This window comes from Catharus ustulatus, chromosome 1 (assembly GCF_009819885.2).
Source record: "Catharus ustulatus isolate bCatUst1 chromosome 1, bCatUst1.pri.v2, whole genome shotgun sequence".
Lineage (NCBI taxonomy): Eukaryota > Metazoa > Chordata > Aves > Passeriformes > Turdidae > Catharus > Catharus ustulatus.
In genome coordinates this window covers 162482806-162554252 of record NC_046221.1, presented here as the reverse complement: position 1 = coordinate 162554252, position 71447 = coordinate 162482806, and the positions used below count along the sequence as shown (strand labels likewise).

At 44.6% G+C, this 71447-nt stretch overlaps 6 non-coding genes across 6 annotated transcripts; 4 read left to right on the top strand and 2 right to left on the bottom strand.

The window, feature by feature from the left end:
• Nucleotides 1-39535: 39535 nt before the first annotated feature.
• TRNAF-GAA lies at nt 39536-39608 on the top strand. The gene has a single exon. It is a non-coding gene; the product is annotated as a tRNA-Phe (tRNA).
• A 587-nt stretch (nt 39609-40195) lies between these two features.
• TRNAF-GAA lies at nt 40196-40268 on the top strand. The gene has a single exon. It is a non-coding gene; the product is annotated as a tRNA-Phe (tRNA).
• A 4451-nt stretch (nt 40269-44719) lies between these two features.
• Nucleotides 44720-44792, top strand: TRNAF-GAA. Its single transcript has one exon. It is a non-coding gene; the product is annotated as a tRNA-Phe (tRNA).
• A 595-nt stretch (nt 44793-45387) lies between these two features.
• TRNAF-GAA lies at nt 45388-45460 on the top strand. Its single transcript has one exon. It is a non-coding gene; the product is annotated as a tRNA-Phe (tRNA).
• Nucleotides 45461-58506: 13046 nt separating this feature from the next.
• Nucleotides 58507-58579, bottom strand: TRNAF-GAA. The gene has a single exon. It is a non-coding gene; the product is annotated as a tRNA-Phe (tRNA).
• A 596-nt stretch (nt 58580-59175) lies between these two features.
• On the bottom strand, nt 59176-59248 carry TRNAF-GAA. The gene has a single exon. It is a non-coding gene; the product is annotated as a tRNA-Phe (tRNA).
• Between the last annotated feature and the right edge of the window lie 12199 nt (nt 59249-71447).

Sequence of the window (71447 nt, the reverse complement as noted above, 5' to 3'; positions counted from 1 at the left end):
CAGCCTCTCAGTGCCTCTATGTTTGTGTTTCACAAACAACTCCACCAGCCCAGCCTGAGACCTGACAGGGCACAACGACACCAAGGGGAAGAGTCCAACTTGAGCTTGGTGAAAATTGAGCAAGAACCAAAGCCTGACTTATTCTGCAACCTCCAAGCAGAAGAGAAGAGGGAATTTTAGGGAGTTCTGGCCTCTACAGCCACAAATCCTGATGCCATCATCACCAGAGGACTGGGCAGGGATCTCACTGGAGAAGGCAACAGGGTGTGTGCCCTCCCAGGAGCTCAGAGTCCACCTAAAAAGGCACTGAGACACCATGGCTTGGCTCCAAGGCAGGCACTGGAAGAAAACTGGGGGATTTGGGAAACTGGAGTGGGGAAAAAACACCAACAGGAGCATTTGGGAGGAGGAACAGTGTACCAGGTGGAGAAGGGATGGAAAGAGCACCTGCAGCACCAGTGTCCATATCTAGAACTGTTTTGTCTCAACAGAAGAAAACCACAGTGCCCAGACCAAACCTGTTTCACATTCCTGGAAAATTAACATTGAAAAAAATCTGAGTAATAAACACTGTTTAATCAACAGTGATTTTGGTTTCTGCTCAGTATAGGTGGGGGTAACTCCACAGGATGATCCCAGCACAGGAGGGTAGAGGGATTTTCACTGCATAAAAAGGGAATTGAATTAAATCTCCACGTTATTGAAAGCAAGCTGACAACAGAAGTTTTAAGCAGCTGAATCCAATAATTTTATATCCTGAAAATATTTTATAATTATTATGTCCAATAATTTTATATCCTGAAAATATTTTATAATTATTATATCCAATAATTTTACATCCTGAATATCTGTCCCATGCTCTTCCTGAGTTCTGACCCTGTGTTCAAATTCCCATGTCAGTTCTGCCACCCCATAAACCTTCAGCCTCTGGCACCACATTTCACCAAATCCATGGATGGGATCGACCCGAGATTCAGCAGCTGCTGCCTCGTGCAGAGCCCTGGGTTTCCTTTCATGGCTCATTACAATAAGTTAGATTAGAACTACAGCTAATTGCTATTGCTGTAATAATTTACAGGAGATCTTGTTTCTGTTTGTACATCATGGAGTTGGCATAATGACATGTTGTCTTTCCTAATTATATCAGCCAAATAATTCCCACTAAGTACTGGCATAGTGTTTTAATTAATATTCTTACCCCTGGATCTGTCACAAAGCTCAAAAGTCTGGAGCTAAAAAATGACTTCTTTTGTGTTCTTTTGTACCTTGAGGAAAGTTGAGTGGAAACCTGGAGGTCTTGGATCTTTTCTCCAAGCAAGAGAGAGCTGGGTTTGATTGTTACCTTTGCCAAGGGCATAACCATGGGCAAATGAGGCAGAATTTCACTGCCTCTGTGAAAAGGGGAGAGAATATTTAAATTTATTTCTTTTTCCATCGGCAGATGGGATTTCAAAGAATTCCTGACTTAGAAAGTGAGGCTTTAGAGAATAGGAATTAGCCAGCAAATGGGTTTGTGCTTCAGGCCTAGGCTCATCTCCACTTAGGTGTTCAAATTAACAGTTAGCAATTAGTGATTGGATGAATTAGTATTCAGTTAGCCAGGCTGTTTGCAGGTGAAGAGAAGCAGGAAAGTGTCTCTGGAGGTGACCTTGCACATTAGTTTGCTGCTTTTCCTTATTTAAATAGGCTTTCAAGGTATTCTATGACACAGTTAAGTGGCCAAAACAAGGTGGGATGAGGTGGAGATCTCAGGAACTCGTGGTCAGTGGTCCAGGACCCATCCACATGTGCATTTCCAGTCCCAGGTGCACTCGGGTGGGATTTTTGTTCCTGTGCTGGGAACTCCACTGATGTCTTGGCCAACATTCTACACAGAAATTGTGTAACTGAACCATCAGCAACCTGGTCTGGTGGAAGGTGTCCCTGCCCATGAAAGTCCCTTGGATCTTGAAGGATCTTGGATCTTGAAGGTCCCTTCCAACCCAACCATTCTGTGACTCTGGGATTTGGTGATTCACAGAATCACAGAATGGGTCAGGCTGGAAGGGACCACAGTGGGGTCACCTGGTGCCACCTCCCTTCTCAAGTAGGGTCATCCCAGAGCATCCAGCACAGGATTGTGCCCAGAGGGTTCTGGAATATCTCCAGTGGGGGAGATTCCCACTCTCTCTGGTCTCTGTTCAGGGCTTGGTCACTGCCCAGAGGAGAAGTTCTGCCTCATGTCCAGGTGGAACTTCCTGGGATCAGTTCCTGCCTGTTCCTCCTGTGCCATTGCTGGGCCCCCAGAGCAGAGCCTGGTCCCTCTGTGAGCCCTCCCTGCAGACAGGGACAGACAGGGATGGGGTCTCCTCTCAACTGTGTCTCCTCTTGAGGCTGAACAGCCCCAGCTCCCTCAGCCTTTCCTGCTCAGAGCTGCTCCAGTCCCTTCATCATCCTTGTTGTCCTCCTCTGGATTTGCTCCAGGAGCTCCATGTCCCCAACACTGGACACAGCACTCCAGATGTGCCTCACCAAATCTACATTTATTTCTTTTTGACTTATTGGTGTTAAATTCAGAAGAGACAGAACTGGGCTCAAGACCAGAAGGGAACATCCTGAGTGCTGAGGCTGCTGTCACTCCCAGTGTGGAAATGAATTCCCTGAGTGATGGGAACAGCCAGCTACAGGAGCTTGGTTTTTCACAGCTTCACAAATATCTGCTCCATAAAAAGCTGGCAATGGTTTTGTCAGGGTGTGAGCGCTGCAAGATGTGCAGGGGACAGCTTGAGTTCAGGAATTTGTACTTTGGGGATGAAGCAGCCCATGGTCCATTAAGGGGGGTTTAGAGCCAGATCTCTCTGAGCTTCTCTGGGAAAAAGTCTGCTTTGAAAATGCTTTGTCACCTCTAAAATGGGGACATGGATACACTGAGAGAGGGAGGGAGAGCTGGAAAAAGGATGAGACAAGGGAGCTGGTGGGTCAGGCTGTCATGATCCCACTGAAATAATGGTAGAGTCTGATTATTAGAAGATGCCTCTGCCTGAATTAAGGTGCAAACGAGACCATAAAAATCAAGAGTACGACTTTTATTTAACAGCAAGTGTGAGGTAAAGGGAGGAAGAAAAAGACAAAGAGAGGCAGACAAAATAAAAAGAGTCATCTCCACATAGGTCCCTGTGGTGTCCCACCTGCCCTTCTTCTTCTTCTGGTCTTCTCAGTGTGGACATCCCCAAATATTCTTCTGGAGGCACCACTTTCATACAGCCCAAGTCCTGGGTATCCAGAGGCATCTGTTCCATTCCCTCAGCTGGGGATCACCTGTGTGTAGGCAGTTTCTTCCTTTTTCCCACAGTTTAGTAGGAATTTTTCTCTGGATCAATTACCCAGATCTGTCTCACCAGACCTGGAATCTTCCCTTTGTTGCATCTGCACTGTGGTGGAATTCCATCCTGTGGGCAAATTCCAAACCCTCACCTCAGTTTAGGTCTGGTATTAACACCTCCCCTTTGACCTCTGGGCCTACCTTAAATTCCTCTTATGGTGGCTTTTCTTGTGGGAATTTCCTACTTTGTCAGTAATTTGGGATGAGTTAATTAAATTTTTAAAGTCCTGACAGTGGGAATAATTTTTGGAGGATGCGGTGTATTCGCGCCTGTGTTGACCCAGCTGCTGCCTAGAGAATCACCCCTGGGTTCTACACAGACCACATTAAAATAAATCTCCTGCCACACAGAACTTGTCCTCCCTGAGAATATAAATCATATTCTGCGACTATTTTTTTTATGTATCAGAACAGGACAGACAATGGATTTTCTGTTTGTCTAGAATTCTTTTTCCAGCTCTTTTTGAAGCTGCCTGGAAGAAAACCAGGTTGTGGCACGGCATCACACAATCTTTTGAGGCCAAAAGCTTCAGTGAAATCAAAACATTTCATTTAACCAAAGAAGAAATGGGGTCCTTTGATTATTACTTTTTAATTTCACTCTTTACGATTTAACAGAATATACAGTCAGTGGGAGGGAAAAAACTAAGAATAAAAGTAATTTGGAAATGAAGAATGAAAATGTTATGTGCTGGAAAGGTCAGAGAGGCAGTTTCAGCTTGATTGGAACATTTTGCTCGGGTTTTTTTTCAGTTTCCCAAGAGATACTTAATCAAAACCCATAGAATGTTCCTTCACCAATGAATCAGCAGGGCAGCTCTAACCCATCTATTTAACATGATCCACTTTCACACATTGACACCTGTGCCCCAACTGTGTCCCAGGAGGGGACAATGACTCTGTTCTGACTGAGGGACAGAGCCCAAGTGCTTTTGGAGAGGGCACTGCTAATCCAGGCTGATAAAACAGCTGATTCAGCCAATTAACTCTCATTAGTGTGTCTAGGCGAGGTTTTATCCTGATCCAGAAGGCTCCTAACATTTTCCAAATCTGCTTTTCCAAAGGTTGTGCGAAAAGAAGCCCAGGAATATTCCCCAGGTTGGTACCAGTCCAGAAGGAAGCAACGGTGGGGAACTTTTAATAGAATCATTAATGTTGGAAAAGACCTCCAAAAATCATCAAGTCCAACCCTCAACCCAATCCCACCATGCTCATCATCGAGTGCCACATCCACTCATTTTCAACACTTCCAGGGATCCTGATTCCATCATTTCCCTGGACAGCCTGTTCCAATGCTTGACCATCCTTTCAGTGAATAAATGTTTCCTAAAATCCAATCTGAACCTCCCCTGGTGCAGCTGGAGTCCATCTTGCCCCATTTATTTGTGTACAAGGGCTTTGATTGGAATGAGTGACTTCCACCAAAATTTGGTTAATGCAGCGGGTGATTTGGTAAGAAAAACTGCAGTGGAATGAAATTCCTGAGACTGGTGTGTGCCCAGTGAGATTCACAGAGCTCTTGGAATCCCATCCAAGAGAGGAGGGGCCTGCACTTGCTGTGGTTTCCAGCTGCAAACAGATCTTCAAAAAGCTGGACAAAAAGCGAGTGGAGAAAATTAATTTTTAACTCGATCCCTTACATCTCCATGTGGCTGTTGGGCATGAACATGGGCAGAAAATAATGGGATCATGGACTGGTTTGGGTTGGGAAGGATGTTAGAGATTATGTAACTCCATCCACCCTGCCTTGGGACAACTTTCACTATCCCAGGTTGCTCCAAGCCTTATCCAACCTGGCCTTGGACACTCCCAGGGATGGGGCAGCCACAGCTTCTCTGGGCACCCTGTGCCAGGCCTCACCACCCTCAGGGAATTCACAGGGAAGAATTTCTTCCCATTATCCCATCTAAATCTACTTTCTTTCAGCCTGAACCCACTCCTCCTTGTCCTGTTTCTCCAGGTCCTTGCAAATAATCTCTCTCCATCTTTCTTGTTGCTTCCTTCAGGTAATGGAAGGCAGGAATTAGAACATCCCAAAGCTTCTCTTTTCCAGGCTGAACATCCCCAATACTCCCAATTTTTCCTTGTGGGAAAGGTGCTCCATCCCTTTAATCTTGGTTGATGACACTGTGCCATTGCTGAGCTTCCCAGGACAAAAATTCCCTCCACAACCTGCAAAGAGTTTGATGCCACTAGAAATTAGAAAGTGAAAATAGAATTCAGTGCTTCCTCATTCTTTTTAACACTCCAGAATCTCTGTCACATTTATTTCTGTGGGCCTGGGGGGCAGCTTTAACTCAGAGAATTCTTACAGCTCATCAAAAACATTCTGGGCTACCACAGGCAGTTGAAAAAAAATTATTTATGAGTCTTGCATATTGTTAACAAAATAACAGCTTTCATTTTGATTTCATATCCCATAATTCAGGTTGTTTATAGAATAAGATGAATCTCATTAAATTTCAACTAAGAGCTGACAAAAGCCCAGCTTGGCTGAGGTTCCACTCTGTACAAAAGCTGAGAATGCACCACAGAGGTGAACAACAGGCTTTGGCTTCAGAAAAAGAATGGAAAAATTGAAGGTTATTGGTTTTAGGGGTCACAGATTTCAGCTGAACTGAACAAAGCTCAGTTTTACCCATATGTGATATTTTTTAATGACTGCTGCAACAGATTCAGATCTGGATTTTATTCCTAAACTTTTGGAGATCCTCTGTACAAAGCACTTCCCCTTAGCCCAGCCATTAACTGGAAGTGACAGCCCTGCTTTTAATAAGTTCCTCTAAAAGCTGCTGTCAGGCAGCCTGGCACTGGGATCCTCCCTGCTGGAATAACTGCTCAGAAAAATAACAGCACCAGGCTCATTTGCCTAAAACAGGCTGAAGGCTTTTATCCCAGTGCCTGAGCCAGGAAATCAATCGGGAACTGATTTCCATCAGGCTGCACTGAACAGGGGAGTTTATGGATCTGCCACCTGTGTGGGAAAATCCCAGGGATAAAGCTGTTCACAGCTCTTAGAATCATGGAATTATTTATGTTGGAAAGGATCTTTAGGGTCATTAAGCCCCACTGTTAGCCCAGCATTACTAAGTCCAGCACTAAACCGTGTCCCCAAGAGCCAAGGCTTTAAACACCTCCAGAGGTTGTGACTCCACCACGGCCCTGGGGACTCTGTGCCAGGGCTTAAAAGCCATTTTAGGTCAAGAAATATTTTCCTAATATTTGTCCTAAGCTTCCCCTGGTGCAACATGAGGCTGTTTCCTCTTCTCCAAATGTTTGCTACTTGGGAAAAGAGCCTGACCCTCGCCTGTCCCCTCCTGTCAGGAGTTGTGCAGAGCTAGAAGGGCCCCGCTGAGCCTCCTTTTCTCCAGGCTGAGCCCCTTTCCCAGCTCCCTCAGCCTCTCCTGGTGCTCCAGACCCATCCCCAGCTCCATTCCCTTCTCAGGACATGCTCCAGCCTCTCAAAGTCTTTCTTTTCCTAAGAAAGCCAGAACTGATCCCAGGATTTGAGGTGTGGCCTCACCAGTGTCAGTGCAGGAGGACAATCCCTGCCCTGAACCTGCTGGCCACAATTGGTGTTTTGGATTCCTCCTTCATGTCCCTACCAGACCAATGGATTGGAATCACAGCACAGGGGCCAAAATTTGCACATCTTGTTCACCCCAGGCTGGAAAAGACACCTGACTGCCTCGACATGATCAGGATCAGTGTGGAAATGGACTTTGGAAAAGGGAGGAGGAGGAGGAAGAGAAGGAGAAGGAGAAGGAGAAGGAGAAGGAGAAGGAGAAGGAGAAGGAGAAGGAGAAGGAGAAGGAGAAGGAGAAGGAGAAGGAGAAGGAGAAGGAGAAGGAGAAGGAGAAGGAGAAGGAGAAGGAGAAGGAGGACAACAAGGACAAGGACATGAACAAGAACAACAAGGATTTGCAGTCAGAAAATAGGGAAATAGAAAAGAATAAGAAATAGCAGTGAAGGAAAGAAAACAGCTGGGGGCAGAAAGATTTGCAGAGCAAAACAGAGCAGACAAAAAGAAGGGAAAGGTTTGAGTGGAGGTGAGAGAAGGGTGGAGAGCAATGGGTACAGGTGAAAGCAAACCAAAGCCAAGCAGAGCAACCTTCACCAAATGAGGGGGAAAAAAAGATTGATGTCAGTCTAAAAGGCTTTATTTCATCCCCAAATTACTGTTGTGTTTCAATGAGGGCTTTTTATCCTCTCTCTGTAACTTCCCCACCTTTTCTTCACAGTGACATTTAAAGGACCAGTATAATCAGAAATCAAAATGCGCTCAAAGTTCAAACACATTGAAAGGATCCGAATGAAATTTTTCAGCATTTCTGAACCCAAAGTTTTAATCTGCAGTATATTAAAATGCATTGAAACACCAAAACATTTTATTCATTGCTCCAACTTTCACCCATCTGTATTTTCTTACTTTGCTTTTTGGAGGAAATCACTGATTCATGCAAGCAAAATTACTTAGTTACAGCCATCCTGATCATCCTGGTTTAAAACAGATTTGTACAAATTTATTATAGAATTATAGTTGCATAAATTTATTTATTATCAAATAGAAATAGTGATGGTTCCACAGACACCCTCCACCCAAAGGGCTGGACTGGCCATGTTTTAAGAGGGAGAAATGGGATGTTTCCAAACTGCTCTGCCAGGATGCTGTTGAGGGATTCAGGGATTGATGGGAGTCACCTCAGCTGGTGTTAATGGCAGGGCAGGTAAAATCCAGGCCTGGTAAAAAGCCGTGGACAGTGGGATAAATGGGATACAACTGGATTAAATGCCTGTATTGACACAGCCAAGTAAACAGGACCATGGAATGGGATGAAAAAAACCAAACCAACAAAACCAGGTGTAGTTTAGGAGTTGAAACCAGCTGTAAACCTTTTGTGAGACAGTTGGGATTAATCCACTCAGCTTTGTGGGGAAGGGTTGGGAGCATGGAGTCAGGCTTTGCCATCCCAGTTGGAGTTTGGGCCAAAGAAGAGCTCCAGGCCTTTAAATTTTCTTGTGGTGTATAACTCAGAGCACAGCTGATAACAGGAATCCTTTGACGGCAGGATGTGATTTTTTTGTTTGTTTTTTGTTTTTTACCCTGAGGAATGTTTTTTCTAAGTCTTTACTGCAGTCCTAGCCCAGATTGGGCATTTTGACCACATCCTGACACCATCTGAAAAAACACAAAGGGAATAAATCCCCTTCCTAATATTCCTTGTCCTGCTTTCTCTAGGCAGGGAAACATGGATTTACCCTCAGGATGTCCTGGTGTGGACAACTGCAGGTGAGGCTGGACTGCCCTGTGGAATATTCTGGTGCTGCTGATGTTGATACAGAACCCCTGGAGATGCTTTTAATGTGAGAAGAGCAAAATACTTCAGGAAGAAATCTTGGTGGAGAGCCAGGACATTCACTCCAAACTCTGAGTGCTGCCCTTGCAGGAGGAGATGAACAAACAAAAAAAAACCCTTCTTTGAGGAATCACCATCTGTTTTCCAGTGGGGTTTTGTCTGACCTTTACTTTCATTCCTTTGCTTTCAATCCTCACTTGTCCAAGCAAGTGCTGGCTTTGCTGATCCCTGGGATTTGTGGGGATGATGACTTCCACCAGGATCATGTTTTCAATCTCTTCAGAGAGCACTGAGTGCAGAAATGAGAGGCTGAATCCCTGGTGGGAGTGAAGAAGTGACCTCAATTGTGCCAGTTCATAGCCTTGGAGAACTGCATCAGGATGTGTGGCCCCATCTGGGCTGTGCAGGGTTTGTAGGGTTGGGAGGGGGCACAACTGATTGTCCTCCCTCCAAACCCATGTCCAGATTCCATGCACTTCCCACAATAAAATTAAAATAAAATAAAATAAAAGTTTATTTTCTACTCTACTCAACCACTGTATTTTAATTCCTTTTCAGTGCTTTATGGACTTCAGGTATAATTTTGTGCAGGAACTTGTTTAGGAGACACCATCAGGCACTGAACTCACGTGGAAGCGTGACTTGGAAATTTAGAAACACATTAAATGAGCAAATGGAGATGTCCTTATTCAGAGGGAGTTCTGACCTGGTTTATTTTGATTCTCTTTCCATTTGAACTGAGAAGGCTTGGGTTGAACTCACTAAACTTGTGAACAGGAGCTGGTGGTCACAAAACCAATAAAAATAGGCCCAGACCTAAGATCTGAGCTGGGTCCTAATTGAAAGACAGACTGCAGTCTAAAGAATATATTCCAAAAGTCTGGACTCCAATGGGTTAATAAATCCATTGTTTCCCACATTTAAGCACCCAAAGCATGAAATCCATATAGAAACACTGAAATCTGAGTCATTTATTCTGGTGTTTATTCAAATTTTACCTAGAAGTAATAATGATTAATAGATTGTTTGATACATATTTCACCAGTGGTTCCTGAATTAATTCAACATCTTATAACCACTGAGAATAATTGAATTCCCGTGTTACTCATGTGTTCACAACTCTCCCATTGTTGTAATTGGGTCACTCCAGTGCTCAGAGGAAATCAGGTTTTAAAAATAAGCCATATTCAAATGGGTAAAAGGGCAATCATGACATCAAACCTCAGCAGAAAGTGCTTGTTAACAATTCAATAAACAGCTTACCTGCCATGCTGTTACCCAGTACCTGGATAAGGACGTAAGAAATTAATTTTTGGTTCAGAATTCTGTTCTTCTAGCACAGGATTCCTTGCCCAGCCTGACAATTTGGAATTAGGGGGGTGAAAATCCTAATTCCCATTTCTGCAGTTTATTCCTAGGCACTCCCAGCTGTTGTATTAGAGGAGGTGGAGGGAACAGTTCTGCCAATTCCACTTTGTCTTGAGTATCTTTTGCCCTTACATTTTGTTGTCTGACTCCAGTGCCATGGACAGCAGAGAGCCCCATATTCTCTGTCAGATGAAGAAACAATCTGGCCTTTTTTCTGTTCTTAATTATGTTGAAAACCAGTCCCCATTTGGTTATCCCACCCTCTTCATGATTTTTTAATCCTCAGCTTCATTCCCCACTTCCCCAGGTTTCTTCTCTCTGGACTGCTGAGTCTCTGCAGCCTTTCCAGTCTCTCCTCTAAAGGCAGATACTCCATATTCCTGATTATTTTGCTTTATCTGGACATTTTCTTATCTCAGCTGGGTCTGCTTTGAGAGACAGAGAACAGAACTGCACAGACAACTTCATATGAGAAGGCATCAAAATTCTGAGTAACAGCAAATTCCCTCCCCCTGTCTGGTTTCCAAAAACTCCCTTGGTGATTCCCAGCTTCTTGCCAGCATTTTTGGCTGTTGTGCACACAAAACCAGGGATTCCACAGTGTTCCCAGTGACAACTCCAGGATTCACTGACACTTTGGAGCACAGCAGAGTGCAGGCTTCATTTAGATTGCATTTCCATGGACAGAAAATATTTATTTGTACTCATTTGGACCAGGTTATTTTGGAATCCAGCCAGCCTGGGCTCAACAGCCACTTTCCTGTTTGTTTAATCCAAATCTCTGTGAGGTTCCTCTGGAGTTCCACTTGGAATTTAATCCCACTCTTCTGTATCCTGAGAAGCAACCACTCAGTCCTACTTTTCCTTTTAAACCCTCTGGAGAAGGATTGGAATCTCTTCTCCAATCCTGTAGCATGTTATATTTTTAAATGTTCCCTCTTGAAGGAATTTTTTGAAGGGATTTTGGCTTTTTGAAAGTCCAAGCTGGATTTCCAGCTCTCCCTGAACTGCTGCTCATCTGTCTTTACAGAGCCACACTGGCTCTCTCCCAAAAATCCATATTTGACATAAACTCTTCTTCACTATAAAATACTGATTTTCCAGGGAACCAGGCAGTAATTTCCAGGACATAAAGAATGCAATGCTTATTATCCCATATTTTGTAGATGGGAATTAAATCAGTTGTTTCAGCCTCTGGGAACTGTGGCCATTGCTAATGAGATGTTTTATATCTCAGCCAAAATTTTATAGGGGAGTTCCTTCAAGATTCCAGTCCAGAAGATATTTTGGCAATGAACTGATTTATTTAATTTGTGGGTATCAGAAATTAACAGGTAATTATAGATGAGAAAGTGGGATTGATACAGATATTTTTTGGTATGAAGGCAAGAAATTATTTAAGGGGAAGTTTGGGGTTGGATATTAAGAAAAGGTTTTTCATCCAGGGAATGGTTGGACTCTGGAACAGGATCCCAGGGAACGGTCCCAGACCCAAACCAGAAATCCAGGAGAATTTGGACAATACTCTCAGGTGCAGGGTGAGATTGTTGGGAGTTGGACTGATCCTTGTGAGTCCTTTCCAGCTTGGAATATTCCATGATTCTGTGATTTTTCAGTATCTTCTGGGCTGCTCAGCAAGCTTGAATACAGCAGGACCCTTTGTTGTTAAAACTGAATATCAGTGCATCAAAACTTTGGTAGACCATCATAACACTGATTATAAATTCATTTAGAGGAAACATGGGTAGTTCTATTTCTCTTTCCAGCACCCAACAGTTCCAAATAAAAATAAATTCTTACAGGAATGAAAATCTTTGCAGAATTAGGCAGAATTTAGAGCCATTTTCACCCAAAATTGCAAACCATTAATGGGGGAATATGTCTAAATGTCAGGGTATTTCCCCTTTGTATTTTCTAAACGAAAAGTTTCACTTTGGAAATGCCAAATCCCTTTGTTTTGACATTTTTCTAAGTTAGACCTTTTCACCCTTAATTTCAAAATAGCAGTTTTTAATTTAGAAAAATTGACTTTGGTATAAAATAAATGGTTGGTTTTTTTAATAGATGGACTAAGTTGAAGAAGCACTTCTGAGTCAAAAGAAGGAGTTTAGCTCTATCTCAAGTGCTGTTTTACCTTTTTTTTTTCCCCTCCTTGGGAGGGATTTTTTTCCCACGTTGATTTTTGTTTCAGTCCTTAACTGCATCAATCTGCAATATCCAGGAAGCAGAGTTTGAGAGAAATCCCTCTGGAAAACTCATGTACTGTAATAATCACAGAATCCCAGAATAGTTTGGGTTGGAAGTGACCTAAAAATCATTGAGTTCCACCTCCTGCCATGGGCAGGGACACCTTCCACTATCCCAGGTTGCCCCAAGCCCCATCCAACCTGGCCTTGGACACTTCCAGGAGCAGCCACAGCTTCTCTGGGAATTTGCACTCCCCTCCTGAGGTGACCTAACACTGTTTAATGTAATGCTCACTCCTCTCCAAGAGGACCATTATACCCCAAAGCCTAATTAGTGGCTCCAGGCTTCTCTACAACAATTAGCAAGGCTGGAGGAGCTGCCAGAATCTTCCCTCCTCACCTGCCCCCATTTCTGGACCTCAGAGCAGGTGAACTGCTGGGAGCTGACGTGTGAAGCCACATCACCCTCTTAATTTCCTCCTCCTGAATCGTTCACCTGATGGCTGTTAATTGCCAGATTAATTACCTGTTGAGGTGCACAGGTAGCAACAACAGCTCCTCTTACATCATCCCTCCATCCTGGCAGAGTGGGGCACCTGCTAATTGGCAGTATCCCTCTAATTGTATTTTAACAATCACATGCCTCCCACTCCCAAAGGCATCCTGCATCCTGCCAGCTCCATTTCTGGTGGGATGGACCCTGATTCCAATCCCTGATTGATTCCCAACCTTCTCCTTGGCGGTGAGTCAGAGAGCAGGAAGGGCTGGGAGAAGAGAGGGTGATTTGCTTCCCTTTGCCTTCAGTGAAGGGATGAAGGAACAAAGGGATTGCTGAAAGGTGTAATTACAGCAGCGTGTTGTCAGGGAGAGGTGGTTTTGTTTGGATGTTTTGCTGGAAAGCACAGCCTTTGGAAGTGCAAACCTTGGTAATCCCTGATGGAATCAACTTCCTGCAATGGCTTCAAAAGGGAAGCTACAGAGCAGTGGGAAAGGCAGGAAAACGAGCCCAGGGCTGGGTTTCTGTCACCTGGTGTCAGATCTCAGCTCCCCACACTGATCTCCCTTATTTTAATAATTAGAGGGAGTTGATTGTTCAGCCTGCAGAGAAGAAGGCTCCAGGGAGAACTTAGAGTTCCTTCGAGTGCCTAAAGAGTCTCCAAGAGAGCTGGAGAGGGACTTGGACAAAGATCTGGAAAGCCAGGACACAGGGAATGGCCTCCCACTGCCAGAGGGGATATTGGGGATAAATCCTTCCCTGTGGCAGCAAACTGGACACAGGTTTCCCAGGAAGCTGTGGCTGCCCCATCCCTGGAAGTGTCCAAGGCCAGGCTGGATGGGGTTTGGAGCAGCCTGGGATGGTGAAGGTGTCCTTGCCCATGGCAGGGGCTGGAACTGGATGGTTTTAAGGCTCCTTTCAATCCAAACCATCCTATGGAAATAAAGAACCTCCAGAGAGCCTCCTCCAGGTGCAGGATGTTGTTTGTCTCAGCTTGTGTAGGTGCAGGGAGGAGATTACATCCCAAACTCCAACAATCCCATCCAACTCCAGAGGTGGAGCAAGGAACAACTCCAGGATATTTCCCAGCTGGAATCACGCTCAGCAGAAACACTCACCCTAAACTGTATCAAATAAAAACAAAATCTCCAAATTATAGAATAGCCTGAGCAGGGAGGGACCCATGAGGATCACCAAATTCTCATTTCTTTCCCTCAACACCAGACAAACACACTGTTGGTTTCCTGAAAAAATATCCCTGGATGTCAGGATCAGTGTGGATCCTCTCACAGCAAATCAGGGTGAAGGAATGACCCACCTCACACCTTTTTCTATTCTCCTTTCAAGCCCCAGGTTTCACTGAAATTAGGAGGATTTTAATAAATCTTCCTCCTGAAAAATGATATTGAAATTATCTGCTGGCTGTATAATTTATTAAGGAAGAACACAGGAAAAGGAAGAAGGAACAAAAGGAATATGAGGCAGCAAAATCATGTCAGGTGATAATGAATAGTTTAAGTTTAGTTTCGTTTGGATTTCACAAAGAAAAAGCAAACAGAGAAAGGTTTTCTTTGAAGTGCCTGATAGTTTAGCTTTTTCAGAGGGCTTTAGTTCAAAGTTAGGCCATTAATTTTGTCTTAATTTTAAAATTAGCCCTTGTTATTTCCCTTGAAAAATGAATGGAACTGAAAGAAGTAGCATTGGCAAAACGTCATGAAAATCACTTTCATTCCACTTCATTTTTCTCGTGTTTCCACAGTAAAAAGATGGGAAGTGTGAAGTTAAAAAGTGAGAAATCCAACCTCTCAAAGAGAAGTGAAAATGTTCATCTCTTTAAAAGTCAAAACAAGCTGCAAAACTCTTCATTAAGTTGCAGGTTGGAATGTTTTTCATAACAACATCGAAAATGCCACTGAAATGGGTGTGATTTATCTGAATGTTTACATTTTAATGGATTTTTCTTTTTTTTATGGTGAAAAAAACTCATTCCGTGGTTTTCCATTAGCAAGTGTAATACTAAAGACTAAACTCTCCTGAAATCCAGGAGTGGGAGTGGAACAGTCTGCTCTGGAGAAGATTTTACACATTCAAGGGGGAATTATGAGGCATTCCTCAATTTACACCATCTGCAGAATGTGGTTGCTTCTCATACTTTGCTGACAAAATAAGACTTGTTATAAATCTGGAAGAAGATAAAATGGCATAAAAAAAATTACCTTTTCTATTTTTTTTTTTCCCCTACAGGAAATTAGAAGGGAGAAAAGCAGCCAAAAGCAGACATGTGTTAGACAAAAAATAGATATTTTGCTCAGAAGATGCTGGGGAAAAACAAGTCTGTCAGCAGGGTTATGTCACATCAATGCTGTGCGCTACCAAAGAGCTGAACCTGGGTTTAAGCAAAGGTTCTCAAAGAGGCCAAAGTAAAGAAGAGCCTGAAAGTTTTATTTTAAATTTTTAAATTATTTATTCTTTTCATTTTGTTGCTGAGATAGAAATGGAGTGAAGAGAAGAAGTAACATTGATGTTACACGCCCAAGCTCCATCAGACTGCAACTGAAAGGATTGCAGCTACTGGAAACCAGGAGGGATTTCTGCATGGAAAGGGTGGTCAGGCACTGGGAGGGGATGCTCAGGGAGGTGTTGGAGTCCCCAGCCCTGAAAGTCCCCAAGGAATGCCTGGATGTGGCACTCAGAGCTGGAGACAAGGTGGGGATCAGGCACAGCCTGCTCTCCATGGTCTGGGAGGTCTTTTCCAACCTCAATGATTCTGGGAATTATCCAAAGACACAGGCAACCAGCAGGGAAGTTAATTGAGCTGAGGAGGTGGTTTGGCATTAAATGCATCATTAATAATTTAGTTTTGTGTTCTATATATTTTGTAGAGTGCCTGAGAAACAGCTGTGAGACTTTGAAATCACTCCAAGGGTCTGGAACGACAGGAAAAGGGGGAATGGCTTCCCACTGAGAGAAGGTTTAGGTTGGATATTGGGAAGAAATTCTGCCCTGTGAGGGTGGAGGGGTCCTGGCACAGGTTGCCCAGAGAAGCTGTGGCTGCCCCATCCCTGGCTGTGTCCAAGGCCAGGTTGGATGGGGCTTGGAACAACCTGGGATAGTGGAAGGTGTCCCTGCCCATGGCAGGAGTGGGAACTGGATGATCTTTAAGGTTTTTTCCAACCATTTTAGGATTCTGCTTTAACACTCTCCTTGAGCCACCTGGCACCCAAGGAATCCCTCACAAAGGTCTGTGGGTGATCACAGACACAGTCCAGAGGTGCTGCCTTTCCCCTCCTGAGTCTTGAGGTCTCCACTTCAGATTTCGGCTCCACTTCTAAAGATCGAAAAGCAAGGCAGCATAATTTTGATTTTTCTTTCTCCATCTTCCAGGCTTGCTGCAGCATTGCCACTGCAATGTTACTGCTGATAAATTGATAATTGGCATTTTTAATTGGTAAGAGCTCATCTGTCAGAGCGTTTTGGGTGGAATATTTATTAGAGACATGGACTGTCTGTGCTGCAAATTGGGTAAACTGGGATTGACAGGGATAAACTGGGCAGCTGAGGGATCTGCTGGGGTAGAGAATCACAACCATGATTTGTTTATTTTCTGAAAGACCTCCAAGATCATCAAACCCAACCATTCCCCATCCCTGCCACCTCCACCACTAACCCATGTTCTCACATCTCTTCTGCTTTAAACACCTCCAGGATGATGATTCAACTTTTCCCTGAGCTCAATCCCAAATCCAAGCATTATTAGCAGACCTGGGGCTTGAACTGGTGTCATTGGTGCTGTTTGGAACATCCTTTCCCACAAACCCTGAGGGCAGAAAATGCTCAATTCCAGAGCCTTTGGAACACAAAAAGGGAATTCTGCTGCTGTCTCTGCTGTGCTTTTCTTCTTTGCATGAAATTCTTGGAGTTTTCAGCTCAGACTTCCACAGAAATGGAAATGAGGGGAAGGGAAAAGGATTTTTTTTTTCTTCTCTCTCCTCTTTCAGAAGCTGCTGAAAGTACCTATTTCTTCAGAATATCAAACCACATTTTGGTGGTTTATGGGAACATGTTGGCTGGAGATGTAATTCATTCAGATGAATCCATTTGCAATGGAAAATAAGATCCAGAAGTGAAAAAAAAAATATTCTTCTGCTTTATGTTGGTTGTTAGGAAATTTCAGGAGAGTTGCTGCTTTCTTCATTGACTGTCATAACCTTGGAAAAATCACAAAATAGTTCTGCATCCTTGCTGCCTGTCATTAAAATAGGGCTGAAAACCTTCCTTTTTCTGCTTTACCTGCCTTCTTTTCCTCATTTCTAAATGCTTGGACATACTGACAGTCTTTGATTAAATATATATACATAAAGAAATGGACAATGTTAATAATTTTTAATATTCCTTGCAGTGTTCCAGCTGGTTTTTTTAATTTTATTTTGGTCAATAAGCAGCACTGCAGTGACTTCCAGCTCAGTTTTGAAGAGAGACAAAGGACTGTGATGGTCACTGATCTCTAATAAGGGTGGTGCTCACTCAGAAACTATTTTTACAGTGGAGGAAATCAATACAATTTGGAAATCTTGCCTCCATGATAGATGCAGGTGACAACTGAGCAAATGGAAATTCCTATCTTTGCTCACATGTGCAAAAAAACTTCATTTTCTGAGGAAATCAGGTTGGAAAAGCATCTCTTGAAAAGTCATTCAGCCTTCAGTTATTAACTTTGAGATTTCAGGAGACAGGAATTTCACTGGAGAATCACTGAGATTCCTTAATGCTGCCTAAAATTCATTATTGGGCCTTTTTTTTTTTTTTTTTGTCATTGACCATGTTGTAGAAAGAGGTATTGTGTATATTGGTATTGATGGTGGGGATTAGAGATAAGCTAAAGTTAAAAGAAAAAAAAAAGAATGAATCCAAAGAAACCTGGGCTGGATGTGAAATATCCCATCAGCTCTGTAAATGAGATCCATTAAAACAATAAAAATACCAATCTTTACATGCTGAGGGGTTCTGGGCAATCAGGAAATCCATCAGAGGAGCTGCTTCCTCATCTCCTACTGTCTTTTTCCACATAAAAACTCATATTTCTCTTGGCTGGGGTTGTGTATCCTGCACAGCCTCCCTCTGCCAGGAATGAAACTTCTGAATATTTTCTCTTCTCTCTGCTAATGAATTGCAGTTTGGCTGATTGGTCTTGTTTGTTGGATGGTAGGGGTGGTTTGTTTGAAGATTTTGTTGGCTATATCCTTTTAAATAATTATTTTCCAGGTTCTTGGATGTGATTTTGTGTTTGGTGCACTATTTTAGGCTGTTATTCAAGTTGTGACATTTCTTTCTCACGTGGATTTAGTGTCTGCCATCAATAAACTCACTCTCTGGAAAATGAGATATTTTCCAGCTATATTGCCTAAGAAACCAAGGATTGGGGAAAATAGAGGAAAAAAAATCAGAATTGACATGAATAAACATAACTCCACAGCTACAGCTGAGAAAAAGAAATTCAAGTACAACTGCAAGCAGAAAGCAGAAATGTCACCCTGTGACTAAGGAAGGCCTTGGATGTCCAGACAATTTGAACATTTATATTGGATGTTGGGAAGAAATTCTTCCCTGGGAGGGTGGTGAGGCCCTGGCACAGGTTTTCCAGAGAAGCTGTGGCTCTCCATCCCTGGAAGTGTCCAAGGCCAGGTTGGATGGGGCTTGGATCAACTTGGGACAGTGGAAGATGTTCCTGCCCATGGCAGTGGGGTGGAACTGGATGATTTTCCACTCCAAACCCAAATCATTCTGGCATTTTATCAAATAAATCCTGCAAGTGTAAAAAACCCCACTGCATGAGAATGAAAAGAGGAGATTGTGGATAAGGAGATGCCTTAGCTGTGGACAAAATCCCACTTTTACTGTGGAGTGGCCACTGGTCTGTGACCTTAGGGGAACAAATTATTAGTACTATTATTATTTACAATGACATCTTTCCCTTGTGCCTCACAGAAATCAGAGCATCAATGGGCCATGAAAATCTCAGCGTGATCTTCCACTGAGGAAAGAATGAACCAGCAAAAAAAAAAAAAGGGAGCAGGGAATAGATGGGGAATTGATTCTGGATGGGAGGTTTTGCTGTTCCCCCACATCTCAGCTGAGGAGAAACTCAGTCCTCAGTGATTCCAGCCCAGCATTTTAAGTCAAAGTTACTTGCTTTCAAAAGGATTTGTGCATTTTTTCCCTGTCACTGACATAACTCCATGTGATCCACACCAATCAGCAGGCAGAGGGACCCTTTGGCTGAATTGCTGGAGAGCTGTTTTTCCCTTCAGTGATGTTTTTCTTCATCCCAATCCAGTGCCAGAGCTTTGCCAGGCATCTCCAGAACACCTCAGAACAGTTGTTTAGCACTGGAATGAAAATTCCCATCATGGCATTTTTCCTGGAAGCGCCTTGGGAGGCAGCTGGTTGCCCACAGCAACAAAACAACAAAAAAACCTTCTAGTAGAACACAAATGAGTCCAAAACCTTGTGCCCATTCTCCAGGAGCTGAGATTGTTCCCTGTTGGTAAAAGGAGCTGAGGTTGTCCTCAGGAAAGTTTTGTCACACTGTCCTCAGGATAGGGATGTGTGGTAGAAAATGAAATGTGATGAATACAATTAATATTCATATTTTGAGTTTCATCAGCTCACAAATTGGGACCTGGTTCAGGAAGCAGCTGAACTTGAATTGGTGATGAAGAAAATTTCTCTTTTTTCCTCATCCTGAAGTAAAGGTGTGAATTGAATGTAAACTCATTAAATATTCCAAACCTCCACTTATACACAGACACTGCACCTTAATTCCTCTTGGCTTTCATCACTGGAATTCAGCAGCAACTTGGGGATGAGTCTGAACTCTCAGGAGGTCTCAGTGAGGAGAATTCACCTGGCATCTCTCCCTGTCCACCCTTCTTTGTGGTTGTGTGATGCTGAAAAGGGCAGCAAGGAGAGGTCCCCAGCTCAGGAGCTGCTGGAGTGAATCCAGGATGATCAGAGGATGGAGCAGCTCTGCCACAAGGAAGGGCTGGGAGAATTGGGATTGTTCAGCCTTGAAGACAGAAAGGTTTTGGGGTGACCTAATTGAGGTCTTTCAGTGCCTGAAGGGAGACTGCAAGAAAAAAGGAGAGGAATATTTTACAAGGGCCTGGAGTGAGAGAAAAAGGGGGAATGGCTTGAAACTGAAAGAGAGTAGGGTTAGATTAGATATTAGACAGAACAAAAAAAGTGGGGTTACCCAGAGAAGCTGTGGCTGCCCCATCCCTGGAAATGTTCCAGTCCAGGTTGGATGGGGTTTGGAACAACCTGGGACAGTGGAAGGTGTCCCTGCCCATGGAAAGGGGGCTTTAAAATCCCATCCAACCCAAACCATCCTGTGATTCCGTGGAACCAAAGAGGAAACAATGAATGAGAATGAACACAGATCACAGAACGTTACAGAGGATCTAATTCCAACACCCCCACCATGGGCAGGGATCCATCCACAGGTTTCTCAGACTGGATATTCATGCTCTGCCTGCTAACAGGACAACTGGCTATGAGGCAGTTCATTATTTAAGAATTATTCTCAGTCTTTAAACTTCAGATCAGAAACCTGGATGCATTCACCACAGAGAAAAGATATGGATGGCTGGATACAATAAATTCATTAATTCCTGAGGGGTTTTTATGCCAAGTTTTTGTTTCACTGCAATGAGTTGTGAATTGATGTCCAGGGACTCTGCAAGTCAAGATAGAAATAAAACAACAAATAACAAATTTTGCGTTTTGTTTTTTTCTTTTTTTTTTTTGTTTGGTTTTTTTTTCTGTCAGTGAAAAAACCATGAACATGGTGATTATCACTACAAATTTGGTGTGGAATGGCAAGAAATGCATCTGATGAGCTTAATGGATTAACCAATTCACCCAACCTTGTACAACATTTCTCTTGGAGAACCCTGTATGGGAAGTCCAAAATGTTGGCAACTCCTCTCTGCCAAAATTGCTCCAAAGGAGTTTCTGCAGAAGGCTCTAAAATCCTTTAAAAGTCCTGATTGTCACAGTCAGATTTTGTCCCCTGGATTTATTAGACAAGAGGACAAGATGGGAACAAGATACTTCAGAATTAAATACACAAATCCTTCAGATGATTCCAAAGCCTAAACAAACAGTCAATGTTTTTTTATCTTCCTACAGCATCCTTGCCAGGTTTTTCCATAGGATATTGCCACTGTGTGACAAAACAAAAGACAAAAAAAGGAATGGACTGAGTGCAAAAAAATGAGTGGTTGACACTGGAAAATCTTACATAATAATTCCCCTCAGCTCCTTAAAAACACAAGAAGATAACCAGCAAAAGTTAGCTGGTCTTCCTTTCTTGGGTCAGGAACTGGAATTAAGCACATCCATCTGCTTTGGTGGTCTCAGTTTCTGAAATTCCTAAGCTTTCCTGACATTTGCTCCATAATAAATCCCACAGGTTTAATAACTCCTCATTATTTGTGCATTGTGAGCTGCCACGTTGTGGGGCTGCCACTGAGGAATTCCGGGTTTCAGCCCAAAAAGAAATCCAGTCTCAAATATCTGTCCTGCCCCAGGTCTCAGTTCATCCCTGCTCTCCTGGACTATTCATGAATTACTGTAAATCAACTATTTATTTCAATGAATCAACTATTTCTTTCAATGAATCAGCTATTTCTTTCAATGAATCAACTATTTCTTTCAATGAATCAACTATTTTATGACTATAAAAAAACCTTGTGAATGGACATAAGGGTACAAGCGCTGCTTTCTGAAATAATTCAAATCACTCAGATGTTCATTAGCATGACACTAATGAGTAGGAATAAATTAATTTTTTGCAGCACTTTTTGGAATAAAGAAAGGAGAAGAAATCTCAGACTGAATTCCCAACCTAGATTGATTTCCTCCCCCTCTTCCCAAAGAGTTCTCTGGAAATCCAAACTGCTTAGGGTGGAGTAAGTGCTTGCAAACAAATATTGGGAATTACTTGAGAATTACAAATATTGGGAATTACACCCCTCAAGGCTGCTCTGAAGGACCTGTGAATGCAGGAGTTGAAGGATGGCTTAAATCTTGACAGACTCTTCAGGATCTGATGTTTTCCTCAGGTCATCTTAAATGATAATTCAGAAAAATTTCATTTCCTTCTGTATTAAAAAAAAAAAACAAAAAAACAAAAAACAAAAAAAAAACCAAAAAAACCAAGAGGAGGAAATTCCAGAGAAAGAATTTTCAAGCAAACATGGATAAAAATACAATAACAATCCTTCATCACTGTAGATAATCCCATGACCATGGTGATGCTAAGGAATAAACTCCAGTGATGCTGCTTTCAAAAGATCTGCGTTAAGATGACACAATTTTGGGCAATTCATTTATGGTGAAAGCAGCTCTCATCAAAAAAAAGGAGTGGAATTCTGAAATGGAGAGAACTGCACAAAGATTCATCTCAACTCCCAAAGAGGAGATTTTCAGACATTTCCACCCAAGCAAAAAGAAAACTTGTAAACTTGTTCAGATTTTGTGAAGTGGTGCAGGATGATCCCGAGTGATGTCCTGGATGCATGGCTGAAAGGTGATGCCAACAATTTGCCTTCTCACATTTTATTTCCTCAAATATTTGGGGATAAATCTCCATTGGTTTTGCCTTTGCTGTTACAGCCATATATCAAATAATTGGGATAAAGGAGCTGTTCTCTTCTGGATGTCTTCAAAATGCCTTTTTTATCAGAATATATAATAATTTTAATTCATATGCTTGAAATGACTGTGTTTATGAGCAGAATTCCCTAAAGCATTATGAACCTGTGAGCATGAGGTGTAGGAAAAATCAGGAAGGATATTGCTGTTGTGGAGAGTGAAAAGAAATGTCCTGAAATTAAAAATATGCTCACTTTGATCATTTTCTAACAAACTACTTATGCTGTTAAGTCCTCATCCAATCAATACATCACTGACTTCACTTTAAAATGATGACATTTTTTTTTCTTATATATTGCTAAGTCTAATTAAAAGGAATTAGTCACGAGAGTGACAAATTTGAAGCTCACTACAGAATTACTTCATGTGGCATTTATTAGATGTCAAACACGGGAAGAGTTTGAACCAAACTGGCAAATTCAGCAAAAGTTGTGTCTTGGCATCAAAATTATTTCTGAAAATTAAGTCATTTGTTATTAAGGGGAGTATTTTTTTTCCCCTCAACTTCTTTTTCTGTACTTTCTTTTTGTTAGGATTGGAGAACACAGAAATTGTATAATAGTGAGTAATAAAATCCGTCATTCTCGTGAGTAATGCTTTGTAATTAGATGAAATAAAAGTAAAGTAAGCTGAATTGTGTGGAGTGCAGGGCTGGGGGTGGAGTGCTGCACTCAAAGGTTTTTGTATTAATAATGATGCTGAACTTTCAATGCTGGAAGGTTCTGTTGGAATTAACATCAAAAGCTGCTGTGGTTTATCTGTACTTTGGGTTCCTCAGTGACAGGAATTTGTCACATAGGGAGAATCAGGATGAAGGCTGATCTTTCATCTCTGCAAGCCACAGGTGGGAAAGTTTTGGGAAGAAAATCCCTGAAAATCTGGTTTTGCAGTCCAGCCACCGAGTTCCCCTCTCAAAGGAACACCAGAGCCTGCTCTGCCACAGGCACCCACGGAATTATTATTATTATTTCCCTCCTCCCAGAATCAACCCTGCTGCTCCCATTGTGTTCCTTTTGCCACAAAAACATGTGAAAATGACAGAACCTTTGAATGGAAGATTTTATTTTAAATTTTATTGCAGGTTCACAGAATCAGCAAGTTTGGAAAAGACCTCCAAGATCATCGAGTCCAAGCTCCAGTTGAATTTCCACCACGTCCACTAAACCACAGCACAAAGTGCCAGGTCAGCCTGGTTTCTTGAACACTTCCCAGGACGGTGACCACCCTTCCCCTGGGCAGCCTGTTCCAATATTTAGCTGCTCTTTTAGTGGAGAAATTTTTCCAAATATCCAACCTGAGCCTCTCCTGGTGCAACTTGAGGCTGTTTCCCCTTTTCCCAGGAGAAGAGGTTGACCCTCACCACACCCCCATCTCTTTTCAGGGAGTTGTAGAGATGCAGAAGGTGCCCCCTGAGCCTCCTTTTCTCCAGGCTGAGCTCCCCCAGCTGCTCCTGGTGCTCCAGACCCTTCTCCATCTCTGTTCCATTCCCTGGACACATTCCAGCCCCTCAATGTCCTTCTTGTCATGAGGGCTCCAAAGCGACCCCAGCACTGGGGTTCCATGAACTTTAATCAAACCCAGAGCTGTGTTTCTCAAAGCCAGGAACAGTTTTCAGTAAATGTGGTAACTGCACCATTTAATTAGCGGCTTGTCTTAATTTTCTTCTGCCTTCACTCAGTCAGGATTAAAAACACCAAGGAGATTAATTTCTCGTTTGGGCTCGGTTGTTTGTTAAATCTTATCTAAAGTACAGAGAGTTCTGCAACACTTCTAGCTACCAGCTAAAAGCCAGCAAAATGGAGGTGAATTTAGCTAGTTACAAGGTCTTTTAAAGCTAAACAGTCCAATAAAGAACTAACACCTATATTATTTATACTTTTGACCTAATAACCAGACATTTGTGACCCACAGTGCAGCACTGACTGTCCAACCTGAAATCATGAAGAAGAAGAAGGAAGAAAACAGAAGAACAGAAGGAGACAACACCCAAAACCCTCCATCCTGTCCCATACCTATTACTATATTCTAAAATCTTCAAATTCAAAACCCTTCACCATGTGAACTCACACACTTCTATTTAACCACACACAGCCGTGATTCCAACTCCATCACTCAAATTTGGATCTTTCTTCAAGCCCTCAGGTCAAAAGCAGTGTTCTCCTTGGGGTCAGTGCCAGAAAGCACAGAAAGTTCAAAACTCCCAGGTTCTGGGTTCCAGCATTTTCCCTCTCATTAAGTTGGTCCTTTCCTGGATTTTTCTACCCAGATCTGGGTGTTTTATCTGTTGTGCCCTCTCCAGCTCTGACAGGGCTGTTCCAGAGCTGGGTATTTGGGAAGATGGATTTTTCCCAGCCTTGGCCAGTGAGATGGAGGATCTGCCCCAGAACTGGGAGTGCCAGGAGCCACCTGCAGCTGCTCAGTGCAATTAGCAGTCTCATTAGCCAGCATTTTAATGGGCTTGCTAATTGCCAGCTAGTGATGAAGTGTATAGGAGCATCAGATTCAATGAATAACTTCTGGGATCTGGCAGCTTCCAGTTTCATGGAAATATGGATTTTTAAACTTTTTTCCTCATTTAGAATATGTCTTTCCAGAGGACCAACAAATGGTAAATCCTGATTTTCAGCAAACTCTGCTGTCTATTTCTGTCTCAGAGATTCCAGGGAATACTCAGTCCACTATGCCCACTTTTAACTCTCAGTGAATATAATTATTTCCACTTTTTGGATCTCTTATTTCAAGGCTAAATTCAACTAAATTCAATTTCCAACACTTTGATTCATGCAACTTTCTCTTGTATAACTCAAAATTATAAAGTCTGCCCTCCTTGCTATCTCAGATATTGTGTTAAAAGCTGAAAAACTACATAAGAAAGCTGCTCCTTATCCACTTGAATGAACTGATATGATTTTACATCTTGAAATTTATACCAGATCATGGAATCATGAGCATTTTGGGCAGGGACACCTTTCATTATCCCAGGTTGCTCCAAGCCCTCTTCAACCTGTGCAAGGACTCTTCCAAGGATGGGGCAGCCTCAGCTTCTCTGGGAAACTTTGCCAGGGCCTCACCACCTTCAGAGTAAGGAATTTCTTCCCCAAATCCCATCCAAACATACTCTCTTTCAACACATTTTCCCTTGTGATAAAAATATCGAACAACACCTGCTCAGAATCTTCTCTTAAGGTGATTGCAATAAAAATAAAAATCACTTCCAATCCTTCCCTCCCCCTTCAAATTAGAATTTGCTGGACTCAGACGGGTTTTAATTAATGTAAGATGTGTCCTTTTTTCATTTATTTGGCAGCAGCTTCAATCCTGAAGGCACCTGGTTACAACCCAGTGGAACCAAAGCAAGTTTGATCATCAGGACTTCTTTATCAGCCAGATGTGAAATCTCCTTGAACAATAACAGGTTTTTTTTGATGAGCCCTACTTTCCAGGAAACAAAGTCATCTGCTGCTGGAGAGATATTTTTAAATCTGAATTTTGTATTTTGGTGAACTTCTGAGTTAACAGGGATTTTGCTTGTTGAGGATCAGACTTTGCAGTCCAGCATTTACCACATAGAATCAAAGAATGTCCTGAGTTGGAAGGAGCCCACAAGGACTTGATGAAATATCCTCAGGCCCTCATTCCTTTGGAAGGTTTCCTATTTTTGAAAATGTTTTCAGAGAAATTCAATCCCAAAACAGCTTCTATAACGCTTCAAATTTTTTCTAAGAAGTTGGAATATCAACTTCCATGCTGCTGAAATTCTCCAATATTTCATTGCAACACCTGTGACCTCAGTAAAAATTTAAGTGGAGTTACCTGGTGTGGAAAAGTGTCCCTGCCCATGGCAGAAGGTTGGAATGAGATGATCTTGAAGATCCCTCCCAACCCAGACCCTTCCATGATTCTTTAAATGTTTATAGGTTAAACCTAGTGGATATTTACTGCCATAATGACATGCACCAATCCAGGAGCACTGGGAATATTGCAACACTCAGCTGATGGATTTTTCACTGCAAACCTGGGGTTCACAAATGATGGGAGAATTTTGGTGCCTCCACGTGTTCCAGCCCTTCTCCTTCTACATAAACCAGTTTACAGCTCCCTTTCATCAGCCCAAATATGTGTTTAGGAAGTTTTCTCAAACAGTGGCTCCCCCATCCTGCCTAATAAAATGTAAAAGATAAAAATACACTGCCATTGCCATGATATGTTCTCTGCAGCCAGAACACCGCAATGTTCTCTGAAAATTCAGGAGAAAGGGGTCATTTTCTGCTTCCTTGTCCCCACAATCCAGAAGGCAGAGCGAAGGTTGACTGCTGTGCCACTTCCAGCCCTGTTCCTTCTCCGTGTGCAGAGAGAGATGCAATTTTCTTATTGGCACAGCAGAGTGCTGAATTCCTTAATCTGTTTGTCCTTTCTGCAGCAGCACCTCCGCTCGGTAAATAACCCGGGGATGGGAGCAATCAGAGCAGCGAGGCAAAGCAAAGTTATTATCAACTTGTTGAAATGTATGAGGGATGTAAAATGCGAGAGGAAAAGGGAAAAAAAGAATGTCCCAGAGGCACATTTCATTGCTCAGGAGGCATCAGGTTGAATAAGTTACAAATAAGCTGTCATCTTAAAAGGTACCAGACACTGACGCAAGTGGAAAGTTAAAACAACAGCTCTTTGAGTGTTACAGGCAGCAGATTTTGGTGTTTTAGTGCAGTCCTGAAAATTGAATTGTGCATTGGCAGTGACTTTGCTGCTAGACAGCTCACATTTTGCTTTTCTTTCATATTTTTTTAGCTTTGGATTGTCTCTGTTCTGACTAAACTAGGGATACAGGTTGGAATAAATTTCCAGAACATTCTTTCTGGTAGGTTTGTGACCTAGGAAGGTCAGTTTAACTTGTGGTGACCATCCCACTGTTTGTACACAAGAAAATGTTCATTTATTCCAAGCTTTGAAAAGAGAGAGTCGAACTACAGGTCGCAGGAGCATTTGTGGCTCCATCCCTGGAAGTGTTCCAGGGGTTGGATGTGGTTGAGTGGAAGATGTCCCTGCCCATGGCAGGGGCTGGAACTGGATGATCTTCCAGGTCCTTTCCAAACCAAACCATTCTCTGATTCTTTGATTCTCTGATTCTCTGATTTTACTTTGAGCCCCGTTTTAACACCTTTCCCTATAAGGCCATTTTCCCACATTTTCCAAATTTCCACTCTTCACCAGAAGTTCAGCAGATACAGACAGAGACATAAATCAGGTTTAATCTAAAGCTTTTAACGCTGCCCTCTCTCAGCTCCCTTCAGGATCTGGCCAAGAGCTGAACTTTTATCTTGGCTCGCTCAGGAACACAGAGCTCAGTGTGCTCCAATCCCTTATGCTCCAACCCTTAACCCCAGAGAGTTTTTCTGTGTCAGAGAACCCTTGCTCAAGTTTGGAACAAGTTCTGGAACCTGAATTTGGATGTAGAGGGACTGTGGCACTCATCGTTCCAAAATTCTCTTGGGTTTTAGCTTTTATATTTTTCAGATTCTCTGCTGCTCAGTGTGTAACTCAAACTTCATGTTAGGTTTTAGTAAGTTCTCTAAATAGAGTAGTTAGACAAAACAATCCCTTCCCAGCTAGAGAACCAAGGATACCCATTACTCAAAAAGAAAACAAGGGAATGGGGCAAACCAAGGGGTTAAAACTTCATAATCTGAAGCTGTGGTTGGACAATTAACCCCAATACACAGATGAACCAAAACTTACAGAAGTGTAAAAACTCATGACTGGGATCCATCTTGGATTTGATTTGGGTGTAACCAGGTTCTTGCACTGCCCAAAGTGTATCCTTTCAATAAGTACTTTATTCCTTTTTATTCCTCTGTTTAGTCTCTGTTCCAGGTCAGCCTTTCCAGGCATCAACTGAGTGAGAATTATGGAGTCCTGGAATGGGAAAAATGGAGGAGATGGGTTTATTTCCAGACCTATGATGTGTGATCAGAAGGTTGAGAGATCCCACCTGGAATACTGTCTCCATCTCTGGGGACCCTGACATGAGAAGGACCTGGAGCTTCTGGAGTAAGTCCAGAGGAGGCCCTGGAGATGCTCCAAGGGCTGGAGCCAGGCTGGGAGAGCTGGGAATGTCCAACCTGGAGAAGAGAAGGATCCAGGGAGAGCTCAGAGCCCCTTCCAGTGCCTAAAGGGACTCCAGGGGAGCTGGAGAGGGACTGGGGACAAGGGATGGAGGGACAGGACACAGGGAATGGCTTCCCACTGCCAGAGAGCAGGGGTAGATTGGATTTTCGGAAGAAATTATTCCCTGTGAGGGTGGTGAGGCCCTGGAATGGAATTCCCAGAGAAGCTGTGGCTGTCCCATCCCTGGAAATGTTCCAGACCAGGTTGGATGGAGCTTGGAGAAGCCTGGGATAGTAGAACATTTCCCTGCCCATGGCAAGGGGCTGGAATTCCATAATCTCTCAGGTCCCTTCCAGTCCAAACAATTCCATCATTCTGTGACTGTGGAAGGTACTGCAAGAAGCCACAAGCTTTCCCTCCAGAAAAAAGTTGTGAAGAAACTTTCTAATGCTGAGATGAGTCAAATGGTGGCTTAGATTTCCCGAGAATTTCAGTCTCTTTGAATAGAATTCTTAAAATCATCTCAGACTGGTTTTTCCAGGAATGAGAAAAGCCATGTAAACAAGACAGAAGGGACAAACACCTTCATAAATTTCATCTCTCTGATTTAGGCTTCATTTAGATGAAAACTGCTCTGGAAAAGAGAGTCACATCTCACTTTTTATTTATTGGGGCTGAACCACGAGACCAGATCAGTATCAAATAAAACCCTCAGGGTGAAGCTGAATGTGCCAGGCACCACTGAGTACAAAAAGATTTTTCCATTGTTTCGTAGCTCACAAATTTGATTTCCTGATCTGCAGCATAGATCACAAGTTGTGTTTTTTGGCTATAAAATCCCTTTACCCCAGTCAGGGAAAGAAAAAAAAAATATTTTTCCCCCCAAACTTTGCTCTCAGAGTCATAAAGACAAATCTGGGCAGCCCTGAGGAATGTGATTTCTATTTCTGCAGTGGATATACCTATTCTTAGCTGCTTTCACATGTGTTTTAATATGCAAAGAGCACCTTTCTCACCTCCTGAGCCGAGCCTCTGACATTCCCTGCTTTCCCTGGGAACTGGGGATGTGTTTCCCCCACTGTGGTGCAGGGATGGCTCGTGCTCTACTTTGCAGAAATAGAGGTGTGCACAGGCCTGTAAATCTCCTTTTAGGAGGCAGAAAATCCCAGTTCCTCCAGCACCTCCCAGCCCACTCAAGTGGGAATTTTGTCCTATAAAAACACAAAAATTGTGCGGGACACAACTTTGGAAATTATGCACACACTGAGGAACTTTGCTGGAAAAGTGGGGCAGCCCAGTGTTATTTTAAAATTTTGTCTTTGTAACTTGTTGACTTGCTATGATATTTTCTGCAGCTTTCACACCTTCCTGGCTGACCAATTTATTAAGGGTTGTGTGTGGAATATTGAAAGGAATTTCTAACCACTCTGAATATTGATGTTCCAGGGAGAAATAGGCTTCCAAATACTTTCTGGAAGTGGGAAATTTTATCAGGGCATTTATAAAACTATCATGAAGTCCCTTCAGATCCTGCATCTTCATTTCTGATAAACACATTTTCCAACTCAGAAATCAACCCCCTTAACAGGAGACCTTGTGGAAAATTGATTTATTTTTTTCTTTGTGGTCTACAGCAGAAAGAAAAAGCCCAGTAGCCTATTTTGCATAGATTCTGATCAAACATTGTTTTCCTCTGGTAAACTGGAAAGCTGGTAATGCTTTCACTAGAAGTGAATGTTTCACTTCAGTGCCCAGATTTTGATTTATGTTCAAGAGTACTTCTGATGGAATAAATGTCATTTCCAATCAGAAAATCAAAATATTTCTTAAATGAGAGGCTGCATCTCCTACACATTTTCTGCTTCCTGCTGTTTTTTGTTTGTCTGTCTGAGACCGACTAATAAAGTCTGGAATAATTTTGAATTTACAAAACAGGCATTCTTCATCTGTTTTTAACATGAGAATTTCGGTTTAGTGGAAACTTTTAGTGGCAAGAGTGACTCAGGGCCGACTAAATACTTCTCAGAGCTGTGACCTTACATCAATGTGTCTGACACATAATATTGAGACTTTCAGAGCTGCTATATTATCAATTTAAAAACTCATAACACTCTTAATTACCATTTAAATATGGCTTAGTTAAATTTCTTACCACGCTAAATTGTAATGAGAGATGAAAATCTCCAATCAAAGCTCTGGTTTCAGTCAGTTCCAGAAGGTCTGTGATTTTTACACAGGAACTCTGATTAAATGTGGCCTTTGCTCTCTCTGTGTCAAATGAGCTGATGCCAAAAAGGGGCGTTTGGAGTTGCTTCTAAATGCAAATTATCCCCAATTCCAGCTTTAATAAAGATCCTGTCATCCGAATTAATGGTTGATTGAATTAAACAGAATGGATTCAAATCCTCTGCCCCTTTCTCAAACCATCCCTACAAAAACAGCCTTCAAATTTCATTTTAAATCCTTAAAATTCTTCTTTTTTAAACCCCTGGAATGCATCCCTTAGAGAAATAATGGCTATTGCTATTTTCTGGATTGTGGTGTGTCCTCTGGACAGAGAGGATTTTTCCAGAGACAGAATCATTTTTCCATTATTTGGTGTCCTGAGATGTGTCTGGACTTTTCCAGGCAAGTTTTATAGGGAAGGAAGGCAGCTACTTATCATGGAATCATAGAGTGGAATCATGGAATGGTTTGGGTTGGAAGGCACCTGTTTCCATAAGGAAAGGAAAAAAAAAACTAGGAGAGGTCAGGACCTGGGTTGGGTAGAATGGGAAAGACCTAGAAACAAAAGCAGAAGTGTGATTCAAGGTGCCATCAACAAAGATATGCACCTTTTATTATTATTTTTATTATTGTTGTTTTTATTAGTTGTATTATGATCTATACATTCAGAATGTTCCTTATTCAGTAATGAACTCGTTGTCAGGGATTCTAATATTTATTATCTTGTTTTAGAGCTGTGTGTCCAACAGTGTCTGGGCTGGAATGTGGCAGATAAGAAAAACAAAGATGTGCATGGGCAAAGGGTCACATCAGGCATTTTGCATCCTTAACTTTGTAGCCAAGCTATCAAACCCATCAGAATGATGGGACATTGCAGATTTTACCCTCTGCAGTTTGGGGTTTGCCACAAGCAGCTGGAAGTTCTTAGGCCAGGCAGGATTTAACCCACCTCAGTCCTGCCTCGGTTTGCAGCAACCAAAAAATGTTAACAGCAAAAAATGGCTGGTCCTGTGAAAGAAATCAGGGAGGACCTTGACTTGGCTGCTTTCTTGGCAATCTAATGCAATTCAGGATGGACTGTGTCCCTGGAATTACTGACTTGGATGAATTTGGGTTGGGTCCACCTCATCTCACTTCAGAGAACTCCATACGAGCTGCTGGCTACATTCAGTCCCCCACTCATGGAATGGTTTGGGTTGGAAATGAACTTTAAATGAACTTTTTGTCTTCTAGTCCAACTCCCTGCCACTGATCAGGGACATAAACCAGATCACATTGCTCAGAGCCCCATCAAACCTGACCTTGAAAGTTTCCTGGGATGGAAATTTCTCTGGATAACCTCAGCTGGTGTTTAACCACTCCCATGACAAAAGATTTCTTCCTTAGAGCTAATCTAAATCTCCCCTCTTTCAGTTTAAAACCATGACCCCTTGTGCAGTCACTATATACTCTGCTAAAAACTCTGCTTCCATCTTTCTTATAAATTAAATATTGAAAGGCTTCAAAGGCTTCAATATTTTTTTTCCTGGACCCTTCTATTTCCCATGCTAAATTACCCCACTCTCTCAGCTTTTCCTCACTGGAGCAGTGCTCCATCCCTCTGAAGGAATCGGATGAGTGGAACATTTAGGATTCCTCCAGCATTAGAGCCTTTTCCAATGCACAGATGGAAAAGGTTCAGGCTGTTTGCACGCTGGGGGAATCACAGGATCTTTAAAGTTGGGAAAAAACCTTGAAGATCATCGAGCCCAACCTTTGGCTGATCCCCACCCTGTTACCCAGCACAGAGAGCATTTCCTGAACACCTCCAGGGATGGTGACTCCTCCACATCCTGACCCTGCAATGTTCTTGTCCCAGAACAAGCTGGGAAAGAAAAAAAAAAAAAAAAAAAAGTTTAGGTGTGAACTGCTCACCTTGCTCTAAATTCTCACCCAGCTCTGAGTTTTACAGACTCAACTCTTCTTTCTTGTCCTAAAATCCTGTGTTTCACCAGCCAGCCCTGGCAGTGATGGTGTCTGCCAGACCTGCTGGGGCTGCAGAAGAGACACTTGTCACTCACCCAGGGGGAAGGTGGCTCTCACAAAACAAAGATTTTTGCCATGACCTACATTGCAAACACCCACCCACCCCACGTGTGGGCTGTGTCTCCTGCTGGGGGAAGCCCAGGAGCTGCGTGGGGATTTTATCCCCATTAGTTTTCACGTTGTCACTGAGACAAGGAGACATCCTGGCATGTCCTGCATGACAGAATCCTGCCAGCAACTGAGACTCCTACTGCTGCTGGGGAAATAGAATTTATTGGCAGGGCTGGCCCACAGTTCTACAGATATTTGTGTTATTTCGTGGAAAGAATAATTTTATTTTAAGAATGTATATCTGCCTCTAAGCGTGGGTATCTCTAGCCCTCTCTACATACAATACTTGGCTGGCATTTCTGAAAGCCAGCCATTTAATTAACAGAAGTTTGGGTTTTTTTAATCCTTATGTGTTATCAGTTACCAGCCTGTACTCTTCCATCTTAGGGAGCAAAGATAAAACCCCTTCTCAGAGGTTTAATCACCAGGAGATTGGATTCCACATCCCTGGAAGTGCTCAAGGCCAGGCTGGATGGGGTTTGGAGCAAGGTGGTTTAGTGGAAGGAGTCCCTGCCCTTGGAAGAGGGTTGGAATGAGATCTTTCAGCTCCAAATAATTCTAAGCCTACTGCTGTTTTGTTTTTTTGTTTTTTTGTTTTGTTTTTTTTTGTGTTGCTGGAACCAAGGGAAGGGGGAGAGTGGACTCTCACTGCCCACATGACCCAGAATGAAAGGACAATATCCCAGAATCCACAAGATGCTCCCTACCTGTGCTGGGTGATACCCAGAGCTCCAAAAACACCACCCTGGTGAGGGTGTGGCCTGGAACCCCCCAGAAATGGTCCAGGTTTCACTCTTAGGCTTCACCCCTGGGAGGTGCCAACTGCTGCTGTCCACATTCCCCGTCCTAATGGACACAACAACTTCAGCTTGCATTAGGAAGATGGGAAAATTATGGCCTTTCTGCATCAGGGAGAGATTGTGGAAAAAGAAAAAAGGTTGGTTAAAAATAACCAGGCTGTGGATTTGCAGGAAAAACTGTGCAATTAGTTGGGGTCTGTTACTCAAGGCTGTGAGAACAGAGTGAAATGCAGCAGATGGGGGAAGACTCAGCAAACACAGAGTTTGCATGTCTTTAGAACTTTCCAACAACATTTTTTTTTCCATTTTTTTCCATTTTTTTTCCCTTTCTCCCTCTGGCTGTTGCTTGCTGATCATAGTTATATGTTTGGAATAAATCTAAAGCCCAGCAAACGCACAGTTTTTCAGCTGCTGGGAGTTTTTAGAAGTTGGTTTATCTTCCCTCTACCTTGTTAACCATCAAGAGAAGCTTTGTTTGGATTATCACTGAACTTCACCCTTAATTTTGGGAAAAAAATGCTAAAGGAGGGTAGATTAGATTGGGTATTAGGAAGAAATTCCTCCCTAGGGGGTGGTGAGGCTGGAATGGAATTCCCAGAGAAGCTGTGGCTATCCCATCCCTGGCAGGACTCCAGGCCAGGTTGGATGGGGCTTGGAGAAACCTGGGACAGTGGAAGCTGTCCCTGCCCATGGCAGAGGAGCTGGAACTGGATGATCTTCCTGGTCCCTTCCAAATGAAACCATTCCATGATTATCTGATTAAATTAAAATCCTTTACTAACAGAAATATAGGGTTTGGTGCTGAAATAATTTAAAAATTCACTGTGACCAAATATTTTTTCCCCCTGAATTTCCTCTGTAATAAAAAAATAAGCCCTTTGCTTCATAACCTTGCATTTAGACTGGTCTTACTTTAAATGGGAACAATCAGTTCAAGCATTTTCCATTTCTTAGGGAAGGCATGAGGCGTTGAAATCCTAAGAAATACAAAACCCACCCTTCTCTGCCAGCACTAGGACATTTCAATGGAGGCAGCTCTCAGACACAGAGGGATTAAAGAAGCACAAAAAATCCAGGGAGCAATTGTGATGGACAAAGATTATTCACAGATTTAATTCCTCCCATTTGCATAATCATCCTCAGGGACACAGGTCTGTGGGTAAATCCCTGGAATCTCCCCCTCAGCAGCTCTGGGGTTGTTCATTGATCCTGAAGGAATTTTTTTTTCTTAGGTAAAAGCTGTTGATGTGGCTCCTTAAAACCTCAGGTGTCTATGATTTCTAACCATCCCCTAAAAAAGATTGGGCACCACAGACTTCCCAAAAACCACGAGGAGACTGATGGATGCTTCTCCCCCACTCCCACCCCTCTAAATCCATGCTGGGATAAAACACCCTGCAAATGTCAGATGAGCAGGAGCTCGCAGGTGGCTTTACCTCCCTCCCTGGGGACATTCCTGACTCACAGGCAGCGCCCAGGGGGCTGCATCAGCCACCTCCAATGTGGGGGAAGGCAGGTGGGCCAGGCAGAGCCCCAGCCCCACGGGGAGAGAGATGCTTTTAGCTCTGACTCATCCATCCCCGTGTGCCTTTGGAGGGAGAGGCAGCAGCTCCAGAGAGTGGGAGTTGCTCTGCTATTTTCTGTTTACTGGCTCCGCTCGCTGTCATTTCCCACCTGGGGGACAACGGGTTTGAAAGGCAGAGTGCAGCATTTTGTGGCTGGAACTTTTTATTTTTTTTTTTTTTTTTCCTCTGATGAAGGGTGAAAGTTTGGTGCCAGCAGAAGAAGCTGGAAAATGGAGAAGGGGAGAGGGGGAGGGGATATCACTATTATTTTACATCCAGAATGTCCAGAGGGTTTATTGGCACCTGTTAACTTAAATATGTGGGGAAGGGGAAAAATGAGCCCTCCTTGCCTCCAGATCCTGGCTGGATGTTTGATCCTGGACACCAATGTCATTCCTGCCACACAGGACCCAGATAAAGCTACCAAGAGTCCCTTTAGGTCAATATTTCTATGCCTCAGAGCTGTCAATCTTCCCATCAAACTTGGTGTCACTCGGGTGCATGTCCTGCTGGATGCATTATCCATGGAGAATCAATTGCACGGCTTGGGGCTGGGTTATTGATGCCATTATCTTGTTTATGGCTTGTGGATGTTTCTGGCTTAAAAGCAGTGCCCTTCTAACACCTGAGTCAAAGAAAAGTTCAATTCTTCCTATATTTCAAATGTCAAAATGGAGCTGGATCCACTCAGGGCTGTGTTATTTGCAGGGTTTCATCCTGTTCTGTGTTCTCTGGGAATGGCATAAAATGGTTTTGCTTGGAAGGGACCCTAAAGAACCTCTTTTAGTTCTCCGGCCATGGGCAGGGACACCTTCCACTATCCCAGGTTGCTCCAAGCCTTGTCCAGCCTGTCCTTGAACCCTTCCAGGGATGGGGCAGCCACAGCAGCAGCCTGTGCCAGGGCCTCACCACCTTTTATCCCATCCACATCTACCCTCTCTCAGCCTAAAGCCTTCCCCTCTTGTCCTGTCACTGCTTGCCACAGCAAAAAGCCCCTTTCCAGCTTTCCTGTATCCCCTTTTAGGTACTGGAAGGCCTCAGCAGGGTCTCCAGGATACCTGGTGAGCAGGTACTGAAAGCTCTTCTCAGACAGCCTGAGGACTTGAACCTCATCTCCTGTCTAACTCCAAGAGCAAAATCCAGTTTATATCTCAAATGTCTCCAGCAGCAAACTTTTACAGGAGTAGGTTGGCTTAGCCAGGAGGGATTTTCAGACCTGGATCCTAAATGGAGACCTCCCAACAGCCTGCTGTTACCTGCCTGACTTCCAAAGGGATTTGGAGGCTTGTGCTTCTCCTTTCCAGACAAGTCCCATGAAGCACCTCCAGCTGGCACTCACAGTCCCAGATCTTGGCAGGGAATGTCTGTCTGCCCAGGAAAACTCCTTGTGCATGGCAGGAGCTGCCAAACTCACAGCTGGGGCTTAGCTGCGAGCAGTAGTGGAATTTTGGTGGAAAAATCATGGGAAGTGGCAGCACACACCCCATATGTGAAAGGGGTGAGTGAGTACCTGGAGGAGTTTCTCGAGGTTGGAAAAGCAATTCCCAGTGCTGAGACACACTCAGGATTGGATCAGAGCTGTGATATCCATGGAGATGCAGAACCTCCCATCATCCACATGTCTTGGGTTACAATACAGAGTGTGATCAAAGGTATCTGTTCTATCACCATCTGTTGAGGGTGGGGGCAGTGATCCTGATCTCCACGGCAGATATTCTGCTAATGGGCCATCCATTGAAACCAGACAGGGCATTGTTCTTTATCTTTTCACAACCCATCCTTCCTCCAGCCAGTCATTTTCTGCTCATGGCCATTGAGTCCCACTGTGGGACTGATAAAATTACTGCATCCCATTGGGAGTTGCTCCAGCCAGGGGGAAGAGCCCAACATTTCTTACCAAGATAAAAACTGAGATTTTGGGACAGCAGGGGAACCTTTTTTCCATGTGGACTCCAGAGGAAAACTGGATTTCTCCACATCATCACTGGACCTCCGGAGGGAAACTGCACCTTGTACAGGAGCACTGCTCCAACTGAGCCACATCTGTCACTGCAGGAGGATGCAGCCACCATGGAATGGGACTGCTGCCAACACCCTGCCTGACGGGTGTCAGGTTGTACTCTGACTGTGTCAGGGTTTGGGGTTTGTTTCTTTGTAGTACTGTATTTCTATTTTAATTTCCCTAGTAAAGAACTGTTATTCCTAATTCCCATCTCTTTGCCTGAGAGCCCCTTGATTTCAAAATTCTAATAATTTGGAGGGAGGGGGTTTACATTCTCCATTTCAAAGAGAGGCTCCTGCCTTTCTCAGCAGACACCTGTCCTCCAAACTAGGACAACACATTTCACTGCCACGTGCCAGAATCCTTTCCCACCTCTCACATCCAGGTTTTTCTCCTCATTAGAGATTACCTGGTTTTTATGGACAAAGAATGAAGCTGAATCATTCATGCAGACTCAAGACTGCACAAAGCTTTGGATCCCACTCTTGGAGCAGCCAGAGCTAATGGGAGGAAGGACTCCTGAGTGCTGCACTCAGCTCTGGGGTCCCCAGCACAGCAAGGACCTGGAGCTGTTGGAGGAGTCCAGAGAAGGCACCAAGGTGATCAGAGGGATGGAGCAGCTCTGCTGTGAGGAAAGGCTGAGGGAATTGGGATTGTTTGGCCTGGAAAAAAAGAAGGCTTGATGTGACCTAATGTGGCCTTCCAGTACCTAAAGAAGTTGACAAGGAGCACGGAGAAGAACAATTTACTAGAGCATGGAGGGACAGGACAAGGCTTCAAACTGAAAGTAGGTTTGGATTAGAGATTAAGAGGGAATTCCTCCCTGGGAGATTGGTGAGGTGCTGGCACAGGGTGCCCAGAGAAGCTGTGGCTGCCCCATCCCTGGGAGTGTCCAAGGCCAGGCTGGATAGAGCTTGGAGCAACCTGGGATAGTGAAAGGTGTCCCTGCCCATGCCAGGGGTGGGAATGAGATGGTCTTTGAGATCCTTTCCAATCCAAACCATTCCATGTTTGATGTTTCTTGTATTGGAATGAAGGACATTCCAATGTGAACCTTCAGCTGGAGGGAGCTAAAGATGCTCCAGCTTTTTCCTCCATCTCCACATGGTTCTGGAGCCTTGCAGGGTCCTGGTCTAAACTTAGGGAAACTTTGTGGTCCCCCTGCTTTCCTTCTGAGCTGAGGGAAACCAGGCAGTGTCACCTCTTGGGGGTGTCACCTGCTGAAGGTGTCCATTGCCTACATTCCCAGAGTTATCCCCATTCTGCACACAGATTTTGGAGTGCTTTGGATGAGGACCCTCTCCAAGTTCCCTCTGAAATCCCTGGCACAAGGAATGCATGGGAATGCTCTGGAAACGGGTCTGGATTCCCAAACAGCAGCACAACCCAACAACACACTCCTCGCTCTTGGCAGTTTTGGGTAATTTGATTAAAAGTCAAGTTGTTAAACAGTAACATTTTGAACATTTAGATGGATAAATTTCTCTTATTTTTTGATCCCAACCCTTTACATTTAAGCACAAATTTACCCCCCCCAATCATTTCTAAATGCCTTTCTTTTTAAAACAATTGAAGACAGGTAAAAATAAGGTGTTACTGAATACATACTGGGGAGCATAAATCATGTTTATTGCAGAGACTGCATTGAACTACATATGTTACATAATTATATAGAAGATAGCAGGACTGCAGTGTTCTGAAAGAAAAAACTGCTAGCATTTGAAAAGAAGAGGGATCATTGGAGGCAATTTATGTAGTTTAGAGTGATTTAAGTGTAGTTAAACAATTGCACATTTTGGTGCAATGTATGACATAATAATCAAAAAGAACTGAAAAGTTTTCAAGTCTGTTATCCTTATCAACTTCCCAGATGATACTCCACCAGGAAAACTTCTTATTTGTGGGGAGAGGCAGCTCCTGGCTTGGGCTTTCCTGAGATTTGTTCTCTCTTGCTTTGTTGTGTGGTCAGTCACACCGTTCCAGCCCAGAGAATCTGTGGCTTCCACATTCCTGGAAGTGTCCAAGGCAAGGTTGGATACGGCTTGGATCAACTTGGGACACTGAGAGGTGAAATTAAGTGACCTTAAAGGTCCTTTCCAACCCAAACCATTCCATGGTTCTTCTTGGAGGAGTGTTGGGCAAACTGGTGTGAACGGTGAAAGTCTGAAAGATCCTCATCGTGTTCCAACAGGTTTTGGGATAATTGCACCCTCAGCAGAGCTGAAGTAGCTCAGCTGGGAGAGCGTTAGACTGAAGATCTAAAGGTCCCTGGTTCAATCCCGGGCTTCAGCAGAGTTTTCCTGCACTTTTCAGTGCCCAGGGCTCCAGCACAGGACAGACCTGCACATCCAGGACAGATCCAGCCCAGGGCCAGCAGGACTGGGAGGCACTGGAGGGGCCTGGAGCATCTCTGCTCTGGGGACAGGATGAGCAGCTGGCACTGGTGGCCTTGACAGAGCCTGGAGTTCCCCTCCTTAGACACATTCCCAAATGACCTGGAAGTGGTCCTGGGCAGGGGCTGCAGGTCCTGCTGGAGCAGGGCTTTGGATCCCAACCAGTCTGAGCCTGTGAAAGAAGGACAGGGCTTTAAAATTAAAATATTTTAGCAAAAATCGTGATATAAAGGGATTTCTGTCCCTTCCACTGCTTGTTCCCAGTCCTATGCCATGGACTGCCCTGAGAAGAAATAGAAAGTTTTACCCACAGGAAATCAAAACTGGGTTTTGGGAATGGGAAAACCCCTTATCCATGAAAGTGATTTTTAACACCAATCACAACTGACCTTGAAGCAACCCCTCTCCCTAAATTTGTATTTTCCAGGCTGAAGGCTTCCAGTGTGTTTACCTGTTGTTTATAGGGAAACAAACCCTCATGTCAGGGCTGAAGTAGCTCAGCTGGGAGAGCGTTAGACTGAAGATCTAAAGGTCCCTGGTTCAATCCCGGGCTTCAGCAGAGTTTTAGGAGTTGGAATCAATGATGCATCCCTGGAAAGGTCCAGGAAATGAATGGACATGGTTCTGTTCTTGCTTAGTTGGTGAGAATGTGATGGGTCAAAGCTTGGACTCTGCCTTGGAAATCTCTTGCAATCTTAATGGTTCTATGATTTTATCCTTGTGGGTCCTTCCAGCTCAGGGTACTCTGTGATTCCCTGAAGAAGTTTTCTACTCTTTCCTGACCATTTCCCATTTTTACCCTGACCCTTGTCAAATGATGGAGTTCGACGTGCAGACACCCCACTAAACTGAGTAACTCTGCTTGGTGTTTGCTCCTTTGTCCCTTTCTAATTCCTGTTCCATGGAGCCCATCTGACAAACACCAGAGACAGGACATGAAATGCCATGTGTCCAAAAAGACAAGTGAGAAGCAGCAAAGCCTCGACCTTCTCAAGATCAACCCCAGTGCTCCTCCAATCTCTTCATAGCAGGACAGGGATTCTTCTTTCCCCTTTTCCTTCTGGTGGACTTCAGCCTGTCTGATCCTCCAGCATTCCAGAAAATACTGCCCACGGAAGCTGTGGCTGCCCCATCCCTGGAAGCATCCAAGAGCTGGTACAGATTTGAGAGCCCCTTGGGTTAGGGGAAGGTGTCCCTGCCCATGGTGGGGGTGTTCAATGATCCTGAAGGCCCCTTCCAGCCCAAACCACTGCATGATTTTAATCTCCTTTGAGGACAATCACTGGTGCCTGACCACCTCTGCCAGGCAGCGTTCCAGGCTTTGAGCAGCACCAGCCACAGCTGCAGAGTCATCATTACCAGCAGAGCTCAGCTCCTTGCAAGAATTAATGATTTGAGTCTGCTTAATTAAAGGTTTCTCCCCTTTGCCCTAAATGTTGATCCCTTCTCCAGCCATGGAATTGCACAGGGGCTCTTTGAGCTCACTTCTTGCCTGTGTTGGTGACATTTTGTCAGTGAGGTTCTGAAAGAGGGACTGGATCCTCCTCCCCCTTCACTGTTGCCCTCTCCCCAGAACAGCAGAAACAATGCTTTGACATCACATTACACAATTTTCTTCTTATGAGCCCTTGCAAACATTTTTATTGTGGAAAAAAAAATGAAAAAATCTTGGAAATAACTTTTGAACTTCAAAGAAAAGGAAAAAAAGAAAGGCTGGTTGAGACAGATTAAAACTCATGATTCATCAACAGTAGAGCTGAGATAAGACCTGAAAAAGACCTGTTCTACCCCCCGTAAAACATTTCTGAAAAATAAAGGTGGAAGAGGTGATACTGTCATGGAAAAATAAGTGTAGATGCTGGGAAGACAACAGTCAGGGAATACAATAATCCCTGGGACCAGGACAGGCTTGGCAGCTCATTCCTACCCACTCTCATGGTTATCCATGCTTTGGAGTGGCTGCAAGGGGCTGCCAGGTGGGAATTTTTGAGATGTTTGAGATATTATCCCTTCTTTTGCAGAGCCACAGAGCGGTTCCAGAGGTATCTGAGTGTGGGTGTTGCAATGCAGAGAACTTGTCTCGCCCCTCATTTGCAAAATCTGCAATTAAGAAAAGCCCAGAGTCCTGTTCTCTCCCCTCATTCCATCTTGTTTTCTGCTTGGCTCTCCATAATCCCAAAATCTGGGATCATCTCCTCTCCAGACAGAACGAGCGTCAAGAAGGACAAAAACGCCTCGGGAGCTCCAGGGATTGCTGAGATTGGATTTAGGCAGGAAATAGAACCAATTTCCCAGGGCAGTCTCCTGTTTGTGGCTCGGATGCCTGGGAAGAGGGAAGGGATTGACGGAGGAATGGTCGTAAGGCTGCAGAAAAGAGGCACTGACGTCAGAGCTCCTAATTTCCATCCCTACGTCACCTAGCAACACTCCAGTTAAGGACCCAACTTCCGAGACCTGGATTCCCTGGGAATTTTCCCATTAGGTGGCACCACTGGCCTTGGGAAGGCTTTTGTCTGCTCTGGATCCAAATGCACTGATCTCCCTCCCAGAAATTCAGAGACAGCTGCAGGTGAATCAGCTCGGTGAAAACCTGAAAGTGCTGTGGGTTATGCGTTGTAATTAATTTGGAGAAAAAAAACTTTTGATAGGACCCAGCCTATCTTTGCACTGGGTTTAATACAGATTCTGGAAAACCCCATAGAGAGACAAAACCTGGCTGCTCTTGGCATGAATTAAATGATCCTGAAAGGCTTTTCCAACCCAAAAAATTCTGTGACTGGGTCAGTTGTAGAGATTTGCCTTTTTAGCCTCAGAGAAGCAGGTGAGGTGAATCCCACCCCAGGAACCTTTCCAAAATTGCTGTGTTTTACAGAAAAAAATGTCACACCACATCTTTTCTTGTGGTCTTTGCTCCCTGTCACATGGATGTGCCCACCTGGCCTCGCAGGAATTTGGAAATCATCACTGCTGGTAATGCCAAAACAGCTCACAGCTCTTCAGGGAAGAACAAAACAGAACTATTTCACAGAATTAGAGGCTGTGATGTTTCAAAATAGACACTGGTCTGTTTTGATTTGCTTTCAAAGACAGAATCTTTGAAGAAAAATTAAGCCTGGAGCAAGTCCACACTTCAGACATTAAAAGCCTTCAAAGCAAAGCTTCACATGTGAGTAAACACTTAGGATAGACTCCAAAATAATCAGCTAAGGAATCATCTGGCTGTGCAATTCTCACTTTCCTTCAGCATCCAAGTGTGGAAAATATACCAGGAAGAGTGTTCTGTTCCTAAAATCTGATCCAAGATGTGCTTGTAAGATCCACAGTCACCGAGCTTGAGAAATTGCTCCTTTAAAAACCTGCAAATAAAAGTAACCAGCCCTGCTCTGAACACACAGCCTTGGTTTGGAGGTGATCTTGCAGAGGACACAGTGCAAGATTTTTTCCTCATGGATAATAGGAAAAAAACTTAACTGGGGTCAATACCCAACTTCCTTCTTCTTGTGGATGCTGAGGTCCAGGTGGAGATGAGAGAGCCTTTCAACAGGATTAATAAATTAATTAAAAACTCTTAAAAAACCTGTTAACTAATTATTTTTTATACATTATCAATATAAAAATATAAAAAAATTCTAAAACTTTTATTCTAATTCTTATTATTTTCCTTATAATTTCTAAAAATGAACTTCTTTTCTTTATACCATTTAAAAATAAACCTTATTTACCTTCTTCCTAATTCTATCTCACTACAAAGAATAAATAAATAATTCTAATAAATACACTAACAATTTAACCAGCACTAAAACCCTCAACATAAATTATTACATCAACCAAAAAATTTCAGATTAACAAACCAAAACCACTGCAGACAAGGATTGTTCATTCCCACTTCAGGGCTGTGGCCTAACTACCCTCCTGTGGGTCCAGTTGCTGGATAATATGAGATTCTTCTGATATCACCAGCTCTACCAGACACAAAATGGAATTGGTTTTGGGAATTGATTTTGGGGTCAAAATGGAATTGGTTTAGGGAATTGGTTTTGGGCTTATGGTGTCTGCTGGCTCTGGTCTTTAGCCACGTTCTGGATTTGTTACATGAAACTTTTTTTTTTTTTTTTTGGCACCACAGAGCTTTCAAAAGCTGGATCTGGAATGTTTTAGGTCACTTAGAAGAGATCACCATTGGGATCCAGTGCTGGAAGAGTTTTTGGAGAAAGAAAACCCACGTGGGGAATGATCCTGCTGTCTGAATAATTTGAGAGACTCCACAGCCTAGTTTGGGAGCCTGAGATATCAGGAACTGTTATCTAATAAATCTCAGTGAGGAAATCTCAGCTGCTGTCAAGCTTAACATTCAAACCCAGATTAAATATATTTCTGACACCTTTCACTACCAGATTTTTAACAGACATGGAAAACTTACTGTGCGTTCCACATATGTATTTTGGGAAGATGTGAATTTGGAGCTGGTGAAAGATGGGAGATGGTCCTGGGAGCGAATTATTTGCAGGATAAGATGGTGGGCTGGGCAAACATATCCCATATCACTGCATGAAGATGCCTGGCTCCCATTCCTTAGGTGGATAGAGACAGATTGATGTGAAAAGATTAGCCAGGCTCCATGGATAATTCCAGATCCTTCCGTGGGCTCTGTGAAAGGTGTCAGGAAATTCAGCTCAATGCTACTGCTCCTGGCTGGTTCCCAGATCAGGGCTGCTGTTTAATTCCAGATTTAGCTGTGTTTTATCACTGAATGTTTCAGGCTGGGTAGAACCTCAAAGATCATCTCTTTCCAATCCCTTGGCATGAGCAGGGACGCCTTCCACTGTCCCAGGTTGCTCCAAGCCCCATCCAAACTGGCCTTGAACCTTTACATTTGGTCTCAGTCTGTCAATATCCTGTTCCCTAAAACAATTCTTTGATTCCCAAAATAAAGTCAACCAAAGGCTGCCTGGAAAGGATGAAATCCCACCTTGTTCCAACAGGTTTTGGGATAATTGCAGCCCCAGCAGAGCTGAAGTAGCTCAGCTGGGAGAGCGTTAGACTGAAGATCTAAAGGTCCCTGGTTCAATCCCGGGCTTCAGCAGAGTTTTCCTGCACTTTTGAGTGCCCAAGGCTGGGCTCTCCAGCACAGGACACACCTGCACATCCAGGACAGATCCAGCCCAGGGCCAGCAGGACTGGGAGGCACTGGAGGGGCTTGGAGCATCTCTGCTCTGGGGACAGAATGAGCAGCTGGCACTGGTGGCCTTGAGAGAGCCTGGAGTTCCCCTCCTTAGACACATTCCCAAGTGACCTGGAAGTGGTCCTGGGCAGGGGCTGCAGGTCCTGCTGGAGCAGGGCTTTAGATCCCAACCAGTCTGAGCCTGTGAAAGAAGGACAGGGCTTTACAATTCAAATATTTTAGCAAAAATCGTGATATAAAGGGATTTCTGTCCCTTCCACTGCTTGTTCCCAGTCCTATGCCATGAACTGCCCTGAGAAAAAATAGAAAGATTTACCCACAGGAAATCAAAACTGGGTTTTGGGAATAGGAAAAACCCTTATCCATGAAAGTGATTTTTAGCATCAATCACAACTGACCTTGAAGCAACCCCTCTCCCTAAAATTTGTATTTTCCAGGCTGAAGGCTTCCAGTGTGTTTACCTGTTGTTTATAGGGAAAAAAATTCCCATGTCAGGGCTGAAGTAGCTCAGCTGGGAGAGCGTTAGACTGAAGATCTAAAGGTCCCTGGTTCAATCCCGGGCTTCAGCAGAGTTTTCCTGCACTTTTGAGTGCCCAAGGCTGGGCTCTCCAGCACAGGACACACCTGCACATCCAGGACAGATCCAGCCCAAGGCCAGGAAGGTGATCACAGAATCACAGGATGGGCCAGGCTGGAAGGGACCACAGTGGGGTCATCTGGTGCCACACCCCTGTTCCAGCAGGGCCATCCCAGAGCACAGGCACAGAACTGTGTCACCAGAAGGTTCTGGAATACCTCCAGGGAGGGATACTCCACACCCTCTCTGGTCTCTGTTCAGGAAGAAGTTCTGCCTCATGTCCAGGTGGAACTTCCTGGGATCAGTTCCTGCCTGTTCCTCCTGTGCCATTGCTGGGCCCCCAGAGCAGAGCCTGGTCCCTCTGTGAGCCCTCCCTGCAGACAGGGACAGACAGGGATGGGGTCTCCTCTCAGCTGTGTTTCCTTGAGGCTAAACAGGTCCAACTGAATGTAATGGAAGGACTGGAGCCTTTTTATTATGAGGAGAGAATGAGGAGAGGGATTGGTAGCCCCAAGAAGTTGTAGAGTTTCCATTCTGAGAAATTTTAAAATGCCACCTGGCTGTGGCCCTGGGTGATTTGTCCTAGAGAGTTGCACAGGAAGATGTCCAGAAATCTCCTCCAACTCTTCAGCAAGGAGAGGACAAAGACAAAATGTTATGTGTAGGGCAGAGGAAAGCCAGGCCAATGTCATCCTTTAGCTTCCCATCACCAGTGTCCACCTGGCCAATCTGCACAATCATCCTGACTAACAAAGAGCTGGGATCAAAATTTGGGTGTCAGAAGAACCAGACCTACACATGAATAAAAACAAATTTAATCACTCCTATCCTTAAAATATTATCAAGGTACTTTAGCTTTTATTATCAAGACTTTTTATTTTTCATTTTCCCCCTTTTTTTCAGTCAAACTAACAGCTCTAATAGCATACAGAGACTCCTTCAAACTGAACTCCTCACCCACTCTGAAATCCTGGCGCCTGCCATCAATCTGCTGCAGGATCTGCAGCACCACGTCACACACAGAGCCCCCAAATAAACTTCCGCTCTCCTTTCAGCACCATCTGTGTCCCATTTCTGCAGAGCCTGGCAGGGATCGCTTCCCTTCTATGGAATGTTCCTTCCCCTCGCCGAGCCGCGGATTTCGGAGGTGGGGAAGTCGGCGGGCGGAACGGATCCCAGCTCAGTGAAAATGGAGAGCACTGAACTGTCCTGGGGTGGTGGAGTGGTTTTGGTGTTCAACCTTGGTCAGATGGCCCCAGACCAGGCTCCAGGGCAACCCAAAGACAACATTTGACTGTGAGAAATGGGAGAGGCTTCACTGGGATGGGGGATGTTAATGAGGGTGGGAGGGGTGAAGGGAGGAAGAGCCAAATTTGGGATGATAATGGAGGGGTCCAAATGCACTGGAACACCCAGTTGCTCAGGGTCAGAGGCACAGAATCACAGAACCACAGAACCACAAAAACCACAGCATAACATGAGTTGGAACATATCCCCAAGGATTGTCAAGTCCAACTCCTGGCCCTGCGCAGGACACCCCAACGATCCCACCATGTGCCCAAGCGTTGTCCAAGCATTCCTTGAGTTCTGTCAGTCTTGGTGCTGTGACCATTCCATGGGGAGCTGTTCCAGTACCCAACCACCCTCTGGGTGAAGAATCTTTTCCATGAAATCCAACCTAAACCTCCCCTGACACAGCTTCAGGCCATTCCCTTGGGTTTTGTCACAGGTCACCACAGAGCAGAGAGCACTGTCCACCCCTCCTCTTCCTCTCTGGAGGAAGTTTTAGACTGTGATGGGGTCTCCCCTCATTCTCCTCTTCTCCAGCTGAACAAACCAAGTGCCCTCAGCTGCTCCTCACAGCTTCCCCAGGATGGAGTTCCCAGTCTTGTCTTCATCTTATGCAAATAAATTGAGCTTTAATGCATAATTCGGGCAGCTGCAACCCCATCAGATCATGAAGAGCCTTGCCTTAGGCTCTCCACCAAACCAGCAGAACCTCTGCCAATCCCTGTGCCTCAGTTTCCCTCGATGAAGCGCTGACATTTCCCTGTCACTGTGGTGTCAGGGCTTTGCACCATTTATTAGTGGGTTGTCACCAGTTTCACCTGTCTTCTCTTAGTGCTAGGATTAACAGGAACATGATTGAAACAGTTTTTTCATCTTTAGGCCTGGTTATTTATTATTTCTTATCAGAAAATACAGAAAGAATGGCAGCACTTTTGGCTCCATGCTAGAAGTGGAGAAAATGGCCCCCACTGTAACTACTCCAAGGTCTTTTAAAGCTAAACAGCCCAATAGAGAATTAACACCTATATTATTTATATTTTTAGCCAAATAACTAGAGTCCCATGACCCCTAGAGTGACATTGGCTGACCAACTAGAGACTACTACCTGAAATTTATGAACAAGAAGCTAGAAGATGAGCAAAGAAAGAGACACCACCCAAAATTCTCCATCTTGTCCCATACCTATTTCCTATACTGTAGAAACCTCAAATTTAAAACCCATCACCCTGTGAAAATACACACTTCTAATTCACTACACACTCATGATTTCTAGCTAATCATTCATATTCAGAAGCCTTTTCTAGGGCTTCAAGTCCAGAGCAGTGTTTTCTAGGGTGTCTGTGCCTGGAAGCACAGAAAGCTCAAAAACTCCAGATTTCTGGGATCCAACACTTCCCTTCCCAAAGAGTGGGAAGAGTGAGCCTGCAGGTGAAAGCACTCTGTGTTCCCAGCTTGTTTTTGTGTGTTATCCCAGCACGTGTCCCCAGGGATGATGCTGGATTACTCATACACCTCTCGAGTCCTCTGTTTCTCTAATTCCTTTTATTTGCAAGAATTAGGAACAGTCATGCTATCCAGGAAAACACAGCCCTCACAATGCCAGCATCGACGTCACGGGGCTGTGCTCAGCAGGCTGTTCCTAAGAAACTCCTGGGACTTTCAGGTGGATTCACCTCAAATGGGGCGGAAATGGGGAGGAGGGAGTGATTAGAAAGGAGAGGACAGATCGTCTCAGAACACTGCAAGGTGAGGTAAATAGTGAGGAAACCGTGTGGGAAAGCAGGTGATTCAGAATCCTGGGTCACCTTTGATACAGAGCACTTCAAATGGGCCAGGGCATACTTTGGGATTCATCTGGAAAGGGTATTGGAGGTGAGAAAAACTTGGAATATTTTGCCAGTCGTGGCAAAGGTTAGCCAGGCTGAGTGTTGATGATGTGGATCTGGAGGTTGGAAGGATGAAGATGAGGAATTTGTGGTCGAGCCAGAGGTCAGCATTGTAAGAAAGGGGTTTAAACTGGTTAAAGGAAGTGAAAATTCCAAGCCTCATACCAGTCAATATAGGGCAGTTCCCAATGAGCTCTTTCCTGTCCGCCAGAAAGAACAGCAGATGCCAGAAGAGGCTTGTAGGAACTTCTAGGAAAGGGGTTTTGCCATGTGTTTGCTGGGAACCACCTTCCCATCCCTAATGTTTGTTTTGCTGCACACCCCTCTCTGTTGCTGCTGTGGCTGATCCCTCTGAGGATGCTCAGGTCTCATCAGACACAACAAAGTGGATGAAGGTGTGATGAACCAAAACCTTCTTTTCCCCATTCTCCTTCCATTATCAGTTTTTAAGTGTGGATTTATTTTTTTTCTTTTTTTTTTTTTTTTTTAGTGAAAAACTGAGCCACAAAATTCAGGGAAGCACCTGGGGTTTAACCTACTTTTGAAATTGTATTACTCTTTGATTTTGAGGTTGTAGAACAGAACTCTGATACAGGGAGCTATGGAACAATCTTTATTTTGGTTATCCCAGCTGCCCAAACAAAAGGTGTTCAGACATCTGTTGCATATAAAACCATGTTTAATAACCCTGGTTATTAAATTGATAATCCTGTGAAGATTTTGTCTGAAAGTGTTAAAACACTTTCTTGATCATTTTGATAACTTGATTGATGGGTTCTGCTTCTGGTTGTGGACACTTGCACGTTTCGGCAACAGAAGTGGCCATCACACAGAAGCAGGGAAAAGAAAAAGACACCCCCAAAACAATCTTCAGCAATTTGAATTGATTGAAAGCTCTCTTTGTTCCATTCCTGTATTCACATGGAGACCCCATTCCCTCAAATCCCAGTTTTAAATGGGCTCACTGGAGAGTTTCATTATTAGAAAGTTAAAAAAATTATTAAATCATATCAGGAAGAGTGTGGCCAGCAGGACCAGGGCAGTGATCATCCCCCTGTACTCAGCACCTCCAATCCTGGGTTCAGTTCATGTCAAGAAAGACTTTGAGGGGCTGGAGTGTGTCCAGAGAAGGGAATGGAGCTGGGGAAAGGTCTGGAGCAGCTGAGGGAGCTGAGAAAAGGGCTCAGCCTGGAAAAACAGAGGCTCAGGAGGGACCTTCTCCCCACAACTCCCTCTGACAGGAGGATGGAGCCAGGTGGGAATTGGTCTCTTCTCTAAGTAAGGAAGAATGGGAGATAATGGCCTCAAGTTGCACCGGGGGAAGAATTAGGTTGGATTTTAGGAAAAAAATTTCTGTAAGGGTTTTCAAGTGCTGGCACAGGCAGCCAAGGACAGTGGTGGAGTCCCCATCCTTGGAGGTATTTAAAACCATGAGGATGTGGCAGTTGGGGACATGGTTTAGTGGTGACCCTGGCAGGGCTGCATTGATGGTTGGACTCAGTGGTCCCAGAGATCTTTTCCAACCTAAATAATTCCATGATTCTGGTTTCATAAAAGCCATGGCCGGGAGGGAAAAAGATCAATAATCTCATTTTTCAGCCTATCCCAAGTGTTCTTCTTCTATCCCCTACAGCAATAAAATTCCTGGGAAAGAGGTGTGAGGTTAAACCTCCGGTGCTCTTAGGCACCAACTTCATCGGGTTGTCTTAAATGAGCAAAACAGCTAATAGCTGCTAAAAGGCTGTTCATTACAAAGGCAGATCAGTCTCAAAAGCAAAGTCACAGATGTTAAGGTCCATGCTAAGTTTGGTATAAAGTCCCAAACAGAAGCAGAAAATGTTTCTGTCAATGTCCTGGGAAGCTGATGTTGCTTCTTGGGTGTTGATGATGGTGGAGAGAGAGCAAAGCAAAATAGAAAAGCAATGGCAAAAAGCAAATGGCAAAAAGCAAATGGCAAAAAGCAAAAGCACCAGCTCTCCTCAATGCATGTACTTATACAGAATCTTCCCAACAAACTAAGACACAGACCATCACTCCTTAACCTATTAGAATTCCAGTTTCTTAGCACACCAGGTTACGTATAAACTATGCATTTAGTCTACCTTGTTCTATCTGAAAAATGTAAGCAATGTTCTTACTACAGTTTTACTATGTCTAAACTCTGTCTTAAACTATGTTTCTGGAGCCTCCACTGAAAACATCAGTATGTTTTTCAACTTTCTCTAGAACTTGCACTTCTGCTCTGGCATCTGAACCTTTCACTTACTAAAAGCACTGAAGCTCATTCTAAAATTTACTGACTCACTTACTCATCCTAAAACTTAAACTTACACCTCCACTTTATGTGTAAGTGGCTTAACATACTTCAATCCATCCAAAGGTTTTAATTCAATCCCTGCACTCTGGTTTCTCTCTGAAGAATTCAGAGACCCCTGGCTCACTGACTCCAACAAAAATGGACAAAGGAGGGATCTGATGTGTCCTGGCAGTGGCAGCAGAACCCTTCAAACAAGGAGTGGGAATAACTGATAACACATCCCAGAGCCCTGCCATGCTCTGTCTGTGCCTCCCACCCACCTGCCAGAGGGAAAAGTTCACCTGGAGGGGAAAACAAGCTGTCCCTGGAGGAGGTGAGACCAGGAGGATCCTGTGAGATGCCATGGCTGTGTTCTGAGACTTTCTGGACTTTCTGGATTGAAGCAGATCTGGGGGCATGAAAGGTGGGCAGGTGAGGAGGACAAAGGGTTCTGAGAGGTGTTTTAACACCTTCATCAATCTAGTCCAGAAAGTTTGTCTCATTTGGATTGATTATTCCCTTGCATGTTCCTTGGGAAGCCTCTCTCTCACATTTTCAAACACTGTTTAATTTGCTGCAGTGTGTGAGACCGACTTTTAACAATTTATCTTGACAGCTGCCAGCCCTGAAACGGGACAAATTCCTCAGCATTGCTGGAGGATTGATACAGATGGATTTGAGTTGCAGATGGATGTAGACACATTTACAGGTTTTTGTGGGGTTTTGGCTCCTTCTCCTGATATCTTCTATCTAATTTCTCTCTTTTTTCCCCCTTTTTTTAATAGTTTATGCTCCATCTCCTCCAAGATGTTTGACCCATGTGGGAAGCCATGGCTCACTTCCCTCACCTGAGCTGGGGCTCTCTAAGGTCACTCTGGCCCCTGATTTGGGTTAGAAAACAACTTAAAGATCATCCAGTTCCAACACTCCATGGGCTGGGACAACTTCCACTTGACCAGGTCACTCAGAGCCCCATCTAATCACTTGGATTCTCCATCAGCACAAGCTGATAAATCATATTTCTGGACGTATTTTCTCCTGCTGTCAGGTTCTGTTCCTCTGTAAAATCACTTTTAGGAAGGTCCTTGCATCAAGCTCCAGGCTCCAGCATCTTGTGTCACTGTGTTTCCTAAGCAGGAACCTTTACAAGGCTGGCAGGAAAAAGATTTTCTATGTTATTTCTATTTTTTGCATTATTTCTATTTTTTTATATTGTCCCTTCTAAGCCACGCACTACTGAGAAAACCTGAGACAACAATCCCTGTAGAGGCCATTCACTGAAAGGTTGGACTTGATCCTCAAATATTCTCAAATATACTCAAATATTCTCAAATACACTCAAAATATTCTGTGATTTTGTGAAATATCCAGAGGTTCTGTGCTGGTCCCTCACCTTTACTCCAAAATTATCAGGCAGCTGAGAGGTGTTATTCTATTTTTTTTTAGGGAAATCTGACCCCTCCCTCCAAACCCTGAGCTAACAGGATTTTCTCCAGAGAAAAACTAAAATTGCAAAGGTACTGAGTTTTGCGTCAACTGCCTATATTGAGAGGATAGGAAAAAAAAAAAAAGAGAAAAAGAAAAAGGAAAAAGGAAAAAAAAAAGAAAAAGAAAGAAAAAAGAAAAAGAAAAAGAAAAAGAAAAAGAAAAAGAAAAAGAAAAAGAAAAAGAAAAAGAAAAAGAAAAAGAAAAAGAAAAAGAAAAAGAAAAAGCAGCTCAACTTAAAACTTCAGGTCCCAGTTTAAAGTTAGAGGTGATGATCTGAGACCTTAAAAGCTAAAAATTCCTTGGGCTGAAAAAAATAAAAAAGTACCCTCAGTGGATTTTCAAGCCTGCTACTCCTGGTTTTATGTACATCTGCTCTTGGTTTTTATTTAAAGGATTGGCTGCAAGAGTAGGGAGCTTGCAGGGCAAATCTGGAGCTGAGGGAAAGTCTGAACTCAAATTTTGGGAGATTTCAGGTGGCTGTAAACCCAGCTTCCCTCAAGCAGCCCAGCACATCCATGGCCACACTTCAGGATATTTAATGGGGTGACTTCAAAACCAGCAGTTGATTAAGCTCTGTTCAAGGAAAAAAAAAAAAGAAAAAAAAAAGCTATGCAGATTTTATGGTTTTCCAAAGCCCTTTTCACTTCTCCTCCTCCTCCATACCATTCTCCTTCTCTCGCTCCTCCTGTGGAGGTGCCAAAGCCTCCTCCATCAATTTGTGAGAACTTCTGCTTGAAAACTGGAGCAGAGAATCACCCACAGAACGAGGCTGGCATCAAAATCCCGGAGGAGTTTCCCTGTGTCAGGGTGAAAGGAATGGGAATGTGAAATCAAATCCACAAAATCCCTGGGGGATGGGGACACCTGCCCAGCATCCTCTGACCACTGGCTCATTATGAGGACATTTTTAAATCTCCTCCTACTGTTTTTTAATTCATAATTTTATCCTTTTGCTGCTTGTCTGGGACTTGAAGTGTACCCAAATCTGCTAATCTATTTCCTGCATGAGAAAAAAGAAAATCAGCAGGTCAAGCTTTCTCTAAAATATATCCAATTTTCTTTAATGAGGGATTAGAAGGTGAAATTGAATTTCCAAAGCACAAGAGAAGTTTCCAACCCATGTGGCACAAGTCAAGGAGGTTGAAAAGCTGATCTAAGTTGGTTTAAATCCTTACATGCTGCACAGTAATTAAAGTAACTTCTCTACTAGATCCTCATATTTTTTACATTGAATCCTTTCCTGAATTTGCAGAGTTTTGCCAAGGATGTTTTCTGTGCTGTAGATACTTGCTAGGAACCAAACTGAAATCCACCCACCCTTCTGCATGGAATTTCAAACTCTCCCCAAGCTGTCACCTCCTGGATGCTCCCAGAAGCTGCCAGAAGAGTTTTTACTCCTGTCCCAGCCTGAATCCCACCTTGGGCAGGGGAATAAAAATTTCCATATCTAATAAGTGACAGCAGGAAGCTCCACAATCCCATTTCTCTCTGCTTTTCTTAGCACAATTTGCATATTTTAAAAGCCTACTTCCCCTTGGAATAAGCAGTGCTTCATATTCTCTTTTTTTTATCCACTTGCACCCTACAGTCACAAATAAAATTAAGTTTTTCTATTCAAACCTAAGAGAAAGGAGAACCCAAACCTCCAAAAGTTAACAGCCCCTTTAATGACCTAAATTGTGTTTAATTAGTCAGCCACACTTAGTAAAGCCAAGACCTTTTAAAAGTATTTTGACTGTCTGTTTACTTTAGTACCTGTGGGCAACTGAGCTGGGTCCAAAAAGAATTTTTTTTAGTTTTAGTGTTTGATGTTCAGAGCAAATCCTGGACAGCTGCTGCCTTTGAATGTTTGTCTTTTTCAGTTTTGATTTTCTTTTTTTTATTTTGGGTTTTTGGTGTTTTTTTGTTTTTTGGTTTTTTGGTTTTTTTTTTGCATGGCACATGTCCACACCCCATTTAAGACATGATTTAGACAGTGACAGAAATCCTAACTCAAATTTTTCCGGCGTTTTGTTGGATGATCTGAGTGAAAGAACCACTCTGATGTCCATACAGAATAAATCATGGAATCCTGGAATGGTTTGGGTTGCAAGGGACCTCTAAGATCACCCAGTTCCACCTCCCTGCCATGGGCAGGGACACTTTTCACATTCCCAGGCTGATCCAATCCCATCCAACCTGGCCTTGGACACTTCCAGGGATGGAGCAGCCACAGCTTTCCTGGAAAACCTGTGTCAGGGCTTCCCCACCCTCACAGGGAAGAATTTTTTCCCAATATCCAATCCAGCCTGGCCCTCTGCAGTTTAAAACCATCGCTCTTGTTCTGTCCAAGTTCCTCTCCAGCTCTCCTGGAGCTCCTTCAGGCACTGGAAGGGACTCTGAGCTCTCTCTGGATCTTTCCCTTCTCCAAGTGAACATTCCCAACTCTCCCAGCCTGGCTCCAGAGCAGAGGAGCTCCAGGTCATATTTGTATAAATCAGCTGCAACATCATCTCCACAGCTGAATTAAGACCCTGTGCTTTTCCACAGATCCAGACAAGCCCCACTGCTAAAGGCAGGCAGGGATGGGTTTACAGCTCTAAGCTCAGGCTTTGGAAAAGCTGAGCTCTTAGGAGCAGCTGGATTCCCCTCTGGATGGTGCAGGGTCAGCCCCTAGGTCATGGAATTCTTCCTGAGGCTCCCTGGGGCAAAACTCCTCCTTATCAGTAAAAACCTTGGTATTCCCAGGATCCTTCTGAAATCATTCACAATATTTGGTGCCTCAGACCTCGACTCAGCCTTCAGCCACCAAAATATTGGGGGCCAACCTGAGCTGCTCAGAGCTGAATTTAATCTGCTGTCAGAGGGTCTGGAGGGCAGCTCCTGCCTCCCACTGCTGGATCCTTCTCCTGATGTGAGCAGGGGTGGGCTCCATCCCCCAAAAGTGGGAATTCCCTCCCCAGCCCCAGCACAGCTCCCAGAGCTCCCTTAATGCCTTTGTGCCCGCAGTAGTAATCACAGGATTATTGCTCCCAAGGCATGCAAAGAATAATCCTCTCTTTTCCCTCCTCTTGTAGCTGCCATGTAATTTGGAAAATTAATCTGCAGGGCAGGCAGTGTCTTTTCTTGTCTGTGTGTGCTGCCTCTGCCACGGTGAGATCCCTCTGGCAGATCCCAGAGTGCTTTCCCAAGGATTCTGGAGAACTTTGCCCAGTTTTCTGAGGGGTAAAACTGAGACAAAGGTAAAGGAATTGGCTTTTCCTCGTGCCAGCCATTGGCAGAGCAAGGGACAAAGCAGACAGGGAATTAAAACATCTATTAAAGTAGCTCTGAGCAGCCTGGTGTAGGAGAAGGTGTCCCTGCCTGTGGCAGAGGGGCTGGAATTGTGTGACATTTATGGTCCCTTCCAACCCAAACCTTTCTATCATTCAATGAAAATGAAAACAAAAGCAAAATCACCCAGTGGGAATGCAAACTATCACAAAAACAATCAGCAAAATTCAAATTTCCTGGGGTTTATTTGGTTCTTTCTTTCTCTCTTTCATTTCTTTCTTTCTCTCTTTCTTTATCTTTTTCTCTCTCCCTTTCTTAATTTCTTTCTTTCTCTCTTTTTCTCTCTCCTTTTCTAAATTTCTTTCTTTCTCCCTTTCTTCTTTTCTTTCCTTTTCCACCTCCTGCCAAGGGTTTCCCATATATTTATCCCTCTTCTCTTTCCATCCATTCTCATCCCCCAGCAGAGAGATGCAGCTCAGGTGCTGTGGGTCAGGGCAGGTGTGCCAGGATCGATCCCTAGCAGAGCTCTTGGCAGAAAAAGCGAGAGGGAAATTCCCGAGGATGGCAGAGAAGGTCAGCAGCAGCAAACCAGGGCTGAAAGCATCGAGGGAAAGAGGCAGAAAGCACCAGAATAAAAGCAGAGAACGGGAGCTGAAGGGCTCTGAGCTGTTTGTGGGGGAGAGCTGCGGGATGGAGCAGCGGCTGGGAGGAGATGGATTTTGTGATTTGCGCTGATTGATCGGTGTGGGGGCTCCGCAGGGGTCTGGGCGGGGGTGAGAGGATGGAGCTGAGCTGCGAGGGGGATGGAGAAGGTGCTGGCAGGGCAGCCACCCCCGCATCCTCCGCCCACCGCATTATTCATCCCCATCCTTCCCTCGCAGCCTCCCCGGAGCACAGGCAGGCTTTAACCCTTCTCTGAGCCAAACCCAGGGACTCCTGGCAGCTCCTGGCCAGGTTTGAGTCAAAGCTGTGTCACCCAGGAGGGGACTGAGTTGTCAGGAAAAGGAGGAGGGAAAAAAAAAAAAAAAAAAAAAAAAAAAAGACTTTTTTGAACCCCATTTCATGTCACCTCCATGGGCACAGAGGTGCCAGCTCTGACTGGGCATCCCCTGGTGCTGGCTGAGAGCTGAGACCCACTGAGGAGGGGGATCAGTGTCAAAGGGAATGGAGCTACTCTGTCCTGTTTGGTGAGACTAAACCCATCTGGCAAGGGCTAAAACCTCTTCCCCTCCATGCTCCTACAGGAGTCACAGAATCACAGATTCATGGAATGGTCTGGGTTGGGTGGGACCTGCAAATCCTGTAGTTCCAACCCTCTGCTGTGGAACACTTTTCACTAGATCGAGTTGTTCAAGTTGCTCATCCAGCTTGGCCAAACTTTACCAGGGATGGGGCAGCCACAGATTCTCTGGAAATATGCGCCAGAGTCTTGCCACCACCCTCACAGGGAAGAATTTCTTCCCAATATCCCATTTAACCCTGTTTTCTGGCAGTGGGAAGCCATTCCCTGTGTCCTGTCCCTCCATCCCTTGTCCCAAGTCCCTCTCCTGGAGCCTCCTCAGGCACTGGAAGGAGCTCTAAAACCTCCAAACCTTCTCTTCTCCAGCCTGAGCATTCCCATCTCTCAGCATTTCTTCAAAAACAGACGTGTTATGTCCAAACCATTTCCTGGGAATAGATCCTGGCTCCTGCTATGCAAGGAACTGTGTCTGGGCATTGTCTGGGAGGACACAGATTGTCACATTTGAAATATTCAGGTCACCATCAGGTCTCTGGGGCTCAGGGCTGCCTTTCTCCAAGGGGTTAATGAGGTCAGAGCCCTTCAGCACAGCACTGTTCTTAAACCTGAGGGCAATATCTGGGATGCTCACAACACCTGAGCTCTGCTTTCACAACAAAACAAGGCCCAAGACATACACAAAATTTGATATAATTTAATCCTGCACATGGGCCATGCAGGGAGTTCTGACCTACTTTGATCCAATTTGGGGAGCAGGAGGCTCCTGCCTAATTTAGATCCAGGCACAGACAGCTGCAGGAAAGGCTAATTTCCAGCTAGTGCATCCCTGAGCCAGATGATCCTGCCTGAGGGCATCAGGTCTGCAGAGGTCTGCTGTGGGTGAGCAGCTGCTGCATTTTTGTGGTGCTGAATTCGAGGTGTTGTGTTTGGCTGGCTGCTCTTGTGCCCAGCAGAACCCCTGGTGTCTCTTCAAGGCTTCAGCAGGTGATGATGTTTTTGGTTTATACACAAGTTATTTTAAACACATCCTGGCCAGGGAAGTATTTTCTGGAATGCTGCAGGATCAGACAGGCTGAAGTGCACCAGAAAGAAAAGGGGAAAGAAGAGTCCTTGTCCTGCTATGGAGAGATTGGAGGAGCAGTGGGGTTGATCTTGAGAAGGTCAAGGCTTTGCTGCTTCTCACTTGTCTTTTTGGACACATGGCATTTCATGTCCTGTCTCTGGTGTTTGTCTGAAGGACTCAATGGAACAGGAATTAGGAAGGGACAAAGGAGCAAACACCAAGCAGAGTTACTCAGTTTAGTGGGTGTCTGCACGTCGAACTCCATCATTTGACAAGGGTCAGGGTAAAAATAGGAAATGGTCAGGAAAGAGTAGAAAACTTCTCCAGGGAATCACAGAGTACCATGAGCTGGAAGGACCCACAAGGATAAAATCATAGAACCATTAAGACTGCAAGAGATTTCCAAGACAGAGTCCAAGCTTTGACCCATCACGTTCTCACCAACTAAGCAAGAACAGAACCATGTCCATTCATTTCCTGGACCTTTCCTGGGATGCATAATTGATTCCAACTCCTAAAACTCTGCTGAAGCCCAGGATTGAACCAGGGACCTTTAGATCTTCAGTCTAACGCTCTCCCAGCTGAGCTACTTCAGCCCTGACATGAGGGTTTGTTTCCCTATAAACAACAGGTAAACACACTGGAAGCCTTCAGCCTGGAAAATACAAATTTTAGGGAGAGGGGTTGCTTCAAGGTCTGTTGTGATTGGTGTTAAAAATCACTTTCATGGATAAGGGGTTTTCCTATTCCCAAAACCTAATTTTGATTTCCTGTGGGTAAAACTTTTTTCTTTCTTCTCAGGGCAGTCCATGGCATAGGACTGGGAACAGGAAGTGGAAGGGACAGAAATCCCTTTATATCACGATTTTTGCTAAAATATTTGAATTGTAAAGCCCTGTCCTTCTTTCACAGGCTCAGACTGGTTGGGATCCAAAGCCCTGCTCCAGCAGGACCTGCAGCCCCTGCCCAGGACCACTTCCAGGTCACTTGGGAATGTGTCTAAGGAGGGGAACTCCAGGCTCTGTCAAGGCCACCAGTGCCAGCTGCTCATCCTGTCCCCAGAGCAGAGATGCTCCAGGCCCCTCCAGTGCCTCCCAGTCCTGCTGGCCCTGGGCTGGATCTGTCCTGGATGTGCAGGTCTGTCCTGTGCTGGAGAGCCCAAGCCTGGGCACTCAAAAGTGCAGGAAAACTCTGCTGAAGCCCGGGATTGAACCAGGGACCTTTAGATCTTCAGTCTAACGCTCTCCCAGCTGAGCTACTTCAGCTCTGCTGGGGCTGCAATTATCCCAAAACCTGTTGGAACACGATGAGATTTCAATCAAAATGACTCAGTGGACACTTGACTCTTTTTAATATATGAAATCAGACCCCAGAAAGGAGGTCTGTCAAAGATCAAATGAGAATGGCTGTGTTGGATAAATACCCAAAATTGGATTTATTCTTACAGCCAAATTTGCAGTGGTAGCACCTGGCCAAGCTGATCTTCATGGAAACATGGAATGGTCTGGGATGGAAAGGATTTTAAAGGATCAGTCCACCCCTTGCTATGAGCCTGTACACATTCTGATAGACCAGAATGCTCCAATCCCTATCCAACCTGGCCTTGGACACTTCCAGGGATGGGGCAGCCACAGCTTCTATGGGCACCTTGTGCCAGGGCCTCACCATCCTCATAGCCAAGAATTTCTTCCCAATATTCAGTCCAATCCTGCCTTTTGTCAATTTAAAGCCATTCCTTGTGTCCTGTCACTTCATTCCTTGTCCCAAATCCCTCTCCAGCTCTCCTGGAGCCCCTTCAGGCACTGGAAGGGGCTCTGAGCTCTCCCTGGATCCTTCTTTTCTCCAGGCTGGACATTCCCAGCTCTCCCAGCCTGGCTCCAGCCCTTGGAGCATCTCTGTGGCCTCCTCCACATCCTTTTGGAGCTGGATGCTCCAGAGTTTTCTCAGAGGTTGAACTAATGTGTCACTCTCCAAAGTTGCCATCATCCCTGCCCTGATGGGGACCAGGATCCATCTGCAGGTTCTCCCTAGGAAAGGGAAGATGTGGATGCCTGGCTCACATGGGCTTGGTTCTGCCTTTCCAGCTGTCCCATTTTTTTGCTTCAGCACCTTTCTCCTTGTCAAGGAAAGTGGCTTCCCACCAGCTTTCCTCAGACAGGAAGGAATGATCCCAACATGGAAACTGTGGTATTTGACAGCCCACTCTGCCTTGCTGGAAATGCTGAAGCTTCAGCTGGGTGCAGAATTCCTGCTGCAGCTTCACAAATGCTCAGCAGTGTTGATGGAGAGGATGGAAGTGAAGAATCTGATCAAGAAGAAGCCTTGAAGGAAGTGCCACATTGCAGTTAAATTAGAAGTCTGAGGAGCTGACTCGCTGGGAACTTGGGTTTTTTTCAGCTGGTGAAACACCAGAACTGAAAGTCTGTGGGCAAAGTCATCAGAAGTCAGGCTTGTGGTGCCAGTTTGACGAGTCACATGGAAGAAGTTGGGAAATCAGACTTTTCCTTTTTGAAGAGGAAGAAATTAAAGCTTTTTCCAGCTCAGTTCAGACCTCAGGGCTGGAGATCTGTAGGGAGAGAATGAAGTGGTAGGAGGAGTGAAATATTGGGATATCTCCTGTTATCCTCTCTCCTCTGCCCAAATTCCCTCTGAAAAAAATTCTTGTGTCATTCACATTTTGATTAGTCTTTGGGGTGTTTTTTGGTGTCTTCATCCCATGAAGGATGTGAAAAAAAAGCCCAAACTAACCAGTGGAAGGGATTAATAAAGTGCCTTCTGCACAGGGAATTGCTGTGTAAACTTGTTTATCCAAGGAAAAGAAAGACTAAAGGGAAGGATATTACAGGGTCTAGAGAGGGAAAAGTTATTTTAGGATCTGGAGAGGAATCATTAGAGGTTGATGGCTTATTGATCCTTCTGATGCAGGAACTAAAGGTTATCATTGGAAAAGAGCAAGTGTCAAGCTTGGAACAAAGGAAAAGAAGGAATTTCCTCACACAGGGTCTGGTTATCTGTGCAAATCCCTGCTATTGTAGATCCCCAAACTGTAAAAATATTTAAAAGATGACTGGGAAGATTTATGGAGAAAAAAAAAAAAACCCACAAAACTCCACGAAGAGCATGCAAATATGGAGCTTTCTGCTTTTTCATGCAGGGCTTGAGCCACAAATCTCTGGAGGTCAGGACAGCATCTGGTGATATAACACCCCGCTGTTTTTCCCTTTTTAGGCACTAACTCCTGGAAAATGTTGGGTTTTGAGGTGGATGTTTTTCTGTACATCTCCTCTGGCACCTCCTTGTCCTCACACTCTGGCTTCTGGAGGCTCCAGGGTGGGGTCAGCCTGTGAAACCCTGCAGAGATGTGCTGGGGGTGTCATTTCATGCCACCAGCCAACTCTTTAATCACCACTCCCACGTGGCTGTCTCAGGCTCTGGCCATGACAAACAGATGACAGGCGAGCCCTCTGTCCCTGCTTTCCCTCCTCCCTTTTTTTTTTTCCCAGTTTTTCTACCACTCCAGCCTGATCTGCCTGTGCTTTCTCAGATATCCATCTGCCATCAGGCAGGAGCAGCTGTCAAAGGTTGTGGAATTACATCCATGCAGCCTGGAAAGCTGATTGTCCTGGGCTGCATCCAAAGAGCTGCAGGCAGCAAGTGAGAAAGGGAAGATTTTGCCTCTCTGCTCCAGCCTGGAGAAATCCCACCAGGAATGTTGCATCCAGCTCTGGAGTCCCAGCTCAGGAAGGACCTGGAGTTGTTGGAGCAAGTGCAGGGAGGCACCAAGGTGATCAGAGGGATGAAGCAGCTCTGCTGTGAGGGAAAAAAGTGAGAGAATTATGAATGTTCAGCTTGGAGAAGAAGAGAATGGGCTGACCTAATTGTGGTTTTCCAGTACCTGATGGGAGCCCACAAAAAAAATGGAGAGAGACCATTTACAAGGGCCTGGAGTGACAGAAAAAGGGGGAATGACTCTAAAATGAAGAAGAGTAGATTAGATTAGAGATTAGGAATAAATTCTTGGCTGTGAGAGTGGTGAGACCCTGGCACAGATTCCCAGAGAAGCTGTGGCTGCTCCATCCCTGGCAGTATCCAAGGTTGGGTTGGCTTGGATGGGTTTGGAGCAGCCTGGGACAGTGGAAGGTGTTTCTGCCCATGGCAGGGAGGTGGAACTGGATGATTTTTGAGGTCCTTTCCAACCCATTTCCAAGCTTCTGTGATTCCATGATTTGCTGAGAGTTGCCACCAAATTATCCCAACCTTCCTGTCCCTGTCCAGAGCCATGCTGGCTGTTCCAGTCTGGATTCACCACCCGTTGTGGAATTCACTCCTTTTTAACTGAGGTCAGAGCATCACCCAGAAGGAGGCAAAGAGAGGTGACTTTTTCACCCAACCCAGCACATCAAATTTGTCACCCATGTTAGTTTTTCCTGCAGACATCCTGGCACCAAACTCTGCCCCTGATGGGATTTTGCCCCATTTCCCCACTCTTTGCCCAGCTCTGCACCAGGGGAGTGACATCCAGCTGCAGGGCTGAGATGTGATTGCTTTTCACTCCCTAACTCTGATGTGTCATAAAAAAACACATGTTCTTCCTTTAGGCTTCTCGAAATTTTTCTGTCTCATTACACCAAGAGGGCTCCTGGTTTACTTGAAAATCATTTTTAGTGATTATCTCTATTTTGTTGTCACTGTTTTCTCTTTCTGCTCTTTCCCCAGACTTTTTATGAAAATGATCTCATTAAGAACGTGAAATTCCTGATTCTAAGAAAGGTTTCTTGAGGTTTGTAAAGGTCTCTCAGCAGGAAGTTTGCTCGGCTCCATTTTCCCCTCTGGTTGAGCAGACCCCCAAGTGAGCCCATTAAGGAAAAATGGACTGCTTGAAAATCAAATTGCACAAAAAGTGCAACAGCAGCAGCAGCACCTCTGCAATGTAAGGCTCCAACAAGCAACAAACCATATTTGCAAAACTCCTCTTTGATGGCAGTTTAATATGTTGGGGAAAGAAAGAGATAATGGCCCAAAGGGCACTGGGGGTGCTCCCATCACAATGGCCATGAGGGGATGGAAGATGAGGCCTGGGATAACATCATTGTTATTCTGGAGACACAAAATGCAGCTCTGAAAAACAGAGTTAATGAAGCCCAGCTGCCAAACTCTGCCTGTCACACACCCCTTCCCTCTCCCTCCTGATGTCTGAAAGATGCTGAGATTTTCAGTCCATCATTCAAGAGGGATGGCATTAGGGGTTATTTAAGTTTTTAAAATAAAAGTTGGGGATTCAGGCTATGAATGACAGCTCTGCTGGTCTGAGGTGCAGTACCCTGTCCTGGAAACACAGACCTTGAATGGAGGAATGCAGAAATAACCTGGGCCTGGGTGAATATTTGCAATTCAAAAATGAAATTTGAAGTACCCACAAACTCACTGTTAGGGAGGCTTAGTGAGAACAAACCTCAGACCTAGAATTTAAGTTCTCCTCAAGTTTAAATCCCTCTTTTCTGAGAAAAGCAATGTTGTAGTCTTTTGTAGTGAAAGACCTCAGAGAACCCTCAAATGGTTTGGGTTGGAAGGGACCTTAAAAATCATCTCATTTCCATCTCCCTGCCATGGATCTTCCACCATCCCAGGTTGCTCCAAGCCCTGTCCAACCTGGCCTTGAACACTTCCAGGGGTGGGGCAGCCCCAGCTGCTCTGGGAAATCTCCTGGATGCATTCCACTCAGAGCGGAAGAGCAAATTTGGAAAAGCAGAGGTCTGTGTTCACATTTCAGACAAAGGAAATAATTTAAAGCATTTCTGAGCTTGATGAGGGCACCCCAGCTCTGTGTGGAGAAGAGAAGCAATGCCATATCCGTGGTTGTGTCCTGCATGGAACTGAGCAGGCAGCAGGAGAAACCTCGTCTGCGAGTCTTGGAGCAAGCCCTGAGACACACAAGCCTTGTCCTAAACTTGTTTTGGGCCAGATCCTGAAGCCTGGGAGTTTTGAGCTTTCTGTGCTTTGTGGCATTGACCCCTAAAGGAACACTGCTTTTGGCTTGAACTTGGAGAAGGCTTCCAAAACTGAGTGATGGAGTTGGAATCACTGCTGTGTAATTGGAATAGAAGTGTGTGAGTTCACATGGTGGAATTTGGGGTTTTTAGAATATAGTGATGGGTATGGGACAAGATGGAGGTTCTTGGACATTGATTCTTCTTCCTTCTGTACCTTCTTCTCCTTGGTTTTAGGTGGCATTTTTTAAATTGGATGGAAAGTGCCACAATGCAGGTCACAGGAGTTTGGTTATTGGGTCAAATGTGTAAATAATATAGATGTTAGCTTTTAATTGACCTGGTAACAAGCAAGATACAGCTCCATTTTCTCACTTTTAGCTTGTTAGCTAGAGGTGCTGCAGAACTCTCTGTACTATAGGTAAGAATTAATAAACAACTGAGTCCCAACACAAAAATCCTGTCTTTTGTGCTCCAATCTCTACTCTGACTGAAGGCAGGAAAAAGAAGATTGCCACTAATATTCCTGTATATTGCAAGTCCTGCTGCTTTCCCCAGCCTTGCTAACATTGGCAGATCCTGCTCTGCCCCCCAGACTCTCAGTGCCTTCCCCAGCTCTTCCCTCCAGCATAGATCCCCCACTGCTATTTCAACCCAGCAAAACTTCATTTTCAGCAGCATAAACCAAACACATTCAGGAATCACTCATTTAATAACTGCCAGTAGACCAGAGGAATGAAATAGGTGCTAAAAAGACAGAAGAGCAGCACCAAGAAAATATTTGTAAAAATAACAGGTGTTTTAAAGTGTGTAGGGGTGCGTAAATATATTTATAAGATATTAATACACAAACCAGGTGGCCAGAACCTCATTAGGGAACCAATTGTTCTTGCCAAACATTCTTTGGTGAGGTTCCCTGAGAGATTTCCCAGAAACTCCTAAAATTAATAGTAAACAACCATTCTTGGGGGTTGAGAGATATTTTCTGCCTCTGTTTAACATCCCAGCATCCTCCTGAAGTTTTTCGTTGTTTTGCAAAACATCCAGAAGGTGCAGGGAGAACAAATAATGGAAGAAAAGAGGGGGGGAAAGATGAATACAAACAGAATCTGCAAATAATGGGCTTCACATTGAAAAGCACAGAATGATTGCTTGGACAGTGATCGTGTCTTGATGTATAAATGGGTTTGTTACTTAACTCTGGTGATTCATGCTTCAGGCACAGGGATGAGGCAGCTGCCAAATTTCATGCTGGGAAGGAATTTTCTCTCCCAGAACAGATTGGCAGGGAATTTGTAAAGATGAAAGGTCAGTCCACAGGGCCAGGTGTTGTCATCCTGAACATGTGGGCAAGAAGAGGGACATCAGAGAGGTCAAAAATTCTTTGTTTTATCTCATGGTGCCAAGTACCCCCCAAAAATCAGTGCACAACCCCTTATCCCTTTCTCCCACACCTCCACCAGAACTGCAATCCACAAAGGAATGACTTCACTGGGCAGGGTGAGACCACTCTCCTGTCTCCTATGCATGAATCCTGGAGCAAAATAAAATATTCTTCACAACATTTATTTCAACTGTGTTTCTAAATAAAGCTGAGCTGGAGCTATGTGAGTTTTAGTTGTTGGATATTTGGGATAGGGAGGTTTTTGGTTTTTTCCCTTTTGTCTTTAAAGAGTGTCTACAGAACATGTTCCAGCTGTCTGGAAGGAAAGAACTAGAAAGGAAAAGAGAACAAAGGGAAACCAGTGGAGATATTTAATTGAGATAATTTTAGCTGCTCTAAATGTCACAGGCAATCTTGTACAAGTACTTGGGGAAAGGAGAGGAGGAAAAAAGTTCTGTGCTGGCCATTCAGCACCCAGATTAAGGAGGGGGGATGTCCTTTCAGGGATCAGGCAGGACCCTGCCTGGAAGCTCTTGGGTAATTGCTTTTTGAGCCTCAGGGGTCTCCTCTAAACCCACAAGACTTCAATGCAAACCACAAATTCATCCAGACCAAATAGCCTGAGGGGAAACCCTCTGGTTTTGGGGAAAAGAAAGAAAATAAAGTGCTCTTAGGGATGGTCAGCCTGGGTGTGGGGAGTTCAGATCCCTCCTTGGTCTGGACCTCTGTGCCTTGGGTGAACATCTGAGGTCAGAGCAAGACTTGGTCACTCCTGGTGGGATCTCTGTGTGTTCTGTGTGACCAAATGTGCACAGGGGTGTTGGAGCAGGCTGCCTGTGTCAGCCATGGAGTCCTGGAGGGATTTCACAGATGTGTAGATGTGGCATTTGGGACATTGGCAGAGCTGGTTTGATGGTTGGACTTCACGATCTTAGAGGTGTTTTCCCACCTAAACAGACTAGTTTAGACTTTCCTGTAACATCTGGGATGCACAGCCTGGGGTGTGTGATCCAAGGTTTAAGACAGTCAGGGTGATACCTTGGTCTGGACTGATGGATGTTTATTATAATCCAAAATGCAAAACTCTTGCAGAAGTTGGGTGGTTGCTGATGTAGGGGCCAGAACTCTACAGCTGTGAAGAAATCACAATCTGTGCCTCAGTTAAAAGAGAGGTGCTCTGAACATGGTTTCCCAAAATTCCTGGGAAGGGAAGCCCGTCCAATGTCTATTTTGGACAAAACCAGACTGATTTTTAATGATTTGAGGACATGATTTAGTAGTGAACACAGTGCTGGGTCTATAGCTGGACTTGATGATCTTTGAATTACAGAATGGTTGGAAAGGACTTTAGAGATCACCCAGTTCCACCCCCTGCCATGGACAGGGAACCTTCCACGGTCCCAGGTTGTTCCAAGCCCCATCCAACCTGGCCTTGGACACTGCCAGGGATGGGGCAGCCACAGCTTCTCTGGGCACCCTGTGCCAGTGATCTTAGAGATCTTTCCCAACAGGAACAATTCTATGATTCTATGTCTGTGATAAACATGATTTTGATACAACCCTCCTGTTCTCATCCCCGCTTAAACTCGAGCTTTGGGTAGAGATTTCCATTCAGTAAACTTCCTGCATGACCACTGACAGAAATCTGGGGGCACCCTGGTGAAGCTGTGTCACCCTCACAAAACCTGGGGAGGGAGTTGAAGGATTTTGGATGGGAAGGAAGGATCTTTGTGCATTGTGGAGGCCATAAAACTCCAAATTTTAGGGTTTGCCCCTCTGTCACAAACTCCCAAACATTGCTCTGGTCTAGAGGAAGGTCATGGCAGGTGGTTGGAATGGAATTATCTTTTATATCCATTCCAACCCAAATCCTAGGATTTTAGGGTTGTGTGATCCCTCCAGAGAGCCTTCCTGGCTCTGAGCAAAGCAGCACTGCAGGAATTCTCCCCCCCTCCCTGCTGCATTTCCAAAAGAGGAGGAAACCTGGCTCTAACCCCTCCAGAGTAGGCACCACACTTGGGGAGCCATGCCCACAGCATCCCTGTTTTAGCAATGCCTTGGGGGTGCTGCCGTGGCTCATTTTCACCCCCTGGAAAGCTCACCCGGCATCTGCCTCCCTTCCCTGCTCGCAGGCAGGTGGAAGAGAGGCAGGAGCGTGCGGCAGATCCCCCTGCACACACTCACACACTCACACACACACTACTCATCCCTTTTGTCTGCCCCTCTCCCTGCTCCCACTCCCCCGTGTCCCCCGCACTCCGCCCACCCCGCTGGCTCATCCCGGGATGGCTCATGGCTCTCGGGTACCTGCAGGGATGGATGCTCTGCCCTCGGCTTCTCCTCAAGGAACCCTTTAGCGCCGGGCTGATGCTGTGCCTCGCCCTGCCCTCCCTCCCCGGCGAACAGAAAACGGGGGAGCGAGGTGGGAAATCCAGCATCCAGCTGGATGGAAATCAATCCTCCCCCGCAGCGGGGGATGAGGCTCCTCCGGGAGGGTCAGCGAGGGGAGAGAGGGCAGCGATGGGCAGGGAAGTGTTGGCAGGGCTGCATAAACGACCCTGCATCCCTGCATCCCTCCCTGTATCCCTGCATCCCTGCATCCCTGCATCCCTGTATCCCTGCATCCCTGCATCCTTCCATCCCTGCATCCCTGCATCCCTCCCTGCATCCCTGTATCCCTGCATCCCTGCATCCCTGCATCCTTCCATCCCCGCATCCCTGCATCCTTCCATCCTTCCATCCCTGCATCCTTCCATCCCTGCATCCCTGCATCACCCTCCCCAAAATCCTTCCCTGTCTCTGTTGCAGCCTTCCTGCGGGGATCCATGGAGAGCTGGATCCTGCGGTGCCGGGCTGTGCTGCCGCAGCCTCTCCCAGCAGGAGCAGGAGCCCAGCCTCAGGGAAGCGCTGCCCATCCCTCCCCGACTGCCCTGCTGCGGGATCATCCCGGCACACGTCATGTCTGAGGGACACGAACAGAAAACTCTGCAATCCTTAGGGATCTTCCACTAAAATCAGGCTCAAGTAACTCCAGTGTCACTGTGTTAAATTTTTCTTTTTTCCTTTTTTTTCCCCCATTCCCTTTTTTTTCAGGGTTTTTTTAAATTCCTTTTTTTTTTTTCTCTCTCTCCTTTTTATTTTTTATTTTTATATTTTTTATTTTTTATTTTTTATTTTTATTTTTAATTTTTATTTTTATTTATTTTTTATTTTTATTTTTTTTATTTTTACTTTTTATTTTTTATTTTTTATTATTTATTTATTTATTTATTTATTTATTTATTTATTTATTTATTTTCCCCTCCCCTTCCCCCTCTTGTTTTCATTATTATCCCTTCCCCCTTTTTGGTCTTGCTAAGATTCAACAGATCTATGGGGACAAAAATTTCCAGCAGCAGCTTTTTTTTTTTTTTTCCCCCCAGATATGACCAACCCTCTTGAAAGATAACCCGAGGAGAAGGGAGATGGAATAAATTCCCATGATTTTGTGGGGGTGAGGAACAGATTGGAGCCAGCATCACTCCTGTCCCAAATTTATGCTTCTAATCCTGCGGATATCCCATCCCTGGAAGTGTTCAAGGCCAGGCTGGGTGGGACTTGGAGCAGCCAGGACTAGTGGAAGGTGCCATGGAAAAGGTTGGAACAAGATGCCCTTCAAAGGTCCCTTCCAACCCAAACTTTTCTAGTATTTGGTGACCTCCAGCCTGAGACCACCAAGGAGTTGTGCTCAGTGTTGGGGAAGGATTTACTGAGCAAGAAACTCCTGAAAATCTTTCCACAGCAACTCACTCCCCAGCTCCTCCTACCCCTGTTTTAATAAAGCTTTTAGTGACGTCTGGGGCCTCCTAGAATTGGAAGGAAGAAATTAGCACAGTCTACTGCTTGTTTCTCACGTTCTTCTGTTTCCCTCAAGCTTCCCTGCGGGCCCTAATTATCCATCTCTCATTTACAGGTACTCAAATAAAGGAAATGGGAATGCTGGTGGAATTGGGCTGGGATGAGGGTGTGCTGAATGAGGCTCCCTTAATTCCAGAAGTGACCTCGCATCACCCCTGCTGTTCTTAGCCATGCAGGAGCCCCTTTGCCAGGCAGATGCTCTGTTGTTTTCTTGGGACAAGGGGACAAAATTTCTGCACTGATTCCAGCTGTAGTTCCCTGTGAATAGGTGAGATTAGGATGCTTAGAGGAAATCTTTTGTTAACAGCAATGCTTGGTGGGGACAAAAGGGAAACAGCTTAAAAGAGGGAGAAGCAATATGGAAAGGTGGGGGGAAAATTGAGTTACAATTTGGTGATAGAACTGCTAAAAAAGAGGAGAGCCTAGTTTGTGTCTTCACGGTGGTGATGGCTGTGAGAGCAGGGAGCTGAGAGCTGGCAGAGCTCTGGGGACACGGGCTGGGCTGGGAACAGCAGCCTGGTGTCCTGCTGTGATCATGGAAAGGCTCCTTGTCCCTTTGGTGTCCCTTGGAATGCCCTAAGCAAAGAGACAGACATGCATCCCTGTTCAGAGACAGGAACAAACCATGGCCACCAAACGAATTACAATAAAGCACTGAGGTTTTCCCTTCACTTTCAGGAATGTCCCAGCACTGAGGTTTTCCCTTCACTTTTAGGAATGTCCCAGCGCTGAGGTTTTCCCTTCACTTTCAGGAATGTCCCAGCACTGAGGACACTTGGGTTGAAACCCTGGTGCCAAATTAAGCAGAACATGGCTTTAAACCTGTCTGAGGTGCTGTCCAAAGACACCTCTGTGGCCAAACCCTGGACAGTTTTGGAAATGGCTTGGGATTTCAGCCTGAATTAGGGAAAATAAAGCATTTAGGAGGTGAGGGCTTAGGTGTTCCTGAAGAGAGAAAAACCATCCATCCATTCAGCCAGGCAGTAACTGATCAGTGGTTCAGGCAGGGAGGAAAATGTTTGGGTGATACCTTGGAGCACAACTGCAGTACCACATGCAAAACCTTCCCTGAGCATTCCTTAGCTTCCTCAGGCATATTCCCTCATGGAAACCGAGGTGTTGCCACTCACAGGACTCTGTAATTTGATGTGGAAGAGGGGCTGTGGTGGATTCTCCACGGGATCAGCCCCCAGCAAGAACCTTGCCCCATTTTCCCTGTGTGCCTGTGACATCCCAGTGCTCCAGCACCACTCCTCTCACTCTGCCTTGGGGGTGTCAGTGTGGAACCAAACTGAAATGGAGTGCAGGGGAGCCACAGATGATCTGTGGATCTCTGTGAGAGCATCATCCTGGCAGGTGATGAGGAGCAGAGCTCTCCTCTCACCACTCACCCCATCACTCTCCTTTTTTTAAACCAGATTTGTGATTTGCAGTGCTTGCTGCTGAGAAGGAGTAAAAAAAAAAAAAATAAAAAAGTATTAAAATCAGAAACTTTTGCTAGAACACTTAGAGGGACACCCTGAATGGGGGCAGGTGGGCGAGGAGTCAAGTGTGAAACCCAAATTGGGCCAAACTCAGCTGCCAAAGGTGGCAGAAGAAATGTCACAAACCAGTTGTGAACCAGGCCTTTTGACACGGCGACAAATGTGTTTTTTCCAGCTCGTCAGGGCTGTGCAGGGGAGGAAAATGAAGCTCATTTGGAGATGTCTTTCTATTTGTGCTGACCTCGGGAGGGTCATAACAGCCAACACCAGAGTGTGAAAAATGCTGATTCCTCCTTTGACTTCCTTGCTTTAGCCTCAGGCAGGCTTGAGGAGGCAAAAAGCAGCACAAGGAGAGACTCATTAACATTTCCTCTGCCCAGCAAGGAAACCAAAATAACAAACATCTCATTAAATAACGAGAGGGGAGAATTACAAAACACGGTATTTTTAATCGGGGAAACAAAGCGCTTTATCTTCCCCTCAGAGTAGGGATGAAAAGGGACACTGGGAGAATTCTGCACCAGGAGGAGTGGCACTAATAACAACCAGCATTGTGGGGTAATACTGATAGCAGGATGCCCTCAGACTCCCAGTTGCTTCCACACCCTCCCAGTAAGTGAGCCCAGGGCTGGGGGACAATGGGTGGCCAGGAAGAAAAGACCCACTGACGTGTGAGCCGTGTTCTGAATGCAAAACTCCGTGTTGTGAGTGC